The 70,595-nt window shown below is 48.9% G+C and overlaps 2 protein-coding genes across 2 annotated transcripts; one reads left to right on the top strand and one right to left on the bottom strand.

Moving 5' to 3' along the window:
* Positions 1 to 41,035: 41,035 nt before the first annotated feature.
* On the bottom strand, positions 41,036 to 41,417 carry TMEM238 (transmembrane protein 238). The gene has a single exon (XM_056863737.1). The coding sequence runs from the start codon at positions 41,390 to 41,392 to the stop codon at positions 41,036 to 41,038; it is 357 nt and encodes a 118-aa protein (XP_056719715.1). The 5' UTR covers positions 41,393 to 41,417.
* A 4,586-nt stretch (positions 41,418 to 46,003) lies between these two features.
* LOC130489954 (C-Jun-amino-terminal kinase-interacting protein 4-like) lies at positions 46,004 to 68,090 on the top strand. Its single transcript, XM_056863739.1, has 27 exons — positions 46,004 to 46,303; positions 47,866 to 47,986; positions 49,811 to 49,881; positions 49,976 to 50,064; positions 50,657 to 50,744; positions 51,056 to 51,167; positions 51,997 to 52,084; positions 52,625 to 52,731; positions 53,136 to 53,187; positions 53,549 to 53,701; positions 54,158 to 54,206; positions 54,383 to 54,513; positions 55,971 to 56,024; positions 56,680 to 56,847; positions 57,364 to 57,481; positions 59,237 to 59,320; positions 60,139 to 60,192; positions 61,330 to 61,492; positions 62,457 to 62,607; positions 64,664 to 64,744; positions 64,872 to 64,939; positions 65,017 to 65,165; positions 65,702 to 65,873; positions 66,762 to 66,872; positions 66,964 to 67,083; positions 67,723 to 67,836; positions 67,971 to 68,090. Exons 1-27 carry the CDS (start codon positions 46,004 to 46,006, stop codon positions 68,069 to 68,071), a joined length of 3,069 nt encoding a protein of 1,022 aa, XP_056719717.1. The 3' UTR covers positions 68,072 to 68,090.
* Positions 68,091 to 70,595: the final 2,505 nt, after the last annotated feature.

Raw genomic sequence — 70,595 nt, 5'->3', positions numbered from 1 at the left:
TGGTTGGCCACTGTGTGGACAGACCGCTGGACTTGATGGGCCTTCGTCTGATCCAGCAGGGCTTTTCTTATGTGCTTATGTTCTTACAATCTTTTCAGGCACCCACCCTCGATCTAACACCCAATTCCGCAACAGACCCAAGGACCTTGTCACTTTGGATTAGAGAATACACACTCCACACTCTGGATTCAGGGATACAGTTCAAGCTCGGGTGTTCCAATGGCGGCGTGGTGTAGCGGTTAAGTGTGGTAGACTGTAATTTGGAGAACCGGGTTTGATTCCTCACTCCTCCACATAAGTGGCGGACTCTAATCCGGAGAACCGGGTTGGTTTCCCCACTCCTGCACATGAAGCCAGCTGGGTGACCTTGGGCTAGTCAGTTCTCTTAGAGCTCTCTCAGCCTCACAAGGTGTCTGTTATGGGGAGAGGAAGGGAAGGAGATTGTAAGCTAGTTTGATTATCCTTAAAAGATAGAGAAAATCAGTATATAAAAACCAACTGCTTCTTCTTCTTTATCATCTATAAGAAAACCATTACTAAATGGCTGCTGGCAATTGGCATATCACTATAACTTAAAATCAGTAATTGACACATTACAGTAACTTCACAACTATAGCAGTATGTCAATTAACAGGTTTTTAAAGCCTCTGGTGGTGCAGAGGGCAAGGAAAGCAACAACCGGTGGGGTATAGTGGTTAGAGTGCCAGGCTAAGATTGGGGAGAGCCAGGTTCAAATCCCCGCTCTGCCATGGGACCTTGCTGGGTGGCCTTGGGCCGGTCACATACTCTCAGCCTAGCTGACTTCAGAGTTGAAGTGAGGATAAAATGGAGGGGAAGGAGAACAACGTAAGTTGCATTGGGGAGAAAGGCCAAGTATAAGTGAAGTAAATCAATAAATGAGTGTGGGGAAAACTATTACGTGGAGACTTCATAGTTGCTGTGAATAAAAGAAACATGGATACTCATTACTCATGTAGCCACTGCTGGACTTCCACTATAAATTCCTCAATCACCTCCAGGGCAGCCCACCCCCGGGTGGGAGGCAGCACATACTTGAAAGAATTAGATGGATGTAGACATGGAGACGGTAGTTGATCTAAGAGCCCGCGGGCCTTGGGGGATGACATTGAATGATATTGCCTATTGTGTTGTGTCTTGCACAGTAAACAATGTTATGTTGCAAGAAAACCAATTTGGGGATTTGATGCAATCGGGGGTTTTCCAGCAGCTGCCCCAAACCGGGGTAAGTTCCTGTCCATCCCCCCTCCCCTCTGAGCTCCTTGAAATGTCAGTGGATCAGGAAAAATGACCAACTGCTTTCCTGGAGCTGACAAAACAAACAGTTTGGCAATCCTGAACCGTGGCCAAGGAATGAAGATCCCAGATCACGTCAGCGCTGCACTGTAAACGGAAGTGCCGTCTGAGTCCGCAGCAACCACAAGGGGTGGATGGAGCTAATGAGCATTTCTTAATTGCTTCCCAGAACGGAGTCCAGAGGTCTGTTTCACGACTGCCAGCGTTTGACCCCACAGATCTCACCGGAACCCCCTACGGGGCGGAGAGCCAAATGATGTCTTTTATCCAGAGCAGGTCTTTGAGGAGCAAGCTTAGCTAGGAAACCTCTGTTGAGAAGGCAGCCCCCACCCCCGGGTAAAGCCCTATGGATCGGCTCCTAAAGGGGTTGGCATGGAGGAGGCACCAGCTATCGTTCCCAAACTCTGGAATGAAGGCCAGCCCCCACTAACAAAGCTTGTGTAAGCTTTTGAGTACCACAGAAATATTACACAGAACATATTACACAGAGAGCCAGCATGGTGTAGTGGTTAAGAGCGGTGGTTTGGAGCGGTGGGCTCTGATCTGGAGAACCGAGTTCGGTTCCTCACTCCTCCACATGAGCGGCAGATGCCAATCTGGTGAAGCGGGTTGGTTTCCCCACTTCTACACATGAAGCCAGCTGGGTGACCTTGGGCTAGTCACAGTTCTCTTAGAGCTCTCTTGTCCCACCTACCTCACAGGGTGTCTGTTGTGGGGAAGGGAAGGTGATTGTCAGCCGGTTTGATTCTACCTTAAGTGGTAGAGAAAGTCGGCATATAAAAGCCAACTCCTTCTTCTTCTTCTTCTTCTTCCATCACTACTCCAGATAATTTTCGAGGCAAGAGGACTGCAGAAGTTCTCCTTCTTTCATCATTGGGGGGCTCAAATCCACCAGGATTTGGGGGTAAAGAGGGGGGGGGAAGGACAAAATTCACAGATGGAAAAACACCGTCTTCCAAAGCACACACAGAGCTCCTTGCTCCACACGTACGCGCACACACAGTCTTCCCAGGTAGGCAGTTTCTATCCATCCATTGGAAAGCTGTGTGTTCGGCCCTCCAGCCGGGCGGGCCCCAGACATACAGTTTCCCCCCACTGTGACTCAGGCATAAACACAGCCCCAGGCCAAGGTGTGTATGCTGTGAGGTGGCGTGAGGGGGTGTGTAAGCATGTGTGCAATCGGAACTTTACCATCAGCCGGCCGCTCGCCCGGGCGAGTGGCACGCTTGTATGTATGAGAGAGACGCACAAGACTCATGTCTCACTGGCTTCCCCTCCGCTTTTGGGGGAGGCAAATATGAACCATCTACTGCCCAATAGTCACTTCAGCCTCTGTGTCCCAATAGACATGGACCCTGGTGGTTTGTTTGATTGACTCTCCCCTTTTCCCCCTGAATGGTCTGTCCATCTTCCTCATAGAGTTTCTAAGTAAGACGTCCTAGAACCTTACTACAATAATACTTTCCCCCTTGTTTCCCTGGAAAATACTATTTAAACATGTGCCATATGGAAGTTCTGTTGTTTTAAGAGACTTCGTGGCAAATGGAGCTTATCTTCAGCCTTGTCTACCATGGACACCTCAGTTAACTTAGTTTGGAAGGCTTTACAAGCAGAATGCTCTGCAAAAAATGGGGGGATTCAACCAGCTTTTCCACTGGTGAAAAAAGCAGGAAGACACTCTTCAGACCACCAAAAAAGGCTATTCTGAGGATTATGGACATGGACAAGGGCTGTCCCGTGAGGGACAAGGGCTGTAGTGAGGAGGGAAACTGGGCCAGATTGACTGAAAAAGAGGGTTGGAACCACCACAATAAGCCCTCCCACTGTCCAGTTATCTTTGGGTTTTTGTTGTTGATGTTGCTATCAAGTTACAGCTGACTTATGGCGACCCCGTAGGGTTTTCAAGGCAAGAGATGTTTGGAGGTGGTTTGCCATTGCCTGCCCCCTTGGAGGTGTCCCATCCAAATACTGGCCAGGGTCAGGGCTGAGAGTGCTTCTGGCCCAAGGTCACCGAACAAGCTTCCATGGTGTGAGTGGGGATTTGAAGCAGGGTTTCCCAGGTTCTAGTCCGGCACCTTAACCACTATACCATGCTGGCTCTCTAAAGAGGTTAAGCCCAGAGGTGTGTGTGTGTGAGAGTTGTCAAGTCACAGTCAACTCATGGCAACCCTGTAGGGTTTTCAAGGCAAGCGACATTCGGAGGTGGTTTGCCATTGCCTGCCTCCGCATGGGCTGAGAGAGTTCTGAGAGAACTGAGACTGGCCCAAGGTCACCCAGCAGGCTTCATGTGGAGGAGTCAGGAATCAAAACTAGTTCACCAGCTTAGAGTCCTCTGCTCTTAACCACTACACCTCATATGAACCATTTCCAGGTTAAATCATTCACAGTTATGGATAATGTGTAGGGTTGCCAGGTCCCTCTTTGCCACTGGTGGGAAGTTTTTGGGGTGGAGCCTGAGGAGGGTGGGGTTTGGGGAAGGGAGGGACTTCAATGCCAGAGTCCAATTGCCAAAGCAGCCATTTTCTCCAGGGGAACTGATCTTTATCGGCTGGAGGTCAGTTGTAATAGCAGGAGATCTCCAGCTAGTACCTGGAGGTTGCAACCAACAGCAGCACGAGGGCTCATCAATAAAGACTTCTACAAGGAATAATTGCAGAAATTACTAAAATAATTTTAACAACAAAGGCAAAGATATAACAACTACAGTTCCCTCCTGGGAATCATTCATAGTCCAAAATAAATCCAAAGTCCAGTCTCCTTAGGATTCCAATAATGTAAACGAAATTAGGTTACATCACCCAATAGTCCAAAGAAAAGGTAGTTGGTAGAATTGTTCCAAACGAAAAAAATCCAAAGAACATAAAGTTGATACATAGAATCATTCCAAGATGATACCTCTAGATCGGTAATCGTTTTGCATACATATTGCTTCTTCAGTTGAATTAAAGGCAAATTGCTTCAACACAATTTCAAATCAGATCCCAAAGGGTTCCAGACCCATAGGTTCTTCTGTCCTACTGAGAGGTAACCCTAATAATGTGGATGACCATAGAATGACATTTGGAACACAGGATGCTGCTGCCAATGCAGGAAGTTGGCTCAGGAGGCTGACTGCAAAGCGCATACCTGGAAATTGGACACGCTTCATGATCACAGCGTCAATATCTGATATCCCACTGGCCTTATCTCTGCGATCTGCAACCTGTGATCTTGAGGATATTCAGAGTTCCCGTATGAGAAGAGGGTGGCTCAAGTGAGGGAAGGAAAAGGTATCTGGCGAAGAAGAGGAATGTTGCCTCGTCATTATGACACAGTTTAAGAAGTATGAGCCCTGCAACAAAGTGCACGGAAAGTTATTTCCGTGCATTGATCCCCTGTACTCTGGGAAGCTCTTCTTCCGTTTGATTGGTTGAGTGGCAGTGAAATGGAAGAGAGCCTGCCACCTGTACCTTTGGACCTAGGAACCCCATCTCCAATTCCAGATGCTAGGAGAGGGGTGTTCATAGGGGGCATTCGGCACATGCTCAGAAACACTTGTAAGGTTCCAAAGTTCTGATGCCAACAAACATTTTAATACTATATTGTCGAAGGCTTTCACGGTCAGAGTTCATTGGTTCTTGTAGGTTATCCGGGCTGTGTAACCGTGGTCTTGGAATTTTCTTTCCTGACGTTTCGCCAGCAACTGTGGCAGGCATCTTCAGAGTAGTTACTACTCTGAAGATGCCTGCCACAGTTGCTGGCGAAACGTCAGGAAAGAAAATTCCAAGACCACGGTTACACAGCCCGGATAACCTACAAGAACCAATTTTAATACTATTTTTAGAACATCTCAGGTGTGAAAACACACACACACAATTTACCTTCAACACAACATAATGAGGTTTGTGTGTATTGTGGAACTCCCTGCCCCAGGATGAGGTGACAGCTGCCAACTTGGAAGGCTTTAAGAGGGGAGTGGACATGTTCATGGAGGAGAGGGCTATCCATGGCCACTAGTCAAAATGGATACTAGTCATCATGCATACCTATTCTCTCCAGGATCAGAGGAGCATGCCTATTATATTAGGTGCTGTGGAACACAGGCAGGATGGTGCTACTGCAGTTGTCTTGTTTGAAGGCTTCCTAGAGGCACCTGGTTGGCCACTGAGTGAACAGCTTGCTGGACTTGATGATCCAGCATGACCTTTCTTATGTTCTTATGTTCTTATTCTCCAATAAAGCAAAGAATCGAGCAACTTCCTGAGAACCATCTTCTGCCTTTTTGAAAAAGCAACTTACTAGCCCTCATGGCTGCAAAGTTAAGACTTGAATCTGCATGGGCAAGGCCGTGTGTCATCTTATGGGTTTTCAGGAGCATGTTGGATGGAGAACAGCCTGTGCATGGAAGACATATAACACTAAAATCCAGGATGGAATATCAAGGAGTCGGGTTGGTGCCAAGGAAAACACGAGCCGGATAGGTAAATATTTGGCCATGAGGTGATGGGGAAACCTTTTCTCCGCCTTTGGCTCAGAGCCCACAGGGGCTTTTCCAATTGCACACGGAGTCAGTGGAATGTCAGAGCGAGGTGCCCAGATTAAGCAACTGGGAATGGATCCATCCGCCCGCGCAAGGGAAAAGGCCCTGGCACAGGTCATATGAACACACATGCTTTTCCCTGTGTGGATTCTAGGCTGCAGATGGCAAAGGCCTGCAACTGGCACGCGCGAGCCATCGGCCTGAGTTATTTGTGAAACAGCGTGGTGCAAGCAGCAAAGAAACGCCTTTCTCGCTGTGGATATGGCATGGGTGATGTACAACACGATCTAGGTTATGACACTGAAAATCCCCAGTTTTACAACCAGAAAGCCCAACATCCTGAGACTGAATAATTATTGCAAAGTATTATATTTATTATAAAGGAAGCCACAGCCCTCAATTTGCAAGACCTGAGCAAGGCTGTTTTGGAGGACATTGATTCATAGGGTCACCATGAGTGGAAGTAGGGTTGCCTGGTCCCTCTTCGCCACCAATAGGAGGTTTTTGGGGCAGAGCTTGAGGAGGGTGGGGTTTGGAGAGGGGAAGGACTTCAATGCGATAGAGTCCAATTGCCAAAGCTGCCATTTTCTCCAGGGGAACTGATCTATTTTGGCTGGAGATCAGTTGTAATAGCAGTTTTACCATGTAAAACTAATGACAGTGGTAAAGAACAAAGCATCGGTATCCCCCTGCTTGCATATAACCAGTTGCTAAAAAATAACAGGGATGCAACAAACTGTGCAGAAATTAAAACAAACAAATAGGGTTAAAACAAGAACTTTTGCCTAGATAAAATAAAATGACAATTTAAAGATTCTATGTAACTCAGTTGTCAAGTATCATTTCAAACATGAATATGCCATAATTTAAAAAATACCTATAACTATCACAGAGATAAAAAATTAATTATAATGAATGCTGATGGTGCTTCTTAAATACAGAATAATGACTTGACAATGGAAACAATTGATATTTGTATGATTTTGATTAGTCAATTTGCTGTCTGCTCCTGAAAGTGCGACCTACTCCAATTCTTCAAACTTTTCCCACCTTTGATGCAAAACTAGTTGGAGAACCCTAACTACCGGTTTAAACATTTTATACGAGTGGTGACTAAAAAGGAATTTTATTTTCTGAGGTTAAAGATAATGAGTCTTTTCCTATCAACAGGGGTTCCAACCACTACAATCTTAAAAGATGGTAAAAGGAACAATAAAACCAGCAATTGAGAAAGAAAACCCTTCATGTTCCCAGAGTGACAAGGCTAAGCTTGGCTATAATACCAAGATCTCACTGAGGTGATAAAACTTCTGTCTAGGCTATACCACAGAGCATTGCTGGTGAGGGTCGTGTGATTTAATATTCTCTCTTTTTAAAAAAAATCCCTACATATAGAAAACCAGCATGCCAGGGAAATGCCTAGATTAGAACCCATCTTTGTAAGATTTAGGGCCAGACTAGACCAGATGGTGATAGGGTAGGGTTGGGCACCTGAGGTTGGGTAGAAATCTCTCTCTCTCTCTCTCTCTCTCTCTCTCTCCTCTCTCTCCTCTCTCATCTCTCATCTATCTAATTTATTCAAAGCTCTATTTAAAGGTTAAAAATATTTAAAAACATTTAAATAGCACAATGGCATTTCCTAGGGTTGATATCTGTAACCACATACCAAACGCGTTTTGGCCTATTGGGCCTTCATCAGTGGTTAATTAAAACCCATGTTAAGCCTGCACACATTTACAGAAATAAATAAATAAACACATATACAAATAGTTCAAATCAAACCAGGCATGTGTATAGGTTGTAAAATCTATTACCAATTACTCAAACATCTGGTCTGAATGGTTCTAGTTGTAATACTGGTTTGTATAAGTCTCTCATATACGATGTGTGCAGTTATCAGTCTAGTAGAGCAGTGTCAAACAATGTCCCTCCCCTCCCCAAACCCCACCTTCCTCAGGCTCAACCCCAAAAAACCTTCTGCCAGTGGTGAAGAGGGACCTGGCAACCCTAGGAGATCTCCTGCTGTTACAACTGATCTCCAGCCGATGGAGATCCAGTTTACCTGGAGAAAATGGCCGCTTTGGCCATTGGACTCTATGGCATTGAAGTCCCTCCCCTCCCCAACCCCAACCTCCTCAGGCTCCACCCCCAAAACCTCCCACTGGTGGCAAAGAGGGACTTGGCAACCCTTCGCCAGGTAATAGCTGGAGATCTCCTGCTATTATGACTGATCTCCAGCTGATAGAGATCAGTTCACCTGGAGAAAAATGGCCACTTTGGCAATTAGACTCTATGGCGTTGAAGTCCCTCCCCTCCCCAAACCCTGCTCTCCTCAGGCTCCGCCCCAAAAACCTCCTGCCGGTGGCGAAGAAGGACCTCACAGTAATTGCTGTATGCTGAGGACTTCACATAAGAGACTCTTATTGGAAAAGTGGATTCTTTAATTGGATTGTGAAACTGACACAATTGCTGACAGTTGCTGATTTTTTTAAGTTTAGTTAGACATTAGGGTAGGATGCCAATATATTGTTACATGTGTTGAGTATATGCTGGGGAATACATGTTTATGGACGCATAACCTAGAGCCTATTGTCATTATGTGTGATGTACAAGTTACAAGTGTAAAAATAGGGTTATATAAGAAATTTTGGGCATAGTGGCTGCGGTTTTTGCATAGGTCTACGTTTGCAGCTCAAGTTTTGCTTTGTTTATACTTTAACCTCCAGGTTGTTGCTGGGGATCTCCTGCTATTACAACTGATCTCCAGCCGACCGAAATCCAGTTCACCTGGGGAAAATGGCCGCTTTGGCCATTGGACTCTATGGCATTGAAGTCCCTCCCCTCCCCAAACCCTGCCCACCTCAGGCTCCACCCCAAAAACCTCCCACGAGTGGAAAAGGGACCTGGCAACCCTACCACTTTGGCAATTGGACTCTACGGCATTGAAGTCCCTCCCCTCCCCAAACCCCGCTCTCCTAAGGCTCTGCCCCAACAATCTCCAGGTATTTCCCCACCCGGAGCTGGCAACCCTAGTGTTGGGGGTGGGCTGGGGGGCTTGGGCAGTAACGCTTGGTGTCAGCGCTGGGGCTTTGCAGGCCTGCTCCTATTTTCATCTGTGACCTAGCTCTCAGGCTGTTCCCTGCCCTCAGACCTCAACGGCAGAATTGGTGATAAATCTAAAATATATTAGGTTCTTTTTATCATGGGTAGCCACGAGCTTCAGAATGAGGTTAGTTTCGTGTGAGTTTTTGTGTATGTAACGGTGCGTCCATTTGTGTGCTCCAGATGAAATGAAGAGAAATTTGTTTCCTTGGATTGTGAAATTGGGTTGGTTTGTGGACTGAAGTAATTCTGTGTACTCTTTGCTTCATGGGTTTGGGTGGTGGAACATCTGTTTTCATTGGTAGAGTTCTGGGCGAGGATAACCATGCAATTGGAATTGATGAATCCGTATATTCTTGTGTGTGGATGTGTGTGGTTCTTTGCTTCACTGCCCGCGTGTGGTTGTGGTTTTTCCTACTTGGGCAGAATTTTCACATGATTTGTATAATGGCGTAATAGGATCGGTTTGTGTAACTATGTATACACATGTGGTCCTCTCCTTTAGTTTTTCTGTGTATGCAATTATGAGGGCTTGTAGGTACATGTTGTTGCGCACTTTATTTTGCGTGAACACATCCTTCGAGCATACGTTGCCGAGGGCACACAGCTGTGTAGCTCATGATACATGTACAAATGCATTTTCATAATTCTGCATCACTGTTAGGGTTGCCAACCACCAGGTCCTAGACGGAGATCTCCTGCTATTACAACTGATCTCCAGCTGACAGAGATCAGTTCCCCTGGAGAAAATGGCAGCTTTGGCAATAGGACTCTATGGCCTTGAAGTCCCTCCCCTCCCCAAACCCCGCCCTCCTCCGGCCCCAAAAACCTCCTGCCGGTGGCAAAGAGGGACCTGGCAACCTTAATCACTGTGGAGGCCTTCTCATTTGCCACATGTGAAGAACATCAAATGTACTGATGGGTAGTGGTACATTTTCTGTGCATATGGATGTGTATTGGTATTTTCCTTTTTAATTATGTACGTGTGTGCACAACTGTAGGTCAGTGGCTGCATACATCTGTGTTTCCCCCTTCTCTGTCTATGCAGGAAGTAGATGAGAGCAAGCTGTGTAGATCTGTATAAATGCTCTGCTATGTAAGCATGTATACAACTTCATATATGTGTGTTTGGGGGGGGGATTTTCCTCCCTTTTCAACTCTCCCCCCACATTTACAACCTCTGCTGTCATGAGAAAACACTCACTCTATGGAAGTCCTTTTTTTTGCCCTCAAGTTGCAGCTGACTTATAGCAATAGTTTGCCATTGCTGCCCATCTGTGTAGCAACCCTGGTCTTCTTTAATGGTCTCCCATTCAAATGCTAACCAGGGCCAACCTTACTTAGCTTCGGAGACCTGATGAGATTGGGCCAGCCTGGGCTATAACATAAGAACATAAGAAAAGCCATGGTGGATCAGACCAAGGTCCATCAAGTCCAGCAGTCTGTTCACACAGTGGCCAACCAGGTGCCTCTAGGAAGCCCACAAACAAGACGACTGCAGCAGCACCATCCTGCCTGTGTTCCACAGCACCTAATATAATAGGCATGCTCCTCTGATCCTGGAGAGAATAAGTATGCATCTTGACTAGTGTCCATGTTGACTACTAGCCATGAATACCCCTCTCCTTCATCAACCTGTCCACTCCCCTCTTAAAGCCTTCCAGGTTGGCAGCCATCACCCCATCCTGGGTGTTCCACAATTGAACTATGCGTTCTGTGAAGTAATACTTCCTTTTATCTGTTTTGAATCTCGCACCCTCCAGCTTCAGCAGATGTCCCCGCGTTCTGGTATTGTGAGAGAAGGAGAAAAGCTTCTCCCTGTCCACTCTCTCCATATCATGCATAATTTTATAGACCTCTATCCTGTCTTGCCTTAACCGCCTTCTTTCCCAGCTAAACAGCCCTAAGCATTTTAATCACTCCTTATAGGGCATATACATATACAGCTCACAAGGCATATGCATATCATATGCGTGGAGACTTCTGTTTCACTGGATATGCATCTGTGAGCACACGGCTGGCTATACAGGAGTTCAGTTGCAAGTGAGAATTTCCCTTTGCGTTGATGTGAGTCCGGGGACTGACTTTCAGGTATGCAATTTTGAGCGGATGATTTCCTACTGGCTGTCCTTTTGCCTGTGCACTTTTGATTGCACTTTCTTTAGTTTGGGGACAATTTGCAGGGGGGTGGGGATGAAGCCGGTAACGGAAGTGCTGATCAGGTTGAGGGGGAAACCCTGAGCGAGAATATCAGGGGAGGGGCTGGAACCTCCGGGTCTTGACTAACTGATGTACTCAGCAGCCGGGTTCCCAAAAGGTCACTGCGGTCAGCGTCTCCGTCGGCTTCATTGTTTGCATTTGGCTCAGACACTGCCACAGCAAAATGAGTCTCCTTCCCGGCGTCATCTGCACACACACACACCCCGGGCTCTGACCCCCACCTGGGGGGGAAATGGACTCACTATGAAAATATCAAGCCCCGCAAAAGAAAGAGCCCCAGAGAAGGGAAAAGACCACAAGGCTTTCGACAGGAGACAGGGAGGGGTGGGCTGTTGATCATACAACCCCTTTCTCCCCGTCTGGGGCTCTCCCCTGCTTGTAAAAATCTACTGAAGGCTCACCGGTTCAAGGGAACGGTTCGTGGAAACCACTCTTGCCTGTGTGGCCCTTGGTTCCAGAGCTGCACGTCATTCTTTCGGAACTGAAATTGCTGCATCCATATCCGCTATGTGCAGGGTTGCCAGCAGGCCTGGAGGAAAATGTCCTGTCCTTTTAATAGAGGCTTAATGTGTGGGAAGGGGTAGCGGAAGCTTTTCATAGTGTGGCAGTAAATAACACTTGGTCCATAACATCCCATTAAGCCTTTGTTAACGAGACAGGCAATTTTTCTGTAGGCCAGTTGGCAACTCTACCTATATGTAAAGCATGGAATCAAAACGCATGCATAAAAGCTGCCTATATTCAACCCCACTTGGTACATACTATCTAAAGGCATATGCTACAAAATTCCTACACTGAAATTGCTCTCTTATCACTGGGTGTGTGTGTGGGAGGTAGTTGTGAGTTTCCTGCATTGTGCAGGGGGTTGGACTAGATGACCCTGGTGGTCCCTTCCAACTCTATGATTCTATTCTATGATTCTATGATCATGTTGATATAGGATGCTTAAAAATCCAAAACCCAAAGCTATCTGCAAACTCTGCAAAACTGTGGGCTTTGGCTGCAAACACAGGTGTAACATGCAAATGCCGCAGGGAAAGTGTGCCATTCCTGTCAAGAGATGGTCAGTATTAATCTTGGGAGGTGTGAACATGTAGTGCACACATAGGGTTGTCAGGTCCTTCTTTGCCACTGGCAGGATGTTTTTGTGGTGGAGCCTGAGGAGGGCGGGGTTTGTGGAGGGGAGGGGCTTCAATGCCATAGAGTCCAATTGCCAAAGTGGCCATTTTTCTCCAGGGGAACTGATCTCTATTGGCTGGAGATCAGTTGTAATAGCAGGAGATCTCCAGCTAGTACCTGGAGGTTGGCAACCCTATGCACACATGCTAACATATGAACTGCTTTGGGCAACTGTGCTAGGAACTAGAGGGCAGGAGGTGGGGCGGAAGAGGAAAGAACCTGTGTTATCCGAGTGGATTACAAAAATGCATGAGTTCACAGCAATGTCAAGACTAACCAATCTGCTTCGAAGAAAATCAATGGAAAACTATCAGCACAGATGGCCACCGTTTTATGATAGATATGTTTGACTAACGATAGATCTATTTGAAGCAAGGCTTAATGATTGAGAATGAATACAAGATATGAATTAGATTATGATAGGTATCTGTAAATACTTGAGTACTATGCTTATTATTATTACTATTAAGGCGGACGATATGAGTTAATATGACTAAAACTGAATAGAGGTAATTAAGGACTGAATATCAATATATGAGATTTATGCTGAGGAAGCGAATATATAGACTGGTTGCATTGGGCACGGATATCTACTCCCCTATTTTTCCTTCTGTATCCCACAAATTAAAAAAAAATTTTTAAGGAAGAAGAAAGAATGCAAGACTGGGTTGGAGAGACTGGACAAAAATGTTCCTGTAAAGACGGACGCACGTCTGGGATCAACGAATCCCTCCCAAGTGCAAATGGAAATAAGCATGGCAAGTGCATGCATGGCTTTTCATTCCGCGCATTAGGCACCTGACTCCTATGCTCACAGGCTATCCAAAAGAAGAGTGATATCCGTCATGGGTATGAGAAACTTTACTTTAATCACATGGAAAATGCAACATTCCTGCAACAGGCGTTCTGCGTTGAGAGGGGGACGCATAGATTCTGTGCAACAAATGAGTAATAAATGTTTATTTAACTGCACGGAATAAACAGTTCCGTGGGAAGGCGAGCAAGGGCGCAAATGCTGGCATGCGACAGTGCATACTCCTGCTTTCTCTACAAGTCTGTGAAGTGTGCCTGAGTGGACAAGTTTGTATACGTTTGCGTGTATTTATAGCATGTTTCCTGTGTGACATTTGTGTGCTCCTTAAGAGTGAGCCTTTGGGAGTGGGTAGTTGTGTACAAATGTCTAAGCGAGCAAGTATTTGAAGTAGGATGCGTGGCGTTAAGTGTTTATATGTGCATTTCCATGGGCATCTTCCTCCCCAACCCTACAGCCTCTCCTCTCTGACTCCACATGCTTGGGTGAGAGTCCCATCTCTCTCACTGGCCAGATGTCACAAGAGCCAGGGTTGCGCTCCGTTGCTGACGACAGAGTTTGGTGCTGTCTAAACATCCCCCCCCCATCCTTCCTGCCACGTCAGACCTATGGGGGGGGGGAGAGCTGGCATGTCCGACCGCAGAGTTATGATTCCCCCCAAGCGTCGGACAAGAGAGCTTTCGCCACAGTGGCCAGGAGTTCGCAGACTTAACGGCCTAACCTTAGGCGATGAGATCCTTTGGAAGTGATCTAGACAGGCAGGTCAGCGAGGGACAGACAGATGTGAGGGGGTCTGGAGGGACAGTGATGTGTGGACGCGTGAAAGTTTGTTTCACAAATGTGTGGGTGGACGGGGAACGCTTCTTCACAACTACGTTTTGTCCGGAATGTATTGCATTTCAAGACCTTACAAAAATAAGCTATTTTCCTGAACATTTAATTTAAAAACAAAACCTATGCAAAGCATATGGGAGAGAGTTTCGAGAATCACCTGTATTGGTACCTCCGACAAGGGCCAAGCAGTCAGAACAGCTATAAAAATGATATTCAGCTCTGTAATTTGGAATGTGCTGATTCCAAATCATTCCCATACCCCTAAATACGGTTTTAAATACAGTTCCATCACATGGGCATTTTAAACAAGTTTTATTACTGTCGATATCATATTTTAATTTTTAAGGGGCTTCTTCAGGATAAATTCTTGATGGATTGTGTCCCCATGTTATTGAAAGAGAAAAATCTCAAAGCGTGCATCAGGTAAATGGCTTTTTAATCATCTGCATGATAGTGCATTTATACTAGATTAAACTGTGCTGGAAACGGGCTTTGATATATTTTAGCTTATTATTTTATGTGGCTTTTGACATACTCATGTCCATGGGGTGGCTATGGGATTGGGTGGAATAACTAAAGTGAGCAGGGAAGGGAAATTACTCTTTACTAGAGCTGAATGGGTCTCAGACCAGTCTGCAAACCCATTAACCCCATTAGGGTCTAATTATGGCATTCTGGATGTAAAATAAAGATGCTCCGCATGGTCGGGGCCAGATTCTACAGCTGGCTCCTGTTACCGCCACCTGCAGGGATGAAATGAGGACACATTGGCTAAGAACTTCTGAGAGTGTATGTATGAGATCTTCTGCTATTACAACTGGTCTCCAGCCGATAGAGATCAGCTCACCTGGAGAAAATGGCCGCTTTGGCAATTGGACTCTATGGCATTGAAGTCCCTCCCCTCCCCAAACCCCATGCTCCTCAGGCTCCACCCTAAAAATCTCCCGCCGGTGTAAAGAGGGACCTGGCAACCCTACCTCTGCCGAATCTACTAGGGTTACTCCATGGGAGGAGAACATTAAAAGGCAGGACCCGCTCACCCCACCCCCCAATCTGAAGTGGAACATTCCAGAATTCCTCCACCACATGTTGCATAATGAATCACATCGCTCTCAGTCTCATGGGCAACGCCAGGGCCCAGAGCCCGTCAAGCTAAGGCATAGCTCTAGGAATCCAGGCAGTATGAACCCCCTGGGGAGGTAGGGTTGCCAACTCCGGGTTGGGAAATACCTAGAGATTTTGGGGGTGGAGCCTGAGGAGGGCGTGGTTTGGAGAGGGAGGGACTTCAATGCCATAGAGTCCAATTACCAAAGTGGCCATTTTCTCCAGGTGAACCAATCTCTATCGGCTGGAGATCAGTTGTAATAGCAGGAGCTCTCCAGCTAGTAACTGGAGGTTGGCAACCCTACTGCAAACACACAATTCCAACACATCAGCTAATGCCTTTCAATCCCTCTCTCCTCTCTTCCCCCCCCCCCATTTTTTGAGCATGGTCCAGGCACAAAAAACAGAGATCCACTGTTCCTGGCCAAAATGAATTCCTGGGTCATGGAAAATTTGCTGAATCAGCAGCCGGGTAGCAGGGGGATTAAAGAAATGTTCAGGCATACAACTCTCTCTTTCTCTCTTCTGAGCCCCCCTTCCCCCAAAGCTTTCTGGACTATCTGTACCAGAAGGTTGTAATGATCCTCACAAATACACATTCGTGCACAAGTGCTATGTTCCTTCCCCCCGCCCGCCTCCCCACGGAGGCCAATCTTTCTCTGATGCAGGCACGTAGGGGGGGAATTGTAGTGTGGTTTGGCTACTGAGCTGGTCTGGGTATTGGGACTGAGTTAATAGGGGAGGCTGTGGGGGAAAGGCAAGGGTATCCTGTGCCTACAAAGGGACCTGGCATATATTGGCATGTTACAGCCCCACATGTTGAACACACTGAAGTCTGATCTAGCCATGCAATGGAAGGAGGTGGAAGAATGGACCGCACCGTTTCAGACAATAGGGAGAAGTTATCATTTTTGAAGGATCCTGTGCATCAAAACTCCTTGCAGGCAGAAAACATGAACATCAGGAAGAGAGGTTCTAGGTTCCCTGATGTGTTAGTATTCTACTTACGGGGACTTTTGGGGGGGGGGTTAAAGGAATATTTTAACTGTGGTTCTCCCCCAAATAAGAAGTAGTCCTATCTACCACCTCAGGATTTTCCCTGTCACATTCTGCTGTCACATGAACACATGCCTTATACTTAGGATTGCCAGGTCCCTTTTTGCAACCGGTGGGAAGTTTTTGGGGTGGAGCCTGAGGAGGGCGGGGTTTGAGGAGGGGAGGGACTTCAATGCCATAGAGTGCAATGGCCAAGAAACCATAAGCTGGAGATATCCTGCTGTTACAACTGATCTCCAGCCGACAGAGATCAGTTCACCTGGAGAAAATGGCTGCTTTGGCAATTGGACTCTCTATGGCCTTGAAGTCCCTCCCCTCCCCAAACTCCGCCCTCCTCAGCCTCCGCCCAAAAAACCTCCCGCCGGCAGCAGAGAGGGACCTGGCACCCCTAGATATAGACCTCAGAAAACCCTCCCTGGCCTGGGTTCACAAGTGCTGTATAACAGAGCCTAGGGCAGTGGTGGCGAACCTATGGCACGCGTGCCAGAGGAGGCACGTAGAGCCCTCTCTGTGGGCACATGCGCCGTCGCCCCAGCACATCTAGAGAGTTGCAAATGTTAATGTATGAGTTGTTTTTTTTCTAAACTAAAACCTCAGTATTCAGGTTAAATTGCCGTGTTGGCACTTTGCGATAAATAAGTGGGTTTGGGGTTGCAGTTTGGGCCCTTGGTCTCTAAAAGGTCCGCCATCCCTGGCCTAGGGAATCCACGGCTCAGAACCCCAACCGTGTGACTTTCGAGCGATTCCCAAAGGATGTGACTTCATTCTTTTCGCTCTGTTAACAGGGAATCCCTCGTCACTGAGGCAAGACGACATCCCTTCTGCCATGTTCCAAATTTCCCCCCTGCCAGCCGGGTTTTGGCTGCCGTGCGACAGGGAATCCCATGCCTGGGAACGCTGGCTCCTCGTCCGGACTGGAGTCTAGACATTCCAGGGGTATCCGGGACGGGTTGCCAGGGGTGGGGTCACTTTTTGGACACGGCGGTTAGGCACTTGAGGTTGCTGCGCTTATGGGGCGGATGAGTCGTCCCAGGGAGCCCGTGTCCTTTTTTTGCGCTGAGATGGAAAAGTTCTTAGCTAGCAGGTGACGGAGCCGAGAGGGCCGTGGGAGGCTCCTGGGTTTTTTTTTTTGCATGTGGCGACTCTCCCCATCCTTTTGGCAAGATGAGGCATTAGGCAGCCAGCAGACGCTGCCGGAGGCCTGGAAGAAAGACCCTTCCGCGTCTGACCGATGAAAACAAGCACTGTGCTGCTCGAGAAAACGGGCAGGCAGAAAAAACACACATGCACGCACACCAAAAGGGAACGAATTGCCTAGAGGGGGGGAGACCTAAAGGCGTGCCGCTCCACCCCGCACCCCCAAGAAGAGCCGGACAGTTAACTTCAAAACTCAGCAGCATTCCTCAACACCAAAGGCCACTTTTTAAACATTTCGATGCCACAAATATTCAGGCCGTTTAGGATTTCAAACAGAAAGCTCCGAAGGAATTAATTTCTGTCTCGAAGCAGGGGAGGAGGGGACGGGGGGGGGATCTATCTGTTCCCACAAGGCTGGCCCTGAAACGGGCCCGAGCCCACAGGCTCACCCTCTCGCACAAGGTCACGGATGCATCAAAAGTAGCGTTGCCAACCTCCAGGTAGTTTAGCAAAAAGAAGCACCAAATACTAAGTAGACTAGCTGAGTGAAAAAATAGTATTCAGCTCACACTGATAATGCAAAAGTGCGATGTTATTATTTACAAGTGCAAGAAGCCAACAATAATAGAGAGACATGCAACAAAATGTATTGTTGGCTTCTTGCACTTGTAAATAATAACACCACACTTTTGCATAATTAGTGTGAGCTGAATACTATTTTTTCACTCAACCTCCAGGTAGTAGCTGGAGATCGCCGGTTCAAAACCCGCCCTCCCCTCTCTTTCTGGCTCTGAGGCTGGGCTGCCCCACACCCTGCCCCACAATCCCTTTGGTTCACTTTGAAGGGGGCCTATACGTGTGTTAATGTACTTTTACGCCACCGTCACAAAGTAATAAAACAGCATGGTATGGTCAGGGACACAAAGCGGATGGGGAGCGGGCCCGACGGTTACTAGGCAACCGCAAAGAGCTACCTGCCCCCTCTCCACTGGTAAAGCATCCCTGGGAGATGAGAAGTGCTTTGCCGTTGCCTAGCAACCACAGGGCCCAGTCTCTACACTACAGCAAGGATACTACGTGCTCCTTCCATTGGTTGTTCCTAGAGTTACCAACTCCAGGTTGGAAATGCCTGGAGATTTGTTGACAGAGACTGGGGGAGGTGGCATTTGAGGACGGGAGGGGCTTCAGCAGGGCCCAATGCTGTAGAGTCGACCCTCAAAAGCAGCCCTTTTCTCCAGGGAACTGATCTCTGGAGAGTTGTAATTTGTGGAGATGCCCAGGCCCCATCTGCTGGTTAGCAACCCTATCTTGTCCAACAGACAGAACAAACTTGGGTTTTAATCTTGCCGCAAACAAAGGACAGTGGCTTAATGCACACACAGCAGAAGGCACTTGTGTGAAGAAACAAACACGAAATCCTCATGTACATTAGAATGTGCAATTGCTGAGCGTGCAATTTTTTGCTGAGCCCGTTAGGGTTGCCAGGTCCCTTTTCTCCACCAGCAGGAGGTTTTGGGGGCGGAGCCTGAGGAGGGCGAGGTTTGGGGATGGGGGGGGACTTCCCAGTCCAATTGCCAGTCCCATTGGCAAAGCGGCCATTTTCTCCAGGTGAACTGATCTCTACCGGCTGGAGATCAGTTGTAATAGCAGGAGATCTCCAGCTAGCATCTGGAGGTTGGCAACCCTCGTGCCCGTATGTGGAGGAAAACAAGCTGCACAGACAACGGTAGCTGTACACATGCCCGGAGCAGTCAGAGCAGGCTGCGAAATGGCATCACTTTTAGCATGTTTCTCTCAGCCTCAGTCTCCTATTTGTTAAACCGACATAATCATGGTTTACCTTACAGGACTGCCACAGTAACAGGTGAGTTGGTTGCATTTAAACATGAGAATAGGCTACGTAGCGGTCCATGTTGTTCCTGAGGAAGATTTCTAATATCAAAACAGGAGAATACCGGATCCCTGTTGATTGGCTGTTTCACAGGAACTACGGCTATCCACAAGATTTATGAGCTACTTAGCTCATTATATGATGGAAAACTAAAGACACAACCTTGACATCGTGTCTGTCATTTGAATTTGGACACTCTGTCTGGATACTCTTGTGACTCTTTACCACCCACATCCTTGTGGAGTTGTGCTGTATCCAGTGTTGTTGATTTCTTGTTATTGTATATTGTTATTCTTTGCATTTTGGTAAAGTCATTGTTTGCATTTTGGTAAAGTCATTGTGTTTAGCCTTCCTGCTGTTAATTGTTACACACAGTAACAGGTGATACAGAAATTGTAAAGCGCTATGGTTGTTATCCAAAACAGAAAAAAAAAACTTGCACCGGGCTGCCGGTTCTGCTGCTTCACTATTAACTCCAAATCTAATTCCTGCCTGCCAAAAATGTTGGCACGCTTTGCCTACTGTTACAAAATTCTGCACGGTTGCTCCAGTTTTCTTGCGGACTCTGGGCAGGAGTACAAGTTAAAAAGCACAAGAAACAGGGAGAGGCCAAAACACTGCCCTCCGTTTTGGAATCCCACATCCCGGAGGATTCTGCCATAGTTCCCAGTAAAGTTGCCAGGTCCCTCTTCGCCACCAGCAGGAGGTTGTTGGGCCTGAGGAGGGCAGGGTTTGGGGAGGGACTTCAAGGCCATAGAGTTCAATTGAAAAAATGGCCCTCTCCAGGTGAACTGATCTCTATCGGCTGGAGATCAGTTGTAAAAGCAGATCTCCAGCTAGTACCTGGAGGTTGGCAACCCTAGTTCTCAGGCACATCGCAGCATCCTTTACTGTGCCTTCCAGCTAGGTTCTTCCTTCTACCCAGAGTATTTGGGGTAGGGTTGCCAACCTACTAGCTAGAGATCTCCTGCTATTAGAACTGATCTCCAGCCGATAGAGATTAGTTCACCTGGAGAAATTGGCCGCTTTGACAATTGGACTCTATAGCATTGAAGTCCCTCCCCAAACCCCGCCCTCCTCAGGCTCCGCCCCTAAAACTTTCTGCCGGTGGCAAAGAGGGACCTGGCAACCCTAATTTGGGGGCATCTGGAAAGGAGAAGAGCAAGAATACTCCTGCCTGGCTCCAATTGTTCAGCCAAGGTGTGCACAGGGGTGCACCCTCCAGCTCTGTCTAGGTCCCTTTTTAGAGAATTTGGCCCATATCAGCACATTCCAGCTTTGAACCTGCCCCCTCCATGGGTTCTTCCAAGCATACCCCCTACCGAGGGCTCCAGGCTTCCCTCCCCTGCCTTTAGTGAACCGGCCAAGACCTCCAACACCAACACCATCAGACACGCTAAGCCTCCGCTGTTCCATTCCTCGCTCACTCTGAACTCCTGCCCAGTCTGAGGTTTGGGCGGCAGCCTACTTGAGAGAAAATGGAGCCAACTCCTGTCCCACTCCCTACCATCCTTCCCTCCGACGGAACTCTGATCCTATTCCCCTCCGGCGGCTTCTCCACCTCCACCCTGCTCCTCAGAGAACCCAGAAGTCCTGGCTCCCTGCCCTTCCATGCTGACCCAAGAAGGCCACTGTTAAAGCAGCCTTCCCCCCAACTTTCACTATCGAGCTAATCCTCCCCCCAAAAGGTTATAGCCTCAGTATTAGACAATGCCCAGCTTTGCACATTTGCATGCATATCAACTTAAATACACAAATGAGCCAGCGTGGTGGTGTAGTGGTTAGGAGCAGTGGTTTGGAGCGGTGGACTTTGAGCTGGAGAACCTGGTTTGATTCCCCACTCCTCCACATGAGCAGCGGAGGCTGATCTGGTGAACTGGATTTGATTCCCCACTCCTACGCACAGAGGCGGCTGGGTGACCTTGGGCAAGTTACAGCTCTGTGAGAGCTCTTTCAGCACACCTCACAGGGAGGGTTGCCAACCTCCAGGTACTAAGAAAACAAAGGACCTATGCTGAAATAGTGTAGACTAAGAAAATACAATTTTTATTCCAATAGCTTATTCTGCTTTTTCATTTTGTATAAATGAGCCAAGTGCTGCTTTTTCCATTAGTCATTAACCTCCAGGTACTAGCTGGAGATCTCCTGCTATTAGAACTGATCTCCAGCCGGTAGAGATCAGTTCCCCTGGAGAAAATGGCCACTTTGGCCATTGGGCTCTATGTCATTGAAGCCCCTCCCTTCCCCAAACCCCGCCCTCCTCAGGCTCCGCCACAAAAACCTCCCGTCGGTGGCAAAGAGGGACCTGGCAACCCTACTCACAGGGTGACTGTTGTGGGGAGGGGAAGGTGACTGTAAGCCGGTTTGAGTCTCCCTTAAGTGGTAGAAAAAGTCGGCATATAAAAACCAACTCTTCTTCTTCTACTACTGCCTATAACAGATCAAAACCGCTGAAGTAGGCATGAGTTCCTTCTCCCGAGACGAGCTCCTGTTCTTCTCCGCTTCTGCAAACCACCCACTCCACAGTGGTTTTGTTTGCATTTCCCCCCACCCTTCTGGGCCAGCGCCTGCTGCGCTGGGAGTTCCCTGACGGCTGTGGCTCTAGCTAGCGGGCCCCGGTGGCTTTGTGGTCAATTCAGACAAGACGATGCTGGCCACGGCCTCCTGTTTTCATCCTAGCTGCCCTTTGTCTGTCCCAATAAGAGGGCGTGAGGACCTAACGGCGGCGGCAAAGAGCCAGGCCATGCTGCAAGGGATTATAGGATGGAGTGAGGAATACAGGCCCCAGCGTCATTTATAGCACACACAAAAAATGCTCCCCTCTCATTCTGAGAGGGCTGGGCATCCGTCGGGGCCCCAGAAACTGTTCACCAATAATCCCTGCAGCACCTTTTCTGCTAGAGCAGTGGTTCCCAAAGTGGGCAGTACCACCCCCTGGGGGTGGGGGGTGGGATTGCCTAGGGGGGCACTAAAAGGTAAGGGGGCAGCAAGGGGGCGCTAGAGGTGGGCCCCTTCAACTGTGTTGTTCACTAATTTACAATAGATCAAGCCATGGCACCATGCTGGCAAATTTGGTGGAAACTGTCAGAATTTGTTTCCAGACTTTGAAGAGCTGGTACCCCTGGGTCAAGTTAATCAGTTTTGTTGAATTTCAACTAAAAAGTTTTAATTTGATTTTGAATAGATGTGCAATTAATTATGACTGTTTTGAAATTTTATTGTTATGATCTTCTTTAGTGAGTCATGCAAACCCCTATTTTGAATAATGCCTTCTATAGGGCAGGGTAGGGGGTGTTGGGGTTGAGTTTGTGGAACCAAGGGGGCGGTGGCCCGAAAAGTTTGGGAACCACTATGCTAGAGTATATATGTGAGCTACAGGGTTGCCAATTCTTGCTTGGGAAATCCCTGGAGATTTGGGGGCCATGCATAGGTAGGGCAGAGTTTGGAGAAGGTGCGGTTTGAGCAGGCGAGGACTGCCATGGGACTCAACCCGCTTTGTCCTTTCTCTTCTTTCCTCTCTTACCCAAGTAAATATGGACAGCTATTATGTTGTGCCTAGAAACGCTATCCAGATATAGCTGATAAAGAATAGCGCACTGGAGATCAGAAGTTAATTTTAACAGCTATGTTGTTTAATGGTACCAAGTTTTTAAACAATTACAAAGCTGGGATGAAGTATCTCCAGCCCAAAACACAAGAGATCAGACCAAAAATAAATCACCATTCTGTGCCTCAAACAGCACCCTTTACACATTTTTAGCAAGAAAGATACTTTTCAGAATCACCCCATAGCTGTCATTTCTTGGCTAATGAAATCAACAAGTCAGCACTGCATTAGGTCCGAACACAGAGAGTTCCTTGCAAGGCACATTAGAATCTTTTAAACTAGATAACAAGCTACTTTGCCGGCAGTCTCTATTTGTTGCAACTAAGGAATGTTTTTGTGCTTATGTAACTCACTGCGAAGAAGGAAAGGAGGGGAAGGGGGGGTTTGACTCTTGACATGCATTTATTTACATGCGTGTTATGTCTAAAAGGAGGATTCCTGCACCTGCTTATGCACACAGGGCAGGTCATAGTGCCACAGGTAAAATACCTTTATTGTGGGCACTTCAATAATACATGATTTTCAGCAGGGAAATATATGAAGAACAAGAATGTTCTTTTTTAGAACTGGAGGGCCAGTCAGGGATGTACTTTCTCTGGGAAAGAAAAGGTAAAGTGGATGTACACAGAAGTAACCAGGAAGTGGATGCTACTTGGGGCTTCCAAATTCGACTTGAATTCAGGTTCTGAAAAGTTCTAGAATCGTCAGCGTTTCCTCTTTCAGGGCAACCGTAAACAAGCGGTCAAGATCCAGGTTTCTGTAGTGAAGTCTTTTGTGAATCACAAATGGAAAGTTTTGCTTTAAATTTTGGAGTTGTGATTTTTTTTTTTTAGCTCACTGCAAATGAAAATGCATGTGTATGCAAATTAGCATCAGGATAGACAGACAAACATCCCCATCACCTTTGTAACACCGACTACTGCAAAGTATTTAAATAATGCAGTCAGAGGTTTGCCTGCAGCCATGAAATTCGGCTGTACCTGAAGGCTGCTGAGTGTGCTGCAGAATTTGCTCCCTCGGTGGGACAACTAATTAAACACTTTGGTTCCTGCATCTGGTCAATATCACTGCAAGTTCCCTCCCTGAGGTCCTCCACACTGGCACTGCACGATTTCTGGCATTCCCAAGGTTAGTTGTAATATAGTGCATTATTCTGGACGGCTCCATTCAAATTAGGTGTGAAGTATTCTTGGAAGGTCAATTAGGGTGAGACAGAATTAAGGTTTGGGAAATTAGTCTGGGAAATATGAGATGTTTGGGGGCTGAGCCTAAGGAGGGCGAGGGAGTTTGGAGGAGGGGGAGGGGAGGATTAGAATGTGTATGAATTGGAGATTGAAGCATATGTCAGCCATTTTCTCCAGGTGAACTGATCTGTATCGGCTGGAGATCAGTTGTCATAGCGGAAGATCTCCAGCTAGTACCTGGAGGCTGGTAACCCTAATCATAGGGTTTTGTGAAGGGCTATGGAGGTTTCCAGATGTAATCATGGGAAAACTGCTAAAGGAACTCTAAAGGAACTCTAAAATCCAGATATTCAGAGTATGACGTTGCCTAATGAGCCCATGCAAGACAACTACTCAGAAGCAGCCCTAACCCTACTTTCCTCATAAGGGGTTGGCGACCTCTGGTGACCGGTATTTGCAATTGCGGTGGATTATTTTATTTTATTTTATTCGTATAGAAGCCTATACATCTGGCACGGAATCCAGGAATTCCCTTGCCTTTGTGCCACCATGACCTGCCCACAGAATCCTGACGTTCTGGTTCATGCTACTTCCACTCTAACTCACTTGATTCCTTTACCTTCTGGGAACAACTAAAGGATTTGTACTGGCCTTATCACCTTCGCTCAGTCTTTTTCAAAGAATCCGAGGAGCCTTGCCTCGGTCCCCCTTGCAGTCTAGTCCCGGGATGGCCAGCAACCAAATATGATCTGCAAAGCAGTAGAATCAAGATGTGTTTAAAAATACATCAGATATGGAAGCTGCAGGAGGGTAGGCAGCATGGTATAGCACAATCTCATCAGATCTCAGAAGCTAAGCAGGGTCTGTAATCATTGTACCACGCTGACAATTGAAGAAGAAGAAGAAGAAGGGTTGGTTTTTATATGCTGACTTTCTCTGCCACTTAAAGGAGAATCAAACTGGCTTACAATCACCTTCCCTTCCCCTCCCCACAACAGACACCCTGTGAGGTAGATGGGGCTGAGAGAGCGTGACTTGCCCAAGGTCACACAGCTGGGCAAGGAGTGGGGAAACAAATCCAGTTCACCAGATTAGTCTTCGCCGCTCATGTGGAGGAGAGGGGAATCAAACTCGGTTCTCCAGATCAGACTCCACCACTCCAAACCACAGTTCTTAACCACTACACTACACTGGCTCTCACAGCTTGATTGCAGCTTGATTCTGTAGTACTCTGAGATGAGCATTTGAAACATTGCAAGAGAATAATTATTATTATTTGTGGTGGTAGTGTTAATAAGGTAGCCTTTTCAGATGCAAATATGCTTCCCGTTGCTTACTCATTCAGCTTTTGAAGTTAGGTAACATCCCCGTTTTACAGGGGAAGGTTAAGAGTCAGTAGTTTGCCTTGGTTTGGCTATAGCCCTGTGAGCAAGACTTGTGGCTCAGTGGCAAAGCATCTGCTTGGCATGCAGAAGGTCTCAGGCTCAACCCCTATCATCTCCAGCTAAAAGGGGATGTGAAAGACCACTGCCTGAGACCCTGGAGAATGGCTGCCAGTCTGAGTAGACAACACTGACCTTGATGGGCCGAGAGTCTGAATCAGCGTACAGTAGCTTCATGTGTGTTCATGTGTATGTGGATTTTGAGGCTGGGTCTTCCAGCTCCACTCTGTTTCCTGGACCACACTGGCTGATATGCCCAGGAATGAGGAATATGAACTAGAGCAGTGGTTCCCAAACTTTTCGGGCCACCGCCCTCTTGGTTCTACAAACTCAACCCCAGAGCCCCTTATCCTATAAAAGGATGATTCAAAATAGGGGTTTGCATGACTCACTAAAGAAGATCATAACAATAAAATTTCAAAAAGTAACAATTAATGGCACATCTATTCAAAATCAAATTAAAACTTTTTAGTTGAAATTTATTCAACAAAACTGATGGACTTGATCCGGTGGTACCAGCTCTTCAAAGTCTGGGAAAAAAATTCTGATCGTTTCCACCAAATCTGCCAGCATGGTGCCAGAGCTTGATCTATTGTAAATTAGTGAACAACACAGTTGAAGGGGCTCACCTCTAGCACCCCCCTGCTGCCTTCTTGCCTCTTAGTGCCCCCCTAGGTAATCCCACCGCCCCCTAGGGGGTGGTACTGCCCACTTTGGGAACCACTGCACTAGAGGCTGTAAATGGTTTTTTGGGAGAGGGTCCTTGGCAAATATTGGGGGGGGGCAGTCCAGGAGCAGTGTGGGACAGGGCACAGGAGCATCTGCAGTAACCGAGCAGGGCAGGGATTCACTCATTCCCATCATTTCCCCCGGGGGCATCACAGCCATGACTTCAGTTCCCAATAAACGTGGAGGCTCCAGATTTTACTGCCTGAGCCCGACGTGGAGGGAAGGGTGGAGGGATGTATCTGCAATTTAATAACCCTTGATTAGATTGTCCTTCCATGCCGCTGGGCGCCAGGAGCGGCGGAGCCATGAGTGGCCGGGAATCTGTAAGATGGCTTCCCGCTAGGGTGGGGAGCAAGGAGGGTCCCCCCGAATCCTAGCCTATGAACGCAATTGCCCAGTTTATTGATTAAAGCAACGAGGAGAGAGTGGGAACCGTGATGACCAAAGTCATTGGGACAAAACATGATCTTTGAATAAAAGGACATGTTTCAAGGCAGATTTCTTGGGGGGGGCACAGTTCACATATGTTTAATGTGCTTGTGTGGGTTAATCAGACTCTAAAATCTGTGCATTAAGACATCAGTCTCAGTGGCCAATTCAAGATCACCTGTCAAATCACAGGGTATACAAATAATTATGATTACTATGACCTCTTTCCGGCATTCACTACCCAGATTGTTTCTTGTCTCCTATTTAGGGCACACTTTTGGGTGAAGTAAAGATTCTGATCCAGGTTTGCGAAGTATAAACACAAAACGGTGGGGGACTATTAGCTGCTCCCAGGTAAATTAATCCAAACTTTCATGGGTATGATCTTTGTGAATGTGTCCTTGGAATTAATAAAACAGTGTAATGGGGTTGCAGCTGTGTGGTATCCAGTGAAGAGGTAACCATCAGTGGTTTAATGTGATTACTTGCTAATGAGCAGTAAGGTTCAGTCACTTGCTGTTTCTAGAACAAGCTGAAGATTCTTGCCCCAATGGCTTTTAATGGATAAAATATATTCTTTTTAATAATGGTTGGTGGCTGCTAAGGACACAACTGGTACTCCCAGGTGGGAGAGTCAAGTCTGTAGAATAGCAATGAGGCTAGTGGAAACACCTTCCACATTAACCTGAATTTGACACCACTTTGTTTTAACAATCCAGAAGACACTGTGGCCATCCCGTTGCCTTCTAGCATGTTATAAAGAACTGATTTGTGGCATCTATTTATCATAATCCTTGTGATTACAAAATAACTATCATTAATTTAAAAAAAAATGAGCACTCACTTCGGCTGCAAAGGGAAAAGCAGAAATATGAGTCAGTTGATTCAGGAGCCACTGAGGAATGCTATAGCCACTGAGTGTTAACAGGAAGTAATGAAGTGTGGTGAAGCTGAAGCGCAGAGATGCCCTGGGGAACCCAATATAAAGATCCAGTTTGGTGAAGTGGATCCAATGGCAACCAGGGCTCGAATCCCCACTTCTACCATGGAAGCATGTTGGGTGACCTTGGGCCCATCACAAACTCTCAGCCTGGCCTATCTCACAAGGCTGTCGTGAGAAAACGGAGGAAGGGAGAATGATGTTCAGTAAGCCACGCTGAGTCCCAAATGGGGAGAAAAAAAGCGGGATATAAATAAATAAATGCAAAAGCATGCATTGGGGAATTTCATTTGATGGAAACAATAAGAAAAGCCTTGTTGGGTCAGCCCAAGACCATCAGCAGTCTGTTCACACAGTGGCCAACCAGGTGCCTCTAGGAAGCTCACAAGCAAGACGACTGCAGCAGCATCCTGCCTGTGTTCCACAGCATCTGCTATAACAGGCATGCTCCTCTGATACCGGAGAGAATAGGTATGCACCACGACTAGTATCCATTTTGACTAGTAGCCATGGATAGCCCTCTCCTCCATTATCATGCCCCTCTGATACTAGAGAGAATAGATATGCATCATGACTAGTATCCATCTTGACTAGTAGCCATGAATATCCCTTTCCTTCATGAACACGTCCACTCCCCTCTTAAAGCCTTCCAAGTTGGCAGCCATCACCCCATGCTGGGGCAGGGAGTTCCACAATTTAACTATGCATTGTGTGAAGATCTTTTGTCCGACAACCCACTTCCCCCAGACAAATGCCTACACCCAGTTCTGTGAACGCAGTAGATCCACATTGCCAAGTCTCCGTGACATCATGAATCCCTGACCCTCCTCCCCCATCTCACTGGTTGCTAGGTGTCCGAATGCTCTAGAACTCCCAGGTTCTGTGACACTTCTCTGCAGTTCTGACACCACTCATGAGCCAGGCCCATCCCTGCCACCCCACCAGAAGAAGGCGTCTGTCAATTTCCGCAGTTGCTGTGGGGAGCCTGTTGTGGGCACTTGCCCCACATGGAAAGGGCATCCCCAAAAGTAGAGCGATATGAGCCAGCCCGCTCTGGCTTTACTACTTTGCTTAGGAGCACTGGTCCGGGAAGGTACGTGGGGGATGCCCTGAACAGGGGAAGGGATGGGTGTGGGAGGGCACCGGATCTTGCGGGCGCTTTGTGTGGGGCAGGAGTTATGAGCCCGCTTGCTTCTCTTCTGGCTCTCTCATTTTGTTCTTTCCTTCCAGCTACTGCTAGTTTTAATGAACAATCGACTTTCTTCAAACCTCTCAGTGAGTAGAAATGCTCCCCCTCCTTTCTCCTCTGTCTAATTTCCTTCCTAAAACAAAAGTCCAGGGGAACTTTAAAGACTAACAACGTTGATTTCACTATGAGCTTTTAAGGCGCCCCAAGTCCTGGTACTGAAAAGTTCGCAGCTCCCTCTGGAGGCAAGAATTAGAACCACAGTTTCAAGCATTCACAAATTGATCAATGCTTACATCTCTCCTCTGACCCCCCCAATAGAATTTGCAAGTTACATTGACAACCTTGCGGACTGGAAACATATTTTGGGGAGGGACTTGGTTAAAACCCTCCAAAATTCTCAGGACTACTCAGGCTATTTTTTTAATCTAGCGCTTGTGTGTGTGTGGAGGGGGGGGGGAATCTAGCGACACTTTTTATTTCAAGATTTTAAGGTTATAAGAGGGGAGTGGACATGTTCGTGGAGGAGAGGGCTATTCATGGCTACTAGTCAAAATGGATTAGGGTTGCCAGGTCCATCTTCGCCACCGGCGAGATGTTTTTGGGGCGGGGTTTGGGGAGGGGAGGGACTTCAATGCCATAGAGTTCAATTGCCAAAGCGGCCATTTTTCTCCAGGTGTTCTGATCTCTATTGGCTGGAGATCAGTTGAATTAGCAGGAGACCTCCTGCTACTACCTGGCAGTTGGCAACCCTTAAATGGATACTAATCATGATGCATACCTATTCTCTCCAGGATCAGAGGAGCATGCCTATTATATTAGGTGCTGTGGAACACAGGCAGGATGCTGCTGCTGCACTCGTCTTGCTTGTGGGCTTCCTAGAGGCCCCTGGTTGGCCACTGTGTGAACAGACTGCTGGACTTGATGGGCCTTGGTCTGATCCAGCATGGCCTTTCTTATGTTCTTGTATTACAACACTGGAAAGATAAAAGCCCACCTCTAGTAAATCAACGGATTGAGGACCTTAAAACTCTATCAATATTTGAACATACGGCATATAGACGGCAATTGCACATGGACTTGTTTTGAGATATTTGGAAACCATTCACAGAAACCTATGTCTAGATGCGCCACCACTGTTATTATATTTTTGTCTTTATGTATATATTCTTAAGGTTTTTTTTTTGGTTTTCTAATCTGTTGTGGGGGTTTTTTTGGAAGGAAATAAAGAGAGAGAAAAAAACAAGAGACCACATGATGCATGTATAAACAAGTTGCAAAACTTATCAAATGTGAAAAATCTAACAAGTCTCTAAATCTGAGGCTCCCTTTGAGTGAGACCCAGGCCAAATGGTGCTCTCCCCCACCCCGTATATACACTGTGGGGGGTAAATGTTCTTACTCTCTTTTCTAGCATGTGACCAGGATATCGCACACCGGCATAAGTGTGGCAGCGAAGCAGAAAAATTCTACCCTAACCAGTGCCTGCAGAAAAAATGCTGCTACCTTAACAATACCTGCTATCATCACATCATTGATGGTGAGACAAAAGCCTCTCTAGACAAATGAGTTCATGGCATAACTAATGCACAATTGCTACTTATTTGCTGTGCAATAATTGGGCATCTTCCTTCAGCACTTGTGTTTCAACGACATCCCTGTTCCTCAGGACCTGTATCTATGGGAATTGGTGTAGAACAGTAGCTAAAAGAACAAGCGGTAGTCTTGGAAGTCACTAGCTGTCAATAGGGTTGCCAGGTTCCTCTTTGCCACCGGAAGGAGGTTTTGGGGGTGGAGCCTGAGGAGGGTTGGGTTTGGGGAGGGACTTCAATGCCATAGAGTCCAATTGCCAGAGCAGCTATTTTCTCCAGGTGAACCGATCTCTATCGGCTGGAGATCAGTTGTAATAGCAGGAGTTCCTGGAGGTTGGTAACCCTAGTTGCCAGGTCCCTCTTCACCACTGGCAGGAGGTTTTTGGGGCCGAGCCCAAGGAGGGTGGGGTTTGGGGAGGGGAGGGATTTCAATGCCATAGAGTCCAATTGCCAAAGCTGTCATTTTCTCCAGGGGAACTGATCTCTATTGGCTGGAGATCAGTTGTAATTGCAGGAGATCTGCAGCTACTGCCTGGAGGTTGACAACCCTAGAGAGAAGAGTATGTTACCACCTCCATGTCTCTTTTTATAGCAGGGATATTTCTTAGGGGAAGGGGCAGGCATCCAAACATGCAACCCCACTGCCATTATCTGCAGTCTGCAGTGCTCACATCAACAGAGCACTTGATCCAGCAGAATGAGGCCTGTCCTGCAGAATCCAGAACTGTTTTAGCCGTGCTAGGACTGCCAATCTCAGGCAGGGCCTGGAGTTCTCTGAGAATTACAGCGGATCTCCAGCTGGCTGAGAGCAGGTCCCCTGGAGGAAACGACAACTTCAGAAGTTGGGCTATATGTAGGGTTGCCAGGTCCCTCTTCGCCACCGGCGGGAGGTTTTTGGGGGCGGGGTTTGTGGAGGGGAGGGACTTCAATGCCATAGAGTCCAATTGCCAAAGCGGCCATTTTCTCCAGGGGAACTGATTTCTAATGGCTGGAGATCAGTTGTAATAGCGGAAGATCTCCAGCCAGTACCTGGCAGTTGGCAACCCTAGCTATTGGGGATCACATCCCTGCAGATCTCCCTCCCCAAACCCCACCCTCCTCAGGCACCACCCAGGAATCTCCCCAGCCAGAGTTGGCAACTCTAGTCCAAGGTCAGGATTGCTGTGAGCTGATGGGACAAGCCCCCTTTCCAGCTGGGCAGGAATGCCAGCTGCTGCGTTCACAACCCACTTGGGGCTTTCATCCAGTGTTGCGTGAGGGATGCTATATCTATCTATAGCCCCCTCCCTCGACCATTACACCTCAGCATCCTAGCGAGGAGTCTCCTTCATCAAGGCTGATGCTTTTCTTTGACAGGTGCCACTCAACGGCGCAACGCAGGGATCCTCGGCGGAACCTGCGTCATGGTGGTCATCCTGGGCGCGTGTCTCTTTTATGGCTGGTAAGTCGTGGGGCCTTCAGGACCGGCCGGCAGCATTTGCCTCTTGCGCTGGGTTGCAGGGTGTGGAGTGTGTGTATAGGGGAAGCTGGTGTCCATTCTCAGGCCATGTGAACAAGATTAATCTTTTGCTTCCTCTGGGATTGCTGCTATTAAACAAGCGGCATCAATGTGAACAAAAAGAGTTGGTTTTTATATGCAGACTTTCTCTACCACTTAAGGGAGAATCAAACCAGCTTACAATCACCTTCCCCTTCCTGCAGCAGACACCCTGTGAGGTAGGTAAGGCTGAGAGAGCTCTAAGAGAGCTGTGACTAGCCCAAACCCCGCCCTCCTCAGGTTCCGCCCCCAAAATCTCCTGCCAGTGTCGAAGACGGGCCTGGCAACCCTAATGTGGATCCCAAGCTGCTCAAGGCTTGATTTAAGGAGCTAAGATCGAGACACCATATATTATCTGACCAAGGAAGGGAGGGGTAAAGACAGGAGAGCCAGCGTGGTGTAGTGGTTAAGAGCAGTAGTTTGGAGTGGTGGACTCTAATCTGGAGAACTGGGTTCGATTCCCCACTCCTCCACATGAGTGGCGGACGCTAACTCCTACACATGAAGCCAGCTGGGTGACCTTGGGCTAGTTACAGCTCTCCCAGCCCCACCTACCTCACATGGTGTCTGTAGGGTTGCCAGGTCCCTCTTTGCCATCGGCAGGAGATTTTTGGGGTGGAGCCTGAGAAGGGCGGGGTTTGGGGAGGGGAGGGACTTCAATGCCATAGAGTCCAATTGCCAAAGCGGCCATTTTTCTCCAGGTGATCTGATCTCTATCGGCTGGAGATCAGTTGAATTAGCAGGAGATCTCCTGCCACCACCTGGCAGTTGGCAACCCTAGGTGTCTGTTGTGGGGAGGGGAAGGTGATTGTCAGCAGGTTTGAGTTTCCCTTTAGTGGTAGAGAAAGTCAGCATATAAAAACCAACTCTTCTTCTTCTTCTCCACATTCACTGGCAGTGAATTACTCATTGAGTAAAGGAGAACATTTATCCACCCGCAGTCTATTATTGCCCATTGACATTATCGTAACAGAATGTAATTTACAAAATGAAACAGTAGTAACCGCCAATCAGCAGGTACAAAGGGAAAACACAAAATGCAGATATCAGAAATACACGGTGCATGACTAGAAATATCAACTAGTCACATCTATCAGTATTCTTGTTGCTTTCTAGCCCGAATGGGCGTGCGTGTGTGGTTTTCTTGTGTTTCCAGTTTTGTTCTTGTGGATTCACCCATCTACTCTCTCTCTCTCATCTTTTGGGTTTTTTAAAAAATGCTGTTGGAGAAGCTGCTTTGCCATGATGTCCATGATAAGAATTGTGGTAATTTGGTTGAGGAAGCAGCAGCCATATTTGCTAGCGGCTCAGGGCTGTAGAGGCGGAATCCCCTGATATGTCATTCCATTGCAAATAAAATAAACCAGCTGGGGTTGATGAGAAAGGGGAAAGGGGAGAATTAACTGTTTTATCCGCCCTCCCCAATTCCATTTCTCGAAGCAAAATGCCTCCTCTCTCATCTGCTTGAAGACCTGGTAGGGAGAAAAGGCATCCAAATTGTGTCTGTCTCTCCCCTATGGTGTCCAAATCAGATTCAAAAAGTGTGTGGGTGTGTTAAGTGCTGTCAAGTTGCTTCTGACTCATGGCGAACCTATGACTCAATGTCTTCCAAATTGTCCTATCCTTAACAGCCTTGCTCAGGTCTTGCAAACTGAGGGCCGTGGCTTCCTTTATTGAGTCGATCCATCTCTTGTTGGGTCTTCCTCTTTTCCTGCTGCCCTCAACTTTTCCTAGCATGATTGTCTTTTCCCGTGTCTCTTGCCTTCTCATAATGTGACCAAAGTACAATAGCCTCAGTTTAAAAGGTTAAGACAATATAAATATAAAATATAAATATTATTTGACCACTGAGGAAGGCCAATGAGTCGAAATGCATCAGGTCAGGGCCAGTAATGGTCCTTTATATACATGTACATTTGTGAGGCTATTATTTGGGTCAAGATAAGAGCTGTTAAGGAACATTGTAATAAATTTATATTTCCCTATATTTGTTTATATTTATGTTTTTAACCTATCGACCAGGGGTGGGGAACGTCAGGCCCAGGGGCCGTATAAGGCCCGTGTAATCATTTGGTCTGGCCCTTCATGGGTCCGGGCAGATCTCCAGCTCAGAAGGATGCTGCCCTGCCTGAATCTCTTGGGCACAGGTGGGGACAGCAGAGCTCAAAAGCGAGTCGCTCTATGTGGCAGACACTCAGAGCCGTCTCCGGTCCTGCCTCTTGGCTAAATGTTTGACCAAATATAGCAGGCTAATTTTTAAGTTGATAATTTTTTATGGCCTGTGAACGATGTTATAAATGTCCAAATGGTCCTTGGCAGAAGAAAGGTTCCCCATCCCTGCTGTAGACATTGGGCCCATATATTTATAGTGCCTTAACTTTTTTGGTTTGTTAATTCCCCCGCCCCAATGTCATGAGCAACTTGGCCCTCACTCTTGGGTAGGCTTGCTGCAGGGGAGAGAGAACTGGATTCTTGCCCGAGCTCATAAAGACCTGTATTCCAGAGAAACACACATCGATGCTGAGCCCTGACTTGGTTCTTCCCCTTATAGTAAATTTAGAGAGTTCCAAAGGAAAGAAAAACTGTCTGAGGGGCCAGAGAGTGAAGGCAACATAGATGATTACCTGGTCAAACTCTTGGATGACGAGAGTATGGCAGAATCAGAGACCCAAGACGGAACTGCATCGCTACAGGGGGACGAGTCTTGGACGCAGCAAAGAAGACCCTCGAAGCAGGTGGGGTGGAGCCCAGAGCCCCTGGAGCTGGAGGAAGTACGGTTGCAGCGGCAATGGACTCCAGAAACGACCCCGGAATCAAGCCCCGAACCACCGCCTCTGAGCCTCGAACCACCGCCACTAAGCCCCGAACCACCACCGCCAGCTCTGGATGCACCGCCGCCACCCTCCCCAGATGCGCCGCCACCACCCTCTCCGGACGCACCGCCTCCCGCCCCGGCTGAACCGCCGCCGCCATAAGAAGGAACACTGGTAACGGAGCAGGAGCCAGCACCGATTGTACAAGAGGTGGCAGAATAACAACCCGCTATTGCAATCCCTATGTACCTTTACTTCTTTCAATAAAAGAGTTTAGTTTTATGTTTATTGAGGTAGTCTTAGGTCATTTATGCAGGGATGAATCCGCTCCTCGCTCAATGCTGATTTTTTAAATCCGACCCTTAGACTATTCACGGTCCCCATGCAAGAGGAGAAAGTCAAACTAATTCCACCACCACCCCACTCGCCTGCTCCTTCATTCCTTCGTTTGCATAGCCATTAGCAATCATTGTTTGCATAGCTAACCCCAGGCTGTGATTCTTCATGCTTCTTTGAGCGGATGCTTCCAGGCGGGGATGGAGCAAATACAAAAGGTTGTGTTAAAGGAGCTCTTAAGAAATGTGAAGCAGGTATGCGCTGGCTTCCCAGTGACTTCTAGAATGACGGTTCAGCATGAAGAACTCAAAATATATGTGGGGCACTTCAGCCTGGAACACACTGTTAATTACCAAGCATAAATGGTCTTAGACTCCTAAGTTTGTATATCCCCTTCTAGGGATCCCAGGGGCTTAAGTTCCTTACCACCCTAGACTGCATCCCTTCATCACACCCAACCAGGGCTCCTGTTTTACAGGAGCTGTATGTTGAGCACAAAGTAAACCAATTTAGCTTTCTGGATCATCATGGGGGAAGAATGAATTTCTGGGGCATGTAGACACATGGAAACATAGAGCCGGAAGGGACCTTAAGTGTCATCTAGTCCAAAGCTTCTTAAACTGTGGGTCGCGACCCCCATGTGGGGTTGCGTAACTGAATGTGGGGGTCGCGAAAAATTTGGCAACGGTAAAAGGTTTCTTTATGATTTATTATCAGTAAATGTTTGATTTGTATACCTATTTTATATACCTATATACCCGGGGTCGCTTACAAATTTCTCGGGTGAAAAGGGGTTGTGAGTGGAGAAAGTTTAAGAAGCCCTGATCTAGTCCAACTCCTTGCTCAATTCATAGCTACCCCCCACTCCCCCAGTGACCCTTGCTCTGTGTCCAGAGGAAGGCGAAAACACCTCCAAGATCCCTGGGCCAATCTGACTTGGAGGAAAATACCTTCCTGACCCCAAAGTGGTGATCAGCAGGAAAGGGCCAAGAGAGGAGAACATTGGTTCATCCCTTCCTATCCCCCATCTGCCTAATTTCATAGTCACCGAATCAACATTGCTGTGAGATGGTCATCTAGCCTATGCTTTAAAACCTCCCCAAGAAGCCTGTTCCACCGAGAAACCTCTTTAACTATCAGGAAGTTCTTCCTACTGTTTAGCCTAAAACTCTTGATTTAATTTCAAGTCATTGGTTCTGGTCTGACCTTCTGAGGCAACAGAAATCAACTCCACTCCATCCTCTATATGACAACCTTTCAAATACTTGAAGATGGCTACTATATCACCACTCAATCAACTCCTCTCCAGGCTAAACATACCCAGCTCCTTCAACCTTTCCTCACCAGATTTGGTCTCCAGGCCCCTCACCATCTTTGTTGCCCTCCTCTGGACCTGTTCCAACTTATCCACATCCTTCTTAAACTGTGGTGCCCAAAACCGAATGCAGTACTCCAGGTGTTCAAGTCACAAGAGCCCCACCAAGGGGGCAAAGACAAAATCCCCGCTTCCCCAGCACTGCAGCCAGCTTGCAGTAGAAATAAATGAACAAAGACTATGGTACCGAAAAGAAGAGGTTTTTGAAATGCAAGGTGGAATTCACACAAAACTTCCTTGATGCAGAGGGGGGCATGGCTGCAGGTCAGACTGGGGAGAGAGGAGTCCGACCTTCTGGTTTGGCCTTCGATGGGCCAAAGGTCTGCTCTGGTGCTGGCAGAAGAATATTATCCGTGCTGGTGAGTTCATCCATCCTTCCTGTAGGATCCTTCCGCTGATCACATGCTTGGTGCAGGTGGTCACCTACGAAAAAGAAAGATGGGGATAGAATCGAGAACGGAATGGTAACAAGATCCTTCCATTTAGAACCCTATAGCAGGAAGGGGCACTGGACAGTGAAGCATGGGAGGGGGAGGCAGGAGGTGAAGCTAGGGTTGCCAGCTTCCAGGTACTAGCTGGTAATCTCCTGCTAATACAACTGATCTCCAGCCCACAGAGATCAGTTCATCGGGAGAAAATGGCCGCTTTGGCAACTGGACTCTATGGCATTGAACTCCCTCCCCAAACCCCGCCCACCTCAGGCTCCACCCCAAAAAACCTCCCGATAGTGGTGAAGAGGGACCTGGCAACCCAAAGTGAAGCTGAATACACGTCATGGTCCAGAGTTTGTATGTTTGCTTGTTTGTTTTTGGTAAGGATGTGTCATTTTTCAACTGGCTTCTGTTGCTCTCATCTGAGATTTGACAGAATCAAACAGATGTTAAGGTCCGAATGTACACCAGGCCAGGATTCCCCTCCCCACGACTACTTTAGTTCTTTGGAAGGGATGGAAAAGGGATCACACAAATTCCTGAAGGATGGACCCATCAATGGCTATCAGCCATGACGACTACAGGAGAACTCCCCATCCTCAGAGGTAGGGTTGCTAGGTCCCTCTTTGCCACCGGCGGGAGGTTTTTGGGGCGGAGCCTGAGGAGGGCGTGGTTTGGGGAGGGGCTTCAATGCCATAGAGTCCAATTGCCAAAGCAGCCGTTTTCTCCAGAAGAACTGATCTGTATTGGATGGAAATCCAATTGTAAAAGCAGGAGATCTCCAGCTAGCACCTGGAGATTTTGATGGTGGAGCTTGGGAGGGTGGGTTTGGAGAGGGGAGGGACCTCAGCAGGGTATAATTGCATAGAACCCACCCCTCCAAAGCAGCCATCTTCTCCAGGGGAACCGATCTTGTTCGTCTGGAGATCAATCATAATTGCAGATCTTCAGGTGTCCCTGGAGGTTGGCAACCCTACCCACCAACCATGCCTGATGCCCACCTCTCATGCTTAACAACCCCTCTGTTTCCACAGTCCTGATAAAAAGGAGGTTATGGATATATCACTGAGCTGCCCCATACGGCACGTGGGCCAGCCTGTGTTCCGCTTGAGAGGCCAAAAATTGAGCAGACCTGCCTCAGACAGGATACTAGAATAGGCGGGCAACGTGGTAACGGGCTGGGGGCAGGTGGGAAGCGTCTCTCGTTTCAGTCAAGACAAAAGTAACATCTGCTGTCTCTGGTTTCAGGTCAGGAAACATTAAAAGTTTGATGAAGGTGCTGAAAGAGGAACAAAGGGGAGAAGGGAAGTCACCAAGAAGAGAAAGAGCAGAGATGTGGTCCTCCAAGCATGTAGAAGAATATCAGATGGATCAAAGGGAAGATCCATCTAGTCCAGCACCCTCTTTGCAACAGTGGCCAGCCTCTGGGTAGCCCAAAAATGGGGTCTAAAGACAGTGGGCTGTCCCTAGCAAGTAGGGTTGCCAACCTCCAGGTACTAGCTGGAAATCTCCTGCTATTACAACTGATCTCCAGCCGATAGAGATCAGTTCACCTAGAGAAAATGGCCACTTTGGCAATTGGACTCTATGGCACTGAAGTCCCGCCCCTCCCCAAACCCCGCCATCCTCAAGCTCCGCCCCCAAAACCTCCCGCCAGTAGTGAAGAGGGACCTGGCAACCCTACTAGCAATTAGTTCTTAGAAGTATGCCTCTGAACATGGAGGTTCCATTAAATTATCACAACTGTCTTTTACGCATGGCTGTTTCACTCGCCATCACCCCTCCGAGCACTTCGGGTCTTTGTGTTGATTATGCGTGCCATTTGCGACCATCAGAGGTCACCTCACTCCCCCCCGCCGCGTTTCCCCACGTTTTGCCCGCGTTTTCAGAGACCTGTTTTACTTTGAATTTGAAAACGCACCCAAAATGCGGGGAAACGCAGAGGGGGGAGCGAGGCGACCTCTGACAGTTGAAAACGGCATGTATAAATCAACACAAAGATCCGTAGTCTTCGGAGGGGTGATGGTGAGTGAAACAGCCGGGCAGTGGCTCTTCAGAGCAGGGTTGCCAACTCTGGATCAGAAAATTACAGGAGATTTGGGGGCAGAGCCTGGGGAAGGCGGGGTTTGGGGAGGGGAGGAGCCTCAGCGGGATATGATCCCATACAGCCCACCCTCCAGAGCAGCCATTTTCTCCAGGGGAACCGAGCTGTGTAGTCTGGAGGTCAGCTGTAACGCCGGGAGAGCTCCAGGGCCCATCTGGAGGTTGGCAACTCTACTTTGGCAACCTTTCTGAGTCCTGCTACCTGGGATCCTCTCACTAGACCAACCAGGAACTGAACTTGAGAACTTCCGCATGCAAAGGAGATGATCTGTCACTACGGGCCCTCCTAGGGTTGCCAGGTTGCCACCGGCGGGAGGTTTTTTTGGGTGGAGCCTGAGGAGGGTGGGGTTTTGGGGAGGGGAGGGACTTCAATGCCATAGAGTCCAATTGGCAAAGTGGCCTTTTTCTCCATGGGAACTGATCTCTATCAGCTGGAGATCAGTTGCAATAGCAGGAGATCTCCAGCTACTACCTGGAGGTTGGCAACCCTACAGCTAAGGCACCTCTGCCTTTAATGGCTGCATAGGGAATTTGCAGTGGGTCATGGAGGGGGCGGAAAAGCTGCTCTAGGCCAGGCTGCTAATCTCATTGTCCTGTGTTCTGTCAATTAATCTAGAATTGCTACCAACCCCAAACTCACAATCATAAATGCCACTTGGTGGTGCAAACGGTTGTCAAGTTGTAACTCACTTATGGCGACCCCCTGTGGGGTTTTCAAGGCAAGAGACCAACAGAGGTGGTTTGCCATTGTCTGCTTCTGCACAGTAACCCTGGACTTCCTTGCTGGTCTCCCATCCGTACTAACCAGGGCCGATTCTACTTAGCTTCTGAGATCTGACAAGATTGGGCTACCTGGGCCATCCAGGTCAATGCAAATACCAGTTTGAAGCCCCATAAGTGAGCCATGAAAAGATGGGGAGGGGAAAACATCCACCTTTTTACTGTTCCTCCATGACCCTAACTGCAGCTAGTGACAGAGTGCTGAAAAGGGGGCCAAAGGAGCAACTGTCCCAGGTGAGCTGATCCAGACACCATAAATTATCTGACAAAGGAGGTAAAGGCAGATGTTACTTCACACACCATAAATTATCCGACAAAGGAGGTAAAGACAGATGTTACTTCACTCACAACATGTTCAGATGACCGCTAATGTTGCCAACTGACCACACAAAAAAGTGTGACCTGTCCTTGTGCTTTTCAGAGCGGCTTGATGAACAGTTTTTCACAGAAGGGAAACGTTCCCATCGAATATCAAGTGGCTGTTATAACGCATAGACTCAATGGCTTGTTTATAGGGTTGCCAACTCCAAGTTGGGAAAGTCCTAGGGATTGGGGGCAGGGCTGTCTTAACAGCATTATAGGCCCTGGGGCCAAGCAGTGCCCTGGGGCCCCTACCTACACAGCCATTCACAGGAATAAAAATGTAAATGGTCAGTAAAATTAAAGATATATTTATTGGTACTTCCAACAAAATCATTGTTCAAACATTTAAAAAAACATGCTGTACAGCAAAGACTAATCAACACATGCGTTTGAACAATACAACATGATATTTATAGTTTGTAATATTTATAGTTTAGTATTTATGTATTCATTGACTGCAAGTCACAGCATACATAGATTAGCATAGGGGCCCTATACTGGTGGGGCCCCTGGGCGACTGCCCAGCGTGCCCATCACATGATCACATGAAGCTGCCTTATACTGAACCAGACCCTGGGTCCATCAAAGTCAGTATTGTCTACTCAGACCGGCAGCGGCTCTCCAGGGTCTCAGGCAGGGGTCTTTCACATCACCTACTTGCCTAGTCCCTTTAACTGGAGATGCGGGGGATTGAACCTGGGGCCTTCTGCATGCCAAGCAGATGCTCTACCACTGAGCCACAGCCCCTCCCCAAGATCCCTGCCCCATGCATTAAGATGGCCCTGAATTTGGGGGGGGGGGAGCCTGGGGGAAGGTACAATTCCATCAAATCCACCCTCCGAAGCAGCCATTTTCTCCAGGGGAACTGATCGCTGTAGTCTGGAGGTCAGTTGCAAATCCAGAGGATCACCAGGCCTGACCTGGTGGCGGGCAAAACCCCACCAGTTGAAAAACTGCCCCTCTTAACGGCCCCAGGGATCAGGCCCAAGGAAATCAACCAGGGGGCACGTCCGCATTACCTTTATGGTGCTTCCCGGCTGCTCGGCACCGTCTTCATGGCCAGCGCACTGGTCTGGCGCCTAGACCAAGTCCGCGAGATCTTCCTGGCGAGCCGTGCCAACGTGCCTCCCTTGGCGCCATAGTCCCTCGCCAGCTCTTCGGGGGCGATCTCGATATTGCCCGTGTACCACATGATCCAGCCCAGCAGGCTCAGAAACACCAGCACTGCCCCGGAATATATTAAAAGGTCCCCAAAATCCCGGCCTCGGAGGCGCAGCCGGGCAAAGATGCCGGTCAGGAGAGCTGCCGTGCCCGCAGCGTCCATGAGCACTGCGAAGACCAAGGCCAGCCGGCAACGGCCCAGTCCGGAAGACCCCATGGGATGGGGGGCCAGTTGGCGGGAGCCCCTTTCTCCAGTACTTGGTTTGGAGGGGTAAGGTGCGGGCTGAGATTAGATGGGGCGGAGGGGTGAGAAAGGCAAGTGGAGGACTAGTTACCTGGGCGGGAGACAGAAGACAGGTCCCAGAGCAAACCAAGCAATTTCACAGGGTACGAGGCCAGTGTACGACTCACAGACAAAGCCTGGTGAGTTGGTTTTGGGGGGGGGGAAGAGAAGAAAAGTTGAAGGGCCTACCCAGGTCCAGGGAAGGAAGAGAAGGAGCGCCCGGTAGAAGAGATCTGGCAAAGCTGTCCAACCAGTTCTGGAGGGGAGGGACCAACACAGGTATCAGAGGAATTAACTCTACCTTCCCCTGAGAAGCCTGGAATCCTGGCCCCCAGTTCGGCTCTTCCTGATAACTGGTATTAAACCATTTCCAGGGGACCCAGCTTTGCCCACGAGATCCCTGCCCCTGTCTCGCGCAGTTTACAGTAGAGCCCTCTGGCACCTTGAACGGCTAACAAAGTTTGAGTTCGAGCGTTAGAGCGCACGGACCAGCGCCTGCTCGCTGTCAGACACCTGTGGCCTGCCGTGGATCTATCTTAAGTGATCTCTCCGTGCTAGGATTAAAGAAGCGTTCATCCGTCAGCTGCCACAAGATTCCTGCGTCCTTTGGAAGCCTCAATTCCTCGGTTCCTCGAACTCTCCTCCGGGTAGCACAACTTGCTCTCACTTCCGAGAAGGCACGGCAGGCGGTGCACCTTGTGTCCCCCCACCCCGAGAAAACCCAGGAGTCCTACCCTTCTCCTTTCCCCTCCCTTCCTGGCAGGCACAGCGAGGCCATAAAAAGAGCCTCACCCTTTTGGAGAACTTTGCCTCTCCAACGCATACCTCAAGCGTGCGTTTGTCCAATCCGTACGGCGCCGCAAATAAATTTTAAAAAGCTTCCTGCTTACCTTTGCGCTATCGGCCAATCAAGAGTCTGGGAAAAAAGTTGGAAGGGGTGTGGGGAGGACACTGGGTCATGGGTGTTTACAGCAGCTGAGGTGCAGAAATGCGTTGCGGGTGTGTGTGTTTAAAGCAGCTTGTGCAAACACTGTGCCTCTGCCCACGCAGTTGTACTTCCTGCAAGGCTTCTGCCCTAAAACACAATCCCCAGGGACTAAACTACACTGAACTGAGAGGGTCTTTCTGCTTAGGATCCCACCGAGCATCTTTCCGCTGCCCAGTTCCTATTTCAGATTTGCTATTTCTAGCCCGCAGAAGAATCTTTCGTTTCCCAAAAAGTCACAGTGTGTTGGCGATCTGGGGAAGTGAGCTTCCCACCCTGCAAGAAATGACATAGAATACTTTTTCTCAGGGAGACAATGCACATAGTATCATAGAATCACAGAGTTGGAAGGGACCACCAGGGTCATCTAGTCCAACCCCCTGCACAATGCAGGAAATTCACAACTACCGCCCCCACACCCCCAGTGACCCCTACTCCATGCTCAGAAGATGGCCAAGGTGCCCTCCCTCTCATGATCTACCTACGGTCATAGAATCAGCATTGCTGACAGGCGGCCATCTAGCCCCTGCTTAAAAACCTCCAAGGAAGGAGAGCTCACCACCTCCCAAGGAAGCCTGTTCCACCAAGGAACCGCTCTGTTAGGAAATTCTTCCTAATGTCTAGATGGAAACTCTTCTGATTTAATTTCAATCCATCGGTTCTGGTCCGACCTTCTGGGGCAACAGAAAACAACTCGGCACCCTCCTCTATGTGACAGCCCTTCAAGTAGTTGAAGATGGTACATGTATCATTCACAGCCTTTATCCTTGGTGTGTTTTTGTGATGCCCTGTCCTTCGACCCTTATGCCGGCTTCTTTCCCCCTCCTGAACTTGGCGTCCTGACCTTTCTGTTCTTATTGCTCTGGCGATGTCTGAATTAGGCCTTTCCGGTCTCCTCCATTTACTGTGGTTAAGAGTTCCCATTGCCACCTCCAGATGGGTGAGATTTCTGTATTTTCACAAAACCCAATGGATTTCCACTATTTTAGACACTTCCACTCCAAACAGCCCTTAATTTTGAAATAAGACGCCAGTTACCCTATGTGTTTACTACAACACATTTCTCTCCAATGGGGACCCAAAGCAGCTTACATTGTTCTCTTCTCCTCTTTTTTGTCCTCACAGCGACCCTGTGAGGTAGGTTAGGCTGAGAGAATGTGACTGGCCCTGTACCTGGAGGTTGGCAACCCTAGATCGGAAGGATGGGATTGGAAGCAGAGGAAGGCAATGGCAAACCACCTCCGTTCACCTCTTGCCTTGAAAACCCTACCGGGTTGCCATAAGTCAGCTGCGACTTGATGGCACTTTACACACACATATCCCATGGAGCCCAGCACATATGAATAGGAGCCAGCTTTAAATCCCACCCTACTGATCCCACCATGATTGACGTCCGCTCTATTGTGCTAGTTCGACAAACACACACAAAATGCCTCTCTTTCCAATCCCATCCTTCCGATCTAGGGTTGCCAACCTCCAGGTATTAGCTGCGGTCTCCTGCTATTACAACTATTCTCCAGCCAATAGAGATCAGTTCACCTGGAGAAAATGGCCGCTTTGGCAATTGGACTCTATGGCGTTGAAGTCCCTCCCCTGCCCAAACCCACCCTCCTCAGACTCCGCCCCAAAAACCTCCCACCAGTGGCAAAGACAGACCTAGCAACCCTATTCCAATCCCACCACGACTGACGTCGGCTCTATTGGGCTAGTTCGATAAACACACACACACCAAGTGGAATAAATGGCAGGGCTGAAAATAGGGTTACCAACCTCCAGGTGGTAGCCGGCGATCTCCCGCTATTACAACTGATCTCCAGCCAAAAGAGATCAGTTCACCTGGAGAAAATGGCAATTGGACTCTATGGCATTGAAGTCCCTCCCCTCCCCAAACCCCACCCTCCTCAGGCTCCATCCCCAAAACCTCCCGCCGGTGTCAAAGAAGAGGGACCTGGCAACCCTAGCTGAAAACTATACCACATTTTTAATACTCTACTGTTACCGCACTAGGTATTCCCAGCGATGTATTACGAGACACTGTCCTTCAGTGTTACTCCTCTGAAGATGCCTGCCACAGCTGCTGGCGAAACGTCAGGAAAGAAAATACCAAGACCACGGTCACACAGCCCGGATAACCTACAAGAACCAATGAACTCTGACCGTGAAAGCCTTCGACAATATGTTGATGTATTAAGAGTTTGAAAACGTTATAAAAAATACTGTTCGCACTTTATTGTCGAAGGCTTTCACGGTCAGAGTTCATTGGTTCTTGTAGGTTATCCGGGCTGTGTAACCGTGGTCTTGGAATTTTCTTTCCTGACGTTTCGCCAGCAACTGTGGCAGGCATCTTCAGAGTAGTAACACTGAAGGACAGTGTTCAGTAGTAACACTGAAAGACACTGTCCTTCAGTGTTACTACTCTGAAGATGCCTGCCACAGTTGCTGGCGAAACGTCAGGAAAGAAAATTCCAAGACCACGGTTACACAGCCCGGATAACCTACAAGAACCAATGTTCGCACTTTGTTCGGCCCCTTTAGCTATGAAGACGTCTTCCAACCATTTATAAGCCGTGGTATCCAAAAACCCTTTTAAAGCGATGTTTTTTTATAACGTTTTCAAACTCTTGATACATCGCTGGGAATCCCTAGTGCGGTAACAGCCACGTCATCAGTCACATTACAAACAACTTCGCTGGGCGGTCCCGCTCTGCGGAAACGACGGAGCAACAAAGTGTCCCTGAAGACAGAAGCCCGTCCGGGCAACGAGGAAACCCCGGGACCCACTCGCCCACGACCCAGGCGCGCAACATGCACCAACACCCACCACCTTTGACGGGATCATATGATCCCGGGATCATGTGATCGCAGAAAGTTAACACGGCCACTCTTCCTCCACCCCGCCGCCGGCCCTTGGGGGGAAGCCGCCTTCCTCCGTGCAACCATTGGCCGCCCAGGCGCAGCGCCACGCGCCATTGGCCCCTCGCGACGCTTTCTCGGCGTGCCATTGGCTGTCCGTGGAGGCTCCGGCCCCGCCCACTTTTTCCACTTTGCAAAGTGACATGAAGTTAGGATCGGGAGGCGGAGAGGACAGGATCGGGGGCGTAGTGGGTAGAGTCCGAATCCGACGGGGCTTTTTTTAGGTAGAAAGGGCCGGGGGGCCGGGATCCTTAAGAAAGAGCGAGGCTAGTGGTCAGAGCCTGGAAGCGACCATTCCCGGGAAGGAGAAACTCGTGTTAAGGAAAGGGTGCAAGGGGAGCGTCGCCTAGTGGTTACAGCAGAGGGTGGGGGGGGTGTCGATCCGCCTGGAAAGCGGAGGAACCGGGAAGAGGGTGGAAACCGTGAGCGGAGAGCCAGGCTCGGGCGCATCCTAAGGCAGGTCCAGAGCTCCTTAGGAGAGCAGGAAGTCGTTAAAGGAGGGACACCCGGACTCCTGGGTCCTCGGGCCAAGGGCAGGAGGTGGGTGGGGCGAGAGATCCCAGGAGAGCTCGCGGCAGGAGCGAGCTGCAAGGAGGAGGAGGAGGAGGAGGGAGGGCTGGGCGGCGCAGTGGTTAGAGCAGCGGGCGATGGGTGACCCCGAGGAGACTTTCGGGGGGGACGCCGACGCCAGCCCCGCGCCTTACGAGGAGCTGGTGTCCGCCCTGGCCGGGGGCCTGTACGGGGAGCTGGAGCGGCTGGTGGGGGCGCACGGGCCCGGCGCGGTGGCGGGGCTGCTGCCCCAGCTGGTCTCCGTCCTGGAGTCGCTGCAGGGGGCGTGCGGGCAGGTGCGCGAGCGGGACCAGGCCCTGGAGCGCCTGCGCGACGACCGGCTGCGCCTGCTGGAGCAGTACGAGCGGGAGCGAGGGGGCCGCAAGCGGGCCGAGGAGGTGAGTGGCGCGCGAACGCCCGAAGCTGCCTTCTCCTGAGCCAGACCCCCAAGGTCCGTCCGAGTCAGCATGGGCTACTCAGACCGGCAGCGGCTCTCCAGGGTCTTTCGCATCACCTGCTTGCCTAGTCCCTTGAACTGGAGATGCCGGGGATTGAACCTGGGACCCTCTGCATGCCAAGCAGATGCTCTACTGCTGAGCCATGGCCCCTCTTGCTGGCTCTCCAGGGTCTCAAGTAGGGGTCTTTCACATCACCAACCTGGAGATGCCGGGGATTGAACCTGGGACCTTCTGCATGCCAAGCAGAGGCTCTACCACTGAGCCACGGCCCTTACAGGACAGTAACAACATTACCTACAGTTAAAATAGCTGGGCAACACAATAGCACAACTCTAAGATAATAAAATGGGTGTTTAAACTTGATGCCTGAAATACAAGGTCCTATGTCTCTAGGAAGAATTTTCCATAATTGGGGCACCACTAAAAAGAGGGTTTTTGTTCTCACATGAACACATGAAGCTGCCTTATACTGAATCGGACCCTTGGTCCATCAAAGTCAGTTTTGTCTACTCAGACCGGCAGCAGCTCTCCAGGGTCTCAGGCAGAGGTCTTTCACATCACCTGCCTGCCTGGTCCCTTTAACTGGAGATGCCAGGGATTGAACCTGGGACCTTCTGCATGCCAAGCAGATGCTCTACCACTGAGCCATGGCCCCTCTTGCTGGCTCTCCAGCGTCTCAGGCAGGGGTCTTTCACATCACCTACCTGCCTAGTCCCTTTAACTGGAGATGCCGTGGATTGAACCTGGGACCTTCTGCATGCCAAGCAGATGCTGTACCACTGAGCCACGGCCCCTCCCCTATAACATAACAAATGTGTATGTGTCACATGGGCAGTGAGGTCTCTCAGGCCACTTGCTATTCCCTGAAGTCCTCCCATCCGCCTTGGGCCTTGATTGCAGGTAGAAATCTCCCCCTGAAATTGTGTTAGGGCTTCTTGCCAATCCAAACCCCCGTCTCCTTGCGTTCCAGGATAATGGGAGCGCAAGAAATGCCTTTCCTCTCTTCACACCACTTTGCCCCACAATGAACACATGAAGCTGCCTTATACTGAATCAGTCCATCAAAGTCAGCATTGGCTACTCAGACCGGCAGCGGCCCTCCGGGGTCTCAGGCAGAGAAAGGTCTTTCACATCACCTACTTGCCTAGTCCCTTTAACTGGAGATGCCAAGGATTGAACCTGGGACCTTCTGCATGCCAAGCAAATGCTCTACCACTGAGCCACGGCCTCTCTTCAGCCAGATCCTGGCTGGGGTCCCCCGGGCGGCTGGGCGAAAGCAGGGCTGCAGGCCGTGGCGGGCAGGTTGGCACTCAGGATCCCCTGGCAGGCCGAAGGCTGTCAACACATGAAGCTGCCTTATACTGAACCAGACCCTTGGTCCATCAAAGTCAGTATGGGTGGGAAACTGCCTGGGAACCCTAAGCACATGGCCTTGAGTTCCAAGGGTTAGCATTTGGTGGCCGGAGCAGCCGCCTGGACATTTTGGGCTCTCTTCCTTGCAGCGCTTCATGGAACTGGAGGACGCGATGGAGCAGGAGCGCAAGGCGCACGCCGCCACCGTGACTCGGCTGGAGGGGCAGAGCCGTGCCCTGGAGGGTAAAGCGCGGAGCCACGCCGATCAGGGTATGTGAATGGAGCTGCCTGTCCCAACTCGATAACACGCGTCGTGGACCGGCAGCGGAGACGGGCTTTCTGCCCAAATACAGAACCAGATGGATTCAAACAGCAGTCTTCCTGCCGGGGCCTCTTTTGCCAGCAGGGTGGCTCGGTACCCGCCCATGCCTTTCCCACTAACACGTGTGCCCAGTCCTGCCCCTTCTCCCCCACACTCTGCTGGGCTAGTATATCTGGTTTTCCAAGACTGTAGGGTGTCGGGAAAGAGGGAGCGGGAGAATCTCGTTCAAGTACACTTTTTTAGGTTCTTTGCAAACTTGGGGCGCAGTTAGCCGTGTTTGTGTTTTGCGTCTGCATTTTTACAGTACAGAGGTCTATGTGTACTATAGTACAGAGGTCTATGCTCCACCACCACCCTTCAGTTCATAGCAGCACCAGTTTCTTCTTTCTCTCACTGGGAGAAGAAGAAGAGTTAGTTTTTATATGCTGACTTTCTCTTCCACTTAAGGAAGAATCTAACCGGCTTACAATCTCCTTCCTTTCCCCTCCCAACAACAGGCACCCTGTGGGGTAGGTGGGGCTGAGAGAGCTCTAAAAGAGCTGTGACTAGCCCAAGGTTACTCAGTTGGTTTTTATATGCTGACTTTCTCTACCACTTAAGGGAGACTCAAACCGGCTTACAATCACCTTCCCCTCCCCACAACAGACACTGAGGAGAAGAAGAAGAGTTGGTTTTTATATGACAACTTTCTCTACCACTTAAGGGAGACTCAAACCAGCTTACAAGCACCTTCCCTTCCCCTCCCCACAACAGACACCCTGTGAGGTAGGTGGGGCTGCTGCGAGAGCTCAAAGAGAGCTGTGACTGGCCCAAGGTCACCCAGCTGGCTTCATGTGGAGGAGTGGGGAAACCAACCCGGCTCACCAGACTAGCCTCCACCGCTCATGTGGAGGAGCGGGCAATCAAACCCGGCTCTCCAGATTAGAGTCCATAGCCCCAAACCACCACTCTGAACCACTACACCACGCTGGAGCAGTCATCCCACCCTCCTTTGCAAGTCTATGACAAACCCTCTATTGGTAAAGGTGTTTGAGTCAATTGTCTTTTTTCTGAAGTCGAGTGCCAGTTACTCGGTCCTTTCAAGGATCCTAGTGGAGCCCAGCATTGAAACATTTGCTAGTTTTCTAGTGCAATTAAACTGTAACACTGTTATTGCGGGGACTGTATGACCTTGACGATAACAAGGGAATTCCAGGGCTTCTGTAATAATTTGCTAACGTGAATACATTGTCTGTGTTTGCCCTTGGTTGTCGGTTTCTGTGAAATCCCATACACACAGACCTGGGAATACGCCCCTCTAAACTCAGTGGACTGACTTCAACTGGGCAGGAGCACACAGGGACAATCCAGCAAAAGTTAGCCTCATCTAAATTCTGTTGAAAATCGTGATTTTGGTGGCAATAGGAATACTAGATTCCCACTGAACTCAGCAAGATATACTTTCCAATCAAGCATGCTTAGGATCACATTGCAAGTCGGTAGGATTCACTAGTTTTAAAACGGGTGTCTGTATAGATCATTGGTTCCTAAACTTTTCGGGCCACTGCCCCCTTGGTTCCACAAACTCAACCACAGTGCCCCCTACCCTATCCAACAACACAGTTGAAGGGGCCTGCCTCTAGCGCCCCCCGGCTGCCCCCTTGCCCCTTAGTGCCCCCCTAGGTAATCCCACTGTCCCCCAATGGGTGGTACTGCTCACTTTGGGAACCACTGGTATGGACAGTGCCTGCCTAAATTCACCCCCTTTCCTTTCCCTGGTGTTCTCTTCACAGTGGCCAGCCTGGAAGACCAAAAGTCTTCGCTCTTGAAGGAGCTCTCGGCTCTCCATCAGACCCACACAAAGGTACCCGCAGTCCGTTGCGGCAGGCCTAGACCGGCCCGCTCTTCCTTTCTCCACCCTCCCTCCAGTCTCACCTCCTCCTCCCTTTCCCTTACAGATGATGCAGAGCTACAGGGAGCTGAAAGCGCAACGGGTGGCGTTGGCTGGCGTAGGCCACACGGGATCTCCATCTGTAGAGACGAAAAGGTTTGGAGAAGGGAAAGAGGCGGGGGGAGTCAGGAAGCCAATGGTGGGGGGGATCCTGTGCTGTCAGTACTCGGCCAGAGGCCCTGATTTGGAATAAGGTGGATATTTCTCCACGGTGCCGAGGCTGTGGGGGGCGGGACTGAGGGGTCAGCTGCTGAGCATCAAGCTTCCTCTGTCCCTGCTGCAGCCGTCATTCAACCAGGGCCTGTTTCACCCGTTCCAGGAGAATGGGGAGAAGTCTGCTGTGGTTGCTTAGCAACGATGTGGCCTAGTCCTTTGCCGCAGGTCTGTCAGCGCAAAAGTGGTTGAAGTTCTGCCTTGTGGTTGCTTAGGTACCCATTCAGGGCTTCCTTCTTGACATAATAGCAGAAAGGGTTTGATAAAGTGGTGGTGGAAAGAGGGGACCGAGGCAAAACCACTTAATAGTCAGGCTGGGGAGGATGGAACGTGACGTGGGCCTGTGAATGCAACAAAGACGAAAGGTGTGTCTGAACCTGGGGAGGAGTTTGGGGACATTTGTCATTTCTGGGACCGCTAAGCAGTTGTAGTCAAGAATAGGACATCAAAATTAATATTTTTTTCATAGGGGCAGGTTGAAGCCCCCACCCATCCGGGAGCCCCCACAGTTTCTGCCAAGCATCTCAGACCCTGGAGCGCCCGAATCACTGCAGCCCCTAGAGGTAAGCAGCACTGTTAGTAGAGTTGCCAACCTCCAGGTATTAGCTGGAGACCTCCTGCTATTACAACTGACCTCCAGCTGATAGAGGTCAGTTCCCCTGGAGAAAATAGCCGCTTTGGCAACTAGACTCTATGGCGTTGAAGTCCCTCCCCTCCCCGAACCCTGCCCTCCTCAGGCTCTGCCCCAAAACTTCCCGCTGGTGATGAAGAAGGACCTGGCAACCCTATCTGTTAGTGTTGGTCAGGAAAGGAGCGGTTGGTTGGGAAGGCGGCTTGCAGTTCTGCCCCTTCAGTGGTTTCTTTCCTATTTTAGCAGCCTGGAGAGATCCGAGAGCCGCCCTGCTCGGAGAAGACACCCCAGAAAGGAGCAGGAAGAAACGACTGCCCTTTGGCCCAAGAGATGGTGCAGCAGCCAGAGAAAGAGGGTATGGAAAGCACCTGGTACCATTTTCCTCTCTAGGATAAGCTTTAATGCCAAGCCAGGTCATTGGTCCACCTAGTACAATACTCTTTCTTCTGGCTGGTCTTGGCTCATCAAGGTGGTCTTTCCCCAGACTGAGACGCTTTTAAGTAAGAATCTATGTGTCAAGTGTGTGCTGTATCACTAAGCTTAACTATATGGTTAGAAGGTTTCAGAGGATAGCTGTGTTGGACTACAGTAGAACAGCTAGCTTCGAGTCCAGTGGCATCCTAGAGACCAACAAGATTTTGGGGGTATAAGTTTTCAGTAGTCAAAGCTCCCTGATCTTGTTGAAGAAGAAGAGTTGGTTTTTATATGCCGACTTTCTCTACCACTTAAGGCAAAATCAAACTGGCTTTAAATCACCTTCCCTTCCCCTCCTCACAACAGACACCCTATGAGGTAGGTGGGGCTGAGAGAGCTCTCAAGAGAACTGTGACTAGCCCAAGGTCACCCAGCTGGCTTCATGTGTAGGAGTGGGGAAACCAACCTGGTTCACCAGACTGGCGTCCACCATTCATGTGGAGGAGTGGGGAATCGAACCTGGTTCTCCAGATCAGAGTCCACCGCTCCAAACCACCGCTCTTAACCACTACACCATGCTGGCTCTAAGGTGCTACTGGACTCATTCTATATGGTTTCAAGTGACAAAGGGTAGCCTCTCAGCCTGGTGGCTGCATCTACATACACCATATAAATATGATTATGCTGCTGTTATAGATGGGATAAACATAAAAACAACACTGGCGTTGCCTTATCAAAACAACACAGGCGTTGTCTTTCTTTTCCTTCAGCTTCTCCTGCCCGAGAGGAACGCTTTGACCTGGATGATCTTCTGAGCTCCACTCCAGAACTGGCGCCTGCTCCGCAGCCCCCGAGCAGGTAAAAGGGATGTGTCCGCTTCCTAAACTTCCTGGTCTGAGCAGAAAGCACACAGATAGGATAATCCTGTTTGGCCAGCGCCCAAAACACGGACCGCGCTGGCCTCCACTGGTGGAAGGAAACTGCTAGGCTGTTCCTTCCTGCCTCCTCATCTTCAGTGTGGCCATTCTGCTCCCTCTTTTTGCTTTGCCTTGATGGCGTTTGCAGTTGAGAGCCACATTAGCCCTTCTAGCTGTCATGCTTGCTGCTTTGGAGGACCACAAACCACTGAGTCTGATGGCCAGGAAGGCAACTTCTCCCCCCCAAAAAACCCTTTCTGCAGTCATTTTGAAAGCACGGCAGCCACAGCAGGGAGGAGAGTGCCACAACATTTTTGTGAAGGACATCTCTGTGTGCCTCTCCTCAGTCGACACCCCCCCTTCTGCACAAACCCAGTACATGTTCACACCGGTTTCTGTCTACTGTGGTGTCAAGCGTGGGTGTGTGTTCCCTGGATGAAGGTGGGTGGGCACTCTATTTGTCTGTCTGTCTGTCTCTCAGCCCCCTGAGTACCACCCTCGAGCGCAACACGGTCTCACTTTTCGCCGAGGTCTTGGGCCTCAGCCCAGAAATTATCAGCGATATGGACGATGGTGCCGACCTGCAGGGTAAGCATTGTTCTGCTTTCTCCTTCCTGCCCAGATCTCCTAATTCCCAGTCTCACATGAACACCTGAAGCTGCCTACTACTGAATCAGACCCTCCGTCCATCAGAGTCAGTATTGTCTGCTCAGACCGGCAGCGGCTCTCCAGGGTCTCAGGCGGAGGTCTTTCGCATCACCTACCTGCCTAGTCCCTTTAACTGGAGATGCCGGGGATTGAACCTGGGACCTTCTGCACGCCAAGCAGAGGCTCTACCGCTGAGCCACGGCCCCTCCCAGAGAACACAGCTGATGTTATAATCCAAGGGGTGCTACTCCCGGAACACCTGGTTCCCAGAGCCCCTGCAGGGAATTAAGATTTGAACTTGCTGTACAGTTCAAAAAAGGTCCATGTTTTTACAATCTTTGCAGGGGATGTCTTAGAAACCCTAATGGCGGAAAACTCGCAACTACAAGAGGCACGGTGAGAATGAGGACCCTCTTTTTCTCCACCGTAAAGTGAGGGGAACGGGCTCCTGGGAAGGAAAGGTCTCCTTGTGGTCCCATCCAGGGCCTAGTTTGTATATGCAACCTAGGTTTGCCAAGTCCCTCTTCACCACTGGTGGGAGGTTTTTGGGGCGGAGCCTGGGGAGTGCAGGGTTTGGGGAGAGGAGGGACTTCAATGCCATAAAGTCCAATTGCCGAAGCAGCCATCTTCTCCAGGTGAACTGATCTCTATTGGCTGGAGATCAATTGTAGTAGCAGGAGATCTCCAGCTAGTACCTGGAGGTTGGCAACTCTAGATCGGAAGGCCCCAGATTCAAGCTGTGTCTGTTGCCCTCCAGGAGCGCTCTGGATGCTGCCCGCCGCCATCTCATTGCCCGTGTGGAGGAGCTCAGTGAGGACCGCGAGTCGCTGAGGTTGGAGCGAGACTCGACCGTAGGGAGCCTGAGCCGCTGCCAAGTGCAGCTGAAGGAGGCCGAGTCGGAGCTTAGTCGGTATGACCTGGGGACCGCTCCCCCTGCCGCAAAACACCTGTCAGATCCCTCTGCCTCTGGGGTTTCACTTTGCGAGAGCCGATGTCATCCAGGAGGCAAGGACTTATATAAAATAAAATACATGAAATAAGATAGATTAAATCATAAAAACCGACACCTAAAATCACAGGTCAGGACTGCCAACAACTTAAACCAAATGCAGTCTCAAATAAAATTGCCTTCAACTGCCTCCTAAAGGTCAAAAGTGAAGGCACGAGGCACACCTCCCCGGAGGTTGTTCCACAATCATGGGGCTGCCACTAAAAAGGCCCTCTCTCATGTACTTAATATGGGAAGACAATATCCTCTCTTCTTGGGTCATCAACCTCCAGCGATTTTTTTAATATCTTTTTTTTTTTTTTAAAGTAATCACGTGAGCTCACATTTCAGCTATTTTCATTACCTTTTTCATCCCAGGATCCGACAGGAGCTGGAGGAAACCAGGCGTCCGAGTGACGATGGGGAGGTAACTGGAGTGCCCTCTGCTGGAGCATGGAGAGCCGGGTGGGATGTTGGGTTCTGTGGAAGCTCAGTCGTCTGAGGGTTGTCTGGAGGGTCACGGCAAAAAAGCTGGGAGCCAGGACTCCGGCCTCCTTGTGAGGGGATTGTGCGTTGAGACAGGATCCTTTTCTCCCTCTGCAGGCTGAAGCGGGCCCCTCCAGGCCTCAGCGGTTCACCCGGGCAGAGATGGCGCGGGTGGTGATGGAACGCAACCTCTACAAGGAAAGGCTGATGGAGCTGCAAGAAGCTGTCCGGCGCACTGAGCTGCTCAGGTCGGAGGCGTGGAGGTTGAGGGCCCAGGGTTCGATTGGCAGGGAGGGAGCGTACGGAAAAAGGGATCTGCTGTGGCTAGGGTTGCCAGGTCCCTCTTTGCCACCGGCGGGAGGTTTTTTGGATGGAGCCTGAGGACAGCGGGGTTTGGGGAGGGGGGACTTCAATGTCAGAGAGTCCCATGGCCAAAGCGGCCATTTCTCCAGGTGATCTGATCTCTGTTGGCTGGAGATCAGTTGTAACAGCAGGAGATCTCCAGGTAGTACCTGGAAGTTGGCAACCCTAGCTGTGGCTTCTTTCCACTTGCCATGAGGCCCGTGATGTCATGATGCCTTCTGCTGTGTGGAAGGTGGGCCACTGCCGCCAGGCCTGGCGGAGATTTCCCCCTCTCAGCCTCACAGAAGGAACAAGTCACTGACAGCACCACGTTCTTCATCTTGCTTCGGAAAGGCTGAGGGAGTTGGGAATGTTCAATCTGAAGGAGAGGATGAGGGGGGACATGATTGCTTTCTTTAAGTATTTGAAGGGCTGTCACTTAGAAGAGGGCAGGGAGCTGCTCCTGTTGGCAGCAGAGGGAAGGACTCGCAATAATGGGTTTAAATTGTGGGAGGAAAGGTACTGGCTGGATATTAGAAAATTTTTTTACAATAAGAGCTGTTTGACAGTGGAATCGGCTACCTAGGGAGGTGGTGAGCTCCCCCTCACTGGCAGTCTTGAAGCAGAGGCTGGACAAACACTTGTCAGGGATGCTCTAGGCCGATCCTGCGTTAAGCAGGGGGTTGGACTAGATGGCCTGCATGGCCCCTTCCAACTCTATGATTCTGTGACTCAGGGGAACTCTTCAGTGGTTATCTACTCTTTATTTTCTCCATTTTACAAATGAGTGTGGTGGAAGGGCGGGGGGAGAGGGAAGGGCTCGCCTAAACTTCGTTGGTGAGTTTGTGGCTGAGGTGAGGGTTAGCCCCTGGCACCAAGCCCATGTGTGGAACCACCAGACGTGTGTGACAAGAGGCTGAAAGAGAGGGCAACAACGAACCTGCTGTGCCTGTTGTTTGGGGTCTCTCTCTCTCTGACACATCTTGGTTTGAGGACTAGTTTCCTTTAAAGCTTGAAGAGCGCCATTGTGGTGTAGTGATTAAGAGCGGTGGACTCTAATCTGGAGAACTGGGTTTGATTCCCCACTCCTCCACAGGAGCGGCGGACTCTAATGTGGTGAACTGGGTTGGTTTCCCCACTCCTACATATCAAGCCAGCTGCGTGACCTTGGGCCAGTCACAGCTCTCTCAGAGCTCTCAGCCTCACCTACCTCACAAGGTGTCTGTTGTGGGGAGAGGAAGGGAAGGTGATTATAAGCCGCTTTGAGTCTCCTTAAAGTTGAGAAAAGTGGAGTATAGAAACCAACTCTTCTTCTCTGTCTTGTGCCGGGGCAGCTGCCGAATGATGCTTTCTCTCTTCTCAGGGCTTCGCGAGAAGAACAGGCAGTTCAGATGAAAAAATCATCTTTCTGGAAAATGTAGGTGCTGTCTTGATGTTATTGTACTGTTTGTGTTCTATGCACACTAGTCTGCTCAAGATACATGCCCTGAGCTGGCTTGCCCAGGCTAGACTGCTTTCTTCAGATCTAGGAAGCTAAGCAGGGTCTGCTCTGGCTACTATTTGGAGGGGAGACCAACAAGGAAGTCTAGCGTTGCTACGCAGAGGCAGGCCATGATAGCCAGGAGGCTCTGGCACTATTAGCACTCCTGCTAACAGAGCCAGTGTGGTGGTTAAGAGCGGTGGTTTGGAGTGGTGGACTCTGATCTGGAGAACCGGGTTCGATTCCCCACTCCACATGAGCGGCAGACGCTAATCTGGTGAAGCGGGTTGGTTTCCCCACCTCTACACGTGAAGCCAGCTGGGCTAGTCACAGCTCCCTTAGAGCTCTCTCAGCCCGATCTACTTGACAGGGTGTCTGTTGCGGGGAGGGGAAGGGAAGGAGATTGTAAGCCGGTTTGATTCTGCCTTAAGTGGTAGAGAAAGTCGGCATATAAAAACCAACTTTTCTTCTGCTGCTGTAGAGGCTGTGCTTCCTTTGGAATTGCATCTGGCTTTATTTTTAGAGTAGACTTTTGATGGCACTCCCTTCCCCGTCCTATTTTTAAGTCACCATGTTGGCTTTCCTCTTGCAGTTTTGATCACTTATTTAGCCCCTCGGACTCTCCAGAGAAAACTCCCGCATCCCCCCTGCTTGCAAGGCGGGCCCAATCCAGCCCCAGCATACGTAGCGAATTGGGACGGAATGGTGGGCAGGCGTCCCCGGCTTTGAGATACATCCCACGAGCAACCTCGCCCACTGAGTAAGTTCTGTGGCTCCTTCTGAGTTTGCGGGGTGGGGAGGGAGAGAATATACATATGGATCGCGTGTGTGCAATTCTACTGGTGTGGCTGACTCTGATTTCTGTAGAGGCAGAGGGTGGAATTCCTCGTCATGATTTGCAAGACTTGAATAAATTATGGAAAAAGACTGAACAATAAACTCATGCAGAATAAGATAAATATGTATTCCCCCCCCCCTCTTAATCTGCACAATATATACCATTTGCAGAATTTCTATTTGCCGGGGCTCAGATCTTGGATTCTTAGTGTGTGTGTGTGTGTGTGTGTGTGTGTGTGTGCATGTGTGTGTGTGTGTGAAGTACCGTCAATTTACTTCCGTTCCGGGGTTTATTCACCTTATTTTGTCTTTGAATGACCCCCCTGCATGATTGAGATGCTGCATTTAGGTAAATACCACTGGAATCAGTGGAACCGTACATAGCGGGGTGGCTGGGGTCTCTCCGCTGCCCACTACTCTCTGTCCTGTGTACCTGCAGGGCTGACTCCTCCCCGCAACAGAAGCGCCACGAGCTGTACCGTGATATCCGTTCGCACATCTGGCAGGAGCATGGCCGGGCGCAGATCCATGGGTGGAGCCAGCCACCGGCATTCCAGGTGAACATTCTTCTGTACCAGGATCTCTGGCATCTAGGGGTCCTGTTGCTCTAGGTCCCATGCGGAGGGGCTGCGTCTCGTGGATTGATCATTTTCAACAAGGATAAGGGATCTGCGTAATAAAACCCAACAGCGTGCTGTTCGGTGTCCACTCTTGGACATGATGTCCATAGGTGTGAATTTACCCTGTGAGCCGCCCAAATTGCATGGTGTTTTGCTATATTCTGTATTTTCCCTCACCCGAGTAATGGAATCCATTACTGGTTAGGAATGTATACCTCCACTAGGTGAGTCTCCACATGTTAAAAACATAGCTTTTCAGCATGCTTCACCTGGATTAAAAATTGGATTCTCTTAGAGAATCCGAAACTATTAGAATTAGAAGGTTTTAAGTTGAGATTCGGGTGGCATGCTTACTTGTGGTATGAAAAGGAGAAAGTAAATAAAGAATTTAATTCTCATATTATTAGGAAAAACTTATTGCAAATATGGAATAAATATAAAGAAGTTTTTGAAAGTAAAACACCCGGTTGGATTAATCCTATAGAAGCATTTATGAGGAGAGGTGTACATTTAAATTTGGATTGTAATAACTATAGAGAGATAACAGAATACAAAGATGGTACATGGGTACTGAAATCAAGAGAAGAAATCCTGATTAAAGATTGGTTTATGTACTATAAACTAAGAGATGTTTTTAACAAAGATAATAAGTTGGGTTTTAATCAAACCAAATCAAAATTTGAGATTATACTATCTAAGGGAAATAAAGGACTGATAGGTAGGGTTTATAAATTACTTATAGAGATAAATTTAGAACAAGAAAGGATTAAGTTAGTGATGCTGAAATGGATGAGAGATTTAGGTTATAATATAGATTTGGAAATTTGGGAAAAGTTATGGAAAAAAGAATTTAAGTTTACAATCTCAAATGAAATAAGAGAGAATTTGTATAAAATGTTTTATAGATGGCATATAACCCCAGTATTATTAAGTAAAATGAAGAAAGATGAGGAAGATATATGTTGGAAATGTGGTACAGAAATAGGTACATTTATGCATGTTTGGTGGTTTTGTAAAAAAATAAGGAGGTTTTGGAGATTAGTTTTGAATGAAACTAATGATCTGATTAAATCAAAAATTAAGAAAGACCCCGCCTTTTGTCTATTGGGTATACCAAAAAGAGATTTGGATAAAGGTGATAGAGTCATATGTCAATATAGTTTTGCTGCAGCAAGAATTATAATTGCTAAAAAATGGAAGCAAACAAATAAACCTCCAATCAAAGAGTGGCGAGAAAAATTATGGATGTATATGAGGATGGCCAAAATTACAGCTTTTTTACATGATAAAGATATGGAGGAATTTAAATGTACGTGGGTAAAGGCCACCTCATATTGGGATAAAGTGGCAAAAACGGATTTTAAAAGTATAGTTAACGAATTATAGTATAATATGATTTTAAATATGATATAAGAATAGATTTTTTTTTCTGATATGTCATAACACTCCATCGGAAGTCCAATGGTGGAGGGCACTGTGGTGGGGGGATGGGATTTGGATTCAGGGCACGATATGGCTTATAGAGTGATTTGAATATTGTATTAGCGGATAAATAGTGCGCTGAACATGTAACTTTTGTTTTTCTTTTTATGTATATGTATTTTGTATTATATTTTTTTCTTTTTTTTTGTTTATTATGAAAATTAAAAAAAATTATATATAAAAAAAACATAGCTTTTTACTCCATTGCAGGGCCACGATCCACCTCCAGGGGGTGCTGACGTCCCCATGCTTGTGCAGCTACGGATGTTGGACCAGAAGGACCCGAGCACCAAGGTAAGAAAGCAGGGTTGTTGTTTTGTTTTTAATGGTTGTGCTTTCCACGCCCGATGAAGGCTGACTGAAAGAAGGAGAGACCTGAGCAGTAAATTACACAGAAACAAACTGGGCAGCCTCGATGCAGATATGTATATGTGTAAGGCTCCCAAGAGGAAGCCTCGGCAAAGCACCTCTGTTAGTTTCTTGCCATGAACCCCCCCCCCCAAAAAGGGGTCGCCATAAGTCGGCTGTGACTTGACGGCACTTTACACACACATACACAAGGCTCCCAGGAACCAGCGTGGTGTAGTGATTAGTGGTGTAGTGGTTAAGAGCTGTGGTTAAGAGTGGTGGACTCTAATCTGGAGGAACTGGGTTTGATTCTCCGCTCCTCCACATGAGCAGCGGACGCTAATCTGGTAAACTAGATTTGTTTCCCCACTCCTACACATGAAGCCAGCTGGGTGATCTTGGGCTAGTCACAGTTCTCTTAGAGCTCTCTCAGCCCCACCTACCTCAGGGTGTCTGTTGTGGAGAGGGGAAGGGAAGGTGATTGTAAGCTGGTGTGATTATTCCTTAAGTGGTAGAGAAAGTCAGCAGATAAAAACTTCCTCCTCCTCCTCCTCCTCTTCTTTTCTTCTTCTTTTTCTTTTTCTTCTTCTTCTCCTTCTGACATGCTGGCTGTTCCATCACAGCACACTAGTGTGCTCCTGTCCACAGTTCAGGCAATATTGTTAGGGGTCATCTGGCTCCAGGTGGGCTCAGGAGGCTACCATTCTTGTGCTGCTGCTCTCAACAGTGATCGCCAGGTAACACTTGTATCTCTCCCACTGCAGCTATGGTGCGCTGCAGCATCTGTTGGGCTGGAACCTCAAGAGACGCCAGAGGCCGTAAGTATCTTGGGAAACTGGCAGCAGCTGTCGCTTGAGGTACTCTTGGGCAAATGCTTATTTATTTATTTAAATCTACATCCTGCCCTCCCCAGCAAAAGCCGGGCTCGGGGCGGCGCACAACAGCTTTAAAATATCATCTCCTGTCCTATTAAAAGCATTAATAAATAAAAACCAGCCTCATATAATATCAACCGTCTTATCATTTGGTGCAGTTAGTGCAGTATAGAAACATCAGAACCCCCTCCCCCCAATGCACTTTAGATGACAGTAGTATGGATAGAAAAGGGGGGTTAGGGAGGCCAGCGTTGATGGCAAAAACCGTAGCTGACCTCAACCATAGGCCTGGTGAAATAGCTCCGTCTTGCAGGCCCTGCGGTATTCCCTAAGGTTCCGCAGGGCCCTGGTCTCATTGGAGAGGCTATTCCACCAGACAGGGGCCAAGGCAGAGAAGGCCCTGGCCCCGGTCGACCACCAGGAGATTGGGCCAGGGACCACCAGGAGATTGCTGTTCGCTGAACGAAGTGTTCTCTGGGGAGAACAGGTCCTTAGCGGATCCTCTCTGCTCTGAAAGGCCCAACTCTTTTCCAGTGCACAGACGTTTCTTTGCCAGGCCACTTAATAAGTTGGCAGGCCGCCATGAAGCTGCCTTATACTGAACCAGACCCTTGCTCCATCAAAGTCAGTGTTGTCTATTCAGACCAGTAGCGGCTCTCCAGGGACTCAGGCAGGGGTCTTTCACATTGCCTATTTGCCTAGTCCTTTTAACTGGAGATGGCGGGGATTGAACCTGGGAAGATGGTCTACCACTGAGCCACAGCCCCTCCCAATAGCAGCCCCTCATGTGGTTTTCAAGGCAAGAGATGAACAGATGCTGCTGCCTGCCTCTGCGTAGTGACCCTGGTCTTCTTGGTGGTCTCCTATTCGAGTACTGGCCATGACCAACCCCGCTTAGCTTCCAAGATCTGACAAGATCAGGCTCATCAGGGTTATTCTGGCTGCTACCCGGCCATTTAAAAAGGATAAATGTGAGTGGTAATGTGATTCTGAAGATAAGTGGGGCAGGGGAGAGGGAAGGACACTTGGACTGCTTGATCTCCTGCTGACGTCTCTCTTTCTTCCCCTCGCTACCCACAGGGCACACCTGATCAGTGCCTTGGGGGCAGCTCTCTGTTGTGGGTGGCCTCTGGGACCCACTCGGCAAGCGAAGTGATGCTTTTCGACGCTCAGAACCCAAACCGGCTCCTGGAACATTTTGTGTTACCTGGAATTCACATCCTCTCCCTTGCGTGTGTGCCCGGTAAGTGTGAGGAATGGGAACTTGATATTTGGGAAACTTATTAAAGGGTCCAGATGGTTTTATTAGCTCGAAATATGAAAACGAGATCTTTTTTAATGTTATTGTCAAAGGCTTTCACGGTCAGAGTTCATCGGTTCTTGTAGGTTATCCGGGCTGTGTGACCGTGGTCTTGGTATTTTCTTTCCTGACGTTTCGCCAGCAGCTGTGGCAGGCATCTTCAGAGGAGTAACACTGAACTCTTTTTTAATGTTAGTTATATACTGATTTTAACTGATTGTCATTTTATGATGGAACACAATTTTTTCTTTTAAGGTGCCTGTACAAACGCATCTGGCAATGTGGTTATTATGCCAATAAAGGTTAATGTATGTGTGTGATATTTGGGAGGAGGAAAGGAAGGGTTTGTGTAAACCAGAACCTGACAGAGGGGGGTGGGGTTGTGCAAGAGTGATATAGAATCATAGAGTTGGGAGGGACCACCAGGGTCATCTAGTCCAACCCCCTGCACAATGCAGGAAACTCAAAACTATCTCCCCCCCCACATCCCCAGTGACCCCTACTCCATGCCCAGAAGATGGCCAAGATGCCCTCCCTCTCATGATCTGCTTAAGCATTGCTGACAAGTGGCCATCTAACCTCTTCTTAAAAACCTCCAGGGAAGGAGAGCTTACCACCTCCCGAGGAAGCCTGTTCCACTGAGGATGCGCTCTAACTGTTTGAAAATTCTTCCTAATGTCTAGATGGAAACTCTTTTGATTTAATTTCAACCTGTTGGTTCTGGTATGACACCCTATCTCTGTTCTCAGGCTTTTTTGTAACTACAATGGCTGGAAAGTTTGTTTGTTTTTTTAAATTGAGAATCTCTTGCTGATGATATAGTTTGGATTGGAGCGGCGGCAGTTGGGGGGCTTCTAGGATTTCTGGATGGGACTGACTGCAGTCCCTTACTGTTTCTTCCTGATAGGCCTTACGGTACCTGGAGGAGAGAGCCCTGAGCTCGAGCCAGAGATCCTCGAAGATCCCCTGGCACCTGGATCTGACAGCGAGGACGAAACGCTGGAAATGGAGGCGGTCGGCACGGAACCCACTGTGTGGTTTGGGACCCAGGAGGGATGGTAATTGGCAAGGGTTGTGTGGGGAAAGAAGCCTGTTTCTCATTGGAGCCCACCAGCTTCACTGCAGTTCTCACTGGAGGCCAACCAGCTGCTGCATCTTCCCATCTTCACCTGCCGATAAAGTATTGTATCTTTCTTAATACCAGAACACGGGGTCATCTGCTGAAGCTGGAGGGTGAGAGACTCAAAACAGATAAAAGGGAGTATTTTTCCACACAACACATAGTTAAATTGTGGGACTCCCTGCCCCAGGATGTGGTGATGGCTGCCAACTTGGAAGGCTTTAAGAGGGGAGTGGACGTGTTCATGGAGGAAATGGCTATCCATGGCTAGTAGTCAAAATGGATACTAGTCATGATGCATATGTATTCTCTCCAGGATCAGAGGAGCGTGCCTGTTATATGAGGTGCTGTGGAACACAGGCAGGACGGTGCTGCTGCAGTCGTCTTGCTTGTGGGCTTCCTGGAGGCACCTGGTTGGCCACTGTGTGAACAGACTGCTGGACTTGATGGGCCTTGGTCTGATCTGGCATGGCTTGTCTTATGTTCTTATGTTTTGACAAAGTCCCCCACCAAAGACTGCTAAGCAAACTTCATAGTCATGGGATAAGAGGACAAGTCCTCTTATGGATTGAGAGCTGGCTGAAAAATAGGAAGCAGAGAGTAGGAATCAATGGTCAGTTCTCACAATGGCGGGATGTGAGCAGTGGGGTGCCTCAGCGATCTGTGTTGGGACCGGTGCTTTTCAACCTGTTCATCAATGACCTGGAGTTGGGGTTAAACAGTGAAGTAGCCAAGTTTGCAGATGATACCAAATTATTTAGTGTTGCTATGGTTAAAACAAAATCGGACTGTGAAGAGCTCCAGAAGGATCTCTACATACTGGAAGAATGGGCATTAAAGTGGCAAATGAGATTCAATGTGAGTAAGTGTAAAGTGATGCATATTGGGGCAAAAAATCCCAGCTTCACATATACACTGATGGGATCTGTGCTGGCAGCGACAGACCAAGAAAAAGATCTTGGGGTGGTAGTGGATAGCTCAGTGAAGATGTCAACCCAGTGTGCGGCTGCTGTAAAAAAGGCAAATTCCACGCTGGCCATAATTAGATGAGGAATAGAGAATAAAACTGCTGATATCATACTGCCCTTGTACAAATCTATGTTAAGACCACACTTGGAATACTGTGTACAGTTCTGGTCACCTAAAAAAGGCTATTACAGAGCTTGAGAAGGTGCAGAAAAGAGCAACCAAAATGATTAGGGGACTAGAGCAACTGTCCTATGGGGAGTGGTTAAGATTAGGGCTGTTTAGCTTGGAAAGAAGGCGGCTGAGGGGAGACATGATAGAAGTCTATAAAATTATGCATGGTTTGGAGAGAGTGGACGAGGAGAAGTTTTTCTCCCTCTTCCATAATACTAGAACATGGGGTCATCTGCTAAAGCTGTAGGGTGAGAGATTCAAAACAGATAAAAGGAAGTATTTTTTCACACAACGCATAGTTAAATTGTGGAACTCCCTGCCCCAGGAAGTGGTGATGGCTGCCTGCTTGGACGGCTTTAAGAGGGGAGTGGACATATTCATGGAGGAAAGGGGTATTCATGGCTATTAGTTAGAATGGATACTAGTCATGCTGCATACCTATTCTCTCTAGTATCAGAGGAGCATGCCTATTATTTTGGGTGTGGTGGAACACAGGCAGGACAATGCTGCTGCAGTGGTCTTGTTTGTGGCTTCCTAAAGGCACCTGGTTGGCCACTGTGTGAACAGACTGCTGGACTTGATGGGCCTTGGTCTGATCCAGCAGGGCCTTTCTTATGTTCTTATGTTTTTGCTCCTGATATCTTGCACTCAGTATCCTGACCACCACATTGCGGTATCCAGGGATACTGCCATATTTATTTAGACTGAGCGTGCCCAGTGTTGCTAGGAGACATGGTGGACAGGTGCTGAAATTATGGTTGCCACGGAGAGCAGGAAGGACTTGTGGATGCCTGGGGTTGTGCCAGGAGGGCTCAGTTGGCTGCACTGTGGAAAGCCTTTCTCTTCTTTTGTAGCATCTCTGTCCACTCTGCCGAGACAGACTGGCGACGCTGCCGGGGGAGAGCCCAGCTGAAGGACGCTGTCCACTGCATTGTGTGAGTCTGTGGCCCTCTCCATTGCTTTTTGGGAAGGCCCATGGGCGCCCACTGCACATCCCTGCCGCAAGTTGTTCGGTGGTGCTGTTGGAACCTTACCTGTCTTACCTTAGCGTTTTTGTTTCAGCCACTCCCAGGGCCGCGTTGCAGCAACACTAGGGGACGGATCCGTGGCCATTTTCCACCGGAACCCCGGTAAGTCCTGCTACTCCTATCCTTTCCTTTCAGCCTTCCGTGTCGCAGGTCCTCCATCTAATCCGGTTTTCCCTCAGTTCGAAAGTGGGACCTGCGTTCCCCGCGCCTGGTTGACTTGGGAAGGCCGCGGCGCTCCATTCGTTGCGCCATCCCTGTGCTGGACCGGCTGTGGTGCGGATACGGAAACCGAATCTACGTGCTGGACCTGCGCACTGCTCGCATCCAGGTGATCTCTGGAGCTTGTGGGAGGTGGAAGCCAAAGTGGAAGATTTAAAGTCTGTATATGATTGTCTTGAGATGGCTAGATTTTGTATGATACTCTCAACACTTTGGTGTTAGAACAAGATAGTTAAATGAAGGGGTGGCAGCTAGGCAGTAAATTTGTGTCAGCCATTTGTAGTGAAACTGGGGAATTCCAAGGAGTAATTTATTGGAGTGTAAAAAGATCAGTTCTTCAGCAATAGGATCCGAGGTCTAATAACCATGACGCTGCCTTATACTGACTCAGACCCTTAGTCCATGGAAGTCAGAATTGTCTACTCAGACCGGCAGTGGCTCTCCAGGGTCTCAGGCAGAGCTCTTTCGCATCACCTACTTGCCTGGTCCCTTTAACTGGAGATGCCAGGGATAGAACCTGGGGCCTTCTGCATGCCAAGCAGATTCTCTACCACTGAGCCATGCCCCCTCCAAACCAAGTTGATTTGGGGAGGGGAATTTCCCTGAATCAGTTGCCTGTCATAACCTGCATTGCCCTTCTTCCAGCGGTACTTCGAGGTGGCTTCACATCCCGAAAGTCAAGTGCGGCATATGGTGGCGGCTGGCAGTGGCATATGGGTCTCGGTTCGGCTAGATTCCACTCTGCGCTTGCTCCACGTGGAGACTGGGCAGCCCCTGCAGGAAGTGGAGTTGGGACCCTACGTCAGCCGCATCCTTGGTGAGCAGCTGCAGCTGAGCTTGGTTCATACCCTCGGGGTGAGACCAAGGAACGGAACAGCCTGCAACATCTGATGATACATCTGATGATGTAGTGGTTAAGAGCGGTGGGCCTCTGGACTGTGTAAACCAGGCTCAGGGTGGCTTATACAATCCAGAATAATAATATCAATAAAACCGTGAAATATAATTTAAATGCAATTAAAATAACACCGATCAGTTCAATAAATAGGGGAGTAGCATTCCACCCAATGGCACTAAAATCACAAAAAAGTTGTCTGCAGCTCGATAGATGGAACTGACCTCCCCCCAAATGGGGGAAGGGGCTCAGCAGCAAGGGAGGGGAAAAGGATTAGGGAGGCCAGTATTTATAGCAGGGGCGGGGAACTTTTTCCCCGCCAAGGGCCATTTGGATATTTATAACATCATTCGCGGGCCATACAAAATTATCAACTTAAAAATTAGCCGACCAAGCCCCAAGCAGGAAGCAGGGGGTGGATCGCCAGTCTTAGATCCTTCTGAGCTAGAGATCTGCCAAGACCCATGAAGGGCCAGCCGAAATGATTTCACTGGCCTTAAATGCCCTCTGGGCCTGAGGTTCCCCACCCCTGATTTATAGGGAGAACTGTCGCTAGCCTCAACCATAAGCCCAGCGGAATAGCTCCGTGTTGCAAGCCCTGTGGAATTCTTGAAGGTCCCGCAGGGCCCTGGTCTCACTCAGGAGACCAGGCCTTGGTCAATCCAGCAGGGCTTTTCTTATGTTCTTATGTTTTTAGTAAGTTGTTACTTTATGATCGTGAGTTTCTCTGGGGAGCGTGCCAGGAGAGGCGGTTTGGAATGGCCATGCCTGAAGCTCATTTTTGGCTCTTTCTTTCACCTTCCATTCTAGGGCCTAATAGCCTTAGTTTAGCCCTGAACATCACAGCGCTTGGTGCGTTTGGGAAGCGGCTGTGGGTCGGCACATCCGGAGGCACCGTCATCTCCTTGCCCTTCATCTCGGGTAAGGCCCACGGGGTTTTGAGAGGGTGGACTGCACAGCACTGCCCTCTTGTGGCCGTTTTTGTGGACTTTTGATTTCTCTTTCTCTACAGAATCTGTGGGAAGCTCACAGTCTCCTGCACCCGCTGGCATCCCTTACTGTGCCATGGAGCACGCCCAGGTCAGCTATCACGGGCACCGTGACGCAGTTCGCTTCTTTGTCTCTGTCCCAGGTAACCGGCTGGGAAAGTGGAGGGGGGTGTTGTCCATTGATTCTTTGGGTGAGGGATGGGGTTGAGTGGATTAAAATGGTGGAAGAACTGGGATTCCTGAATTTTGGGTGGAAGAGGGCTACTGTTTATTCGGGTGAAGCGATGGCAAGCCCTGATGGTATTTTGGTGGTCAGTTGGGCCTCTTGGTCTTTTGGGTGGGATGAGATGGTTGAAAGTCGGGGAGTGCATTCGGCAAAGCCGAACTGAGGGGAAAAAAGCCGAAAATACCTTATTGATTTTTTTCGGCTGAAAGAAATGGCGCCTTTTAAGAGGCCCTGATGGTGTTTTGGTGTTCAGCTATGCCTCTCGGTCGTTTGGGTGAGAAGTAGGGGAAATGAGATGGGGGGAAGTAGGGCGTGCATTCGGCAAAGCCGAACTGAAAGAAAGCCGGAAAATAATATTTTCCAGCTTTTTTTTGGCTGAAAAAATGGCGCCTTTGAACCGTAGCCAGCAAATCCCAATCCCAAAAAATGCCGAAAATACTTGGCTTTTTTTGGGATTGCTGGCTACAGCCCCTTTAAAAAAAAAGAAAAATAGCTTCCGTTTAATTAAGCGCTATAAAGTTTAAATCCCCCCTTCTTCTCCTTTGCTTATTTTTAGGATGTATGGATCTGTCGTCTTTGGAGCATCCCAAGGAGTCCCACAAAGAGAAGCCAAGGAAGCCTTGCACTTTGGTGCTAAGTGGAGGGGAAGGCTACATTAATCTCCGAATAGGTGAGCATGTTCCTTAGACGTCTGGGGAGCGGGAACAGGATCTGGGACTCCCGCGGGGAAGAGGACTTCCTACCTGGCTATTTCGGCACCATGGCTAACGTCTTGCCTCCCTTCCTGTTCCTCCACAATCCCAGGAGACGACACCGATGAACGCTACGGCGACCTGCTGCTCCCTAACCCCCGCTTACGTCGTGCCGAGCGAAGCCACCTTATCGTCTGGCAGGTGCGGGCCTGAGGCTTCGGTGATGGGCATGGGGCTGTTCTCAGGCGGCAAGCCTTGCGCTCCCAGTTAGGAGGAAACGGCGCAGCTGCTGGGTGGCGACGGTGCCCGCCCATTGCTCTCCTGCCCTCTTCGTTTGGGAATTGAGCCTCTGGGGTCTACAGGGCCGGTTTAATGAACTTCGCAGACTGGTGATGGGGAAACACCTTCCGGACATCAGGATCAGTTTCCTGAAAACGCCTGACAAGGGCTGCTGCAGCCGATTGTTCTTCCTACCACCTCCTTGACCGTCTGAGCTGCCTTCCAAATGAAGCAGTGTGTCGTTGTCCAGTAAAGCTCCCTGCCGGTATATGGATGGAACCCCAATCAGATCCTGATACGTTTGCTCCCTGCTCCCGTATCGCGTAACTCATCTTTTACCTCTCATGCAGTTAGGAGCTAGGAGTGAGGAAGCCCACATCTTCCAGCGGGGCAGAAGGGATCTAATATAAGCTGGGCAGGAAGCAAATCTGACTGACAAGTTACAGCACAGGAGGCTGAGAATCGGGATTCCTGGGGTATCTGGAGGCGGAGCAACAACCGGGGCCCTGGAGCAAGAACTTTTGCGTTCCTTCCCGGTGCTCGCTTTTGACTGTGATTCTAATGCACTTTTGATTCCACGGGGATATGAGGGCAAGACCGATGAATCTGGAACGACTCTAGAGTTGAGAGTTGAAATGTAGCCTCAACTTGACCTGCAGCATTGCTCTGCAAGACCTCAAGGGGGTGCTCTGTTGCCCCGCTGTGCTGCCTTTGCTCTAGAAGAGGAGCAGGGATTGGTTAGTTCCTGGTGCTACCGGGTTCACCAAATCCTCCCTGGAGCTCTGGCATCGTGGCACTTGGCCAGGTTCCTACCTCTCTGTTCATTTCTCAGGGTTGCTGTATGTCTGTCTCAGCAAGGGTAGGGCCTCTGGAGCCCTCTCGGGATCTATTGTGTGGGATAGCTTCTCAGTAAAACTATTAATTTCTTTTGTCTGCCTTTTGTTTTCACACAAACTGGATCTGGATGCTTTCTAGAGGGGGTGGAGAAACTTCTCCAAAAGGGAGATGAAGAGGCAGGCTTTCGAAAGCAGGCTGTATAGGCGTGCCACTGTGAACTATTCTCTAAACTGTTTTGAAGGAGGGGGTGTCACAAGCTAAGCAGTGGATACAGAGACCAGGGATACAGGGTTCAGGTTCCTGAGATGTAGCTTCTAGACCATGGGTTCTCAACAAAGGGGAATTCCCCTGGGGAGGGATTTTAGGGTTCCAGGGTGGGACTTGGGACCACTATTCAGCAAAGTCTGATGTCCTGTAGATTGTGTACAATCTGTAAAATTTTAGGGGTTTTTTTTTTTGTTAGACTATTTTGGAAAGGGGGGAATGAAGCAAAAAAGGTTGAGAACCACTGTTCTAGACAGACATGAGTCCTGCTATATCTCTTAGAAATCAACTGCGGGTAGAGTTGCCAACCTCCAGGTGGGGACTGGCATTCTCCCCAAATTAAAACTGATCTTTAGATTACAGAGATCAGTTCCTCTGGAGAAAGTAGCAGATTCAGAGGGCAGAAACTATAGAATGCCACAGATTGCAGGTGAAATCCCTCCCCAAATTCCACCCCCCCCCCTTCACAGGCACTGACCCCAAATCACCAGGATTTTCCCTGGCTGGATTTGGCAACTCTATTGCTGGCCACGTGGAGCTGAAAAGCACGCTAATTTCAGCTTCAGACCTGAGGCAGGATCCTCCACATCAACAGGATGGGGCATCTAGTGAACATCAACGGTAGGGTTGCCGGTCCCTCCTCGCCACCGGCGGGAGGTTTTTGGGGCGGGGCCTGAGGAGGGTGGGGTTTGGGGAGGGGAGGGATTTCAATGCCATAGAGTCCAATCACCAAAGCAGCCATTTTCTCCAGGGGAACTGATCTCTAGCAGCTGGGGATCAATTGTAACAGCAGGAGATCCTCCAGCTACTACCTGGAGGTTATCAAGAAAGAAATCAGCACTTGGCTCATATCTAAACACATATATTGTAAGGAGAGACACAAATAACAACGAGGCAGTGCAAATGTCTACAAGTGAGGTGCCATCTAAACAGGAAACAAATACCTAACAACAGTACAAGAAATATGTACAAGAAATCTATGTCCAGGTTTCCCTCAGAGTCCAAAGGACACTTCATATGACTGAAAAGTCCTTGTAAAGGCAAGCCCTGGAAAACAAGGAAGGAATCTTCTTCATAGCTCTGTACTGATGAACAGACGCTTGGAACAGCAATCCAAATGGTAGCTGTAATGTTTTTTCAGACGAACCTGCTGGCACGAGCAAAGGAAACGTCTTCCAGGTAACTGACCCTTTCACCAATAATTCACAGTGGGTAGCCGTGTTCGTCTGTCTGCAGTAGTAGAAAAGAGCAAGAGTCCAGTAGCACCTTAAAGACTAACAAAAATATTTTCTGGCAGGGTATGAGCTTTCGTGAAGAAGTGAGCTGTGGCTCACGAAAGCTCCTACCCTGCCAGAAA

This window comes from Euleptes europaea, chromosome 18 (assembly GCF_029931775.1).
Source record: "Euleptes europaea isolate rEulEur1 chromosome 18, rEulEur1.hap1, whole genome shotgun sequence".
Classification (NCBI taxonomy): domain Eukaryota; kingdom Metazoa; phylum Chordata; class Lepidosauria; order Squamata; family Sphaerodactylidae; genus Euleptes; species Euleptes europaea.
Note: the sequence above shows the minus strand (reverse complement) of the source record. Positions and strands in the feature narration are given on the sequence as shown.

Coding starts and splice junctions, on each gene's coding strand:
- LOC130489954 (XM_056863739.1), top strand. CDS start 46,004: ATGGGTGACCCCGAGGAGACTTTCGGGGGGGACGCCGACGCCAGCCCC. Junction 50,745..51,055: donor AATCACTGCAGCCCCTAGAG/GTAAGCAGCACT, acceptor TTCCTATTTTAG/CAGCCTGGAGAGATCCGAGA. Junction 54,514..55,970: donor CGGCGCACTGAGCTGCTCAG/GTCGGAGGCGTG, acceptor CTCTCTTCTCAG/GGCTTCGCGAGAAGAACAGG.
- TMEM238 (XM_056863737.1), bottom strand. CDS start 41,392: ATGGGGTCTTCCGGACTGGGCCGTTGCCGGCTGGCCTTGGTCTTCGCA.